Here is a 72,089-nt window from a genome sequence, read left to right as displayed (position 1 = left end):
TGCATAGTACACAAAGTACACACGAGTATGCACATTATACACTAAGTAGGCACATTATACACGAGTATGCACATTATACACAAAGTACACCTTGTAAACACATGAATATGGGCATTAAACATACATGAATATGGACATTAAACATACATGAATATGGATATTAAACACACATTAATATGGACATTAAACATACATTAATATGGACATTAAACACACATGAATATGGATATTAAACACACATGCACTTACCTTTTATGTCTTCACTGCAGCTCTTCTCCTGCTCACAGCACAGAGCCCGCCGACAGTCTCCCCTCCCCCATGTCCCGACAGCTAGCAGCAGAGATGTTTAGAGCAGGGAAGGGGGGCTGGAAGGGGAGCTTCTAAAGCAGCACAGACCACGGCTGCTAAGTAGAAGCAAAGCTCCCCTCGCCTGACAGGTGCGGTCCTGGCACCGGGGCTCCCTCCGGTGCTAGCGACGCCACTGGGCATGAGGGGGTTGGGCCCCCTGGCAGTCTTGGGCCCCGGGCGACCGCCCGAAACGCCCTAATGATAATCCGCCACTGTATATAGCTATGGTATTTATACTGAAGCCAATATGACCCTTGTATTATCTGCAGATAGAGAAATGCAGTAGGTTTGCAGGGAAGAGATTGGCATAGCTTTCCTATTGCTGTGTTAGACAATTCCAGCAAAGCCTAAGGCAAAATTCAATTTTGTGCACACCTTTGTGGTGTACAACGACGTATACGTGTTTAAAGTTACAAAAATGTTTGTATTCATTTGGGCCTGTTCACATCACCGTTGCCCTTCCGTTGAGGGGTTCCGTGGGAGGTTTCCGTCGGGTTTATCCCTCAACGGAAAGGCAAATGGAAACATAAGCTTCCGTTTCCCTCACCATTGATATTAATGGCGACAGAAACCTAGCTAATGGTTTCCGGCTGTCACCGTTGTGACAGGGTTCCGTCGTTCTTGACAGAACCTATAGCGCAGTCGATAACATTGAGTTTAATGGTGAGGGAAATGGAAGCTGAGGTTTCCATTTGCTTTCTGCTGAGGGGTTAACCGGAGGGAAACTTCCGACGGAACCCCTCAATGGAACACAGACGGTGATGTGAACATAGCCTTAGTAACATACGCTTAACTTTTTTTGTAGTATACGTCGTATACCTTTCTATACGTTTGTGTCCGTTCTAAAAACGTATAAGTTTTTTTGTTCTTGAGCTAAATCAAACTTTGTAAAGTCATTATTTCCCATGTATGGTGACAAAACTTATACGTTTTACATTTTAAAATGTATTTAAGTTTGAATACGTCGTCCATACGTCGCCATTGACTGCAATGCAAATAAAAACTTATACGTTTGGTTTTGGAAGAGTACTGAAAAGCGTAGTAGACTACGCTTTTCAGGACATGGGGAAAAAAAGAGGATAGAACGTAAGCACACCAAACGTATGCACAAACTACACCATTAGGGCATCCGTCCTGACCAAAGAAATCAATAAACACGCTGTGCTACACGTCTTGACACTGTTTTTTCTTGTCAAAACGTGAACGTCAGACGTGCAGTAAAAACGAGATGTGAACTTAGCCTAAGGCAGTGTTCACATCTGATGTAAACAAAGTGTTATTTACCTCAAAACCTAACAATTCCTGTATAACTCCAGTGAATCCCTAATATCCTTGAACCCTAATATTAATTAACGCCTCTCTGCGTCATGTCCACAGGGTCCCACAAGCAGGGGCTCATGTACTGTACATAGCTGTATTACGGCTCCGTAGTGACTCAGAGTTGCAAAAAGCCATAATATGATGAACATACAAGTGGGCCCTTACTGTACCTCCGTATGTCTCCAATTGCATATGGAGGTATGCAGAGGTTTTCTTCTGTCATATTCTGTAGGAATCCAACAGAAAAAAAAGATTGTGGCATGCTTCATCTGATTCTGTACCTAGGCCACCGGACGGAGTCTGGAGGACTGAAAACTCCATAATATGGCTCGGTGCACTGCCGTTCAGGCTCTGTGCACACGGCCCTGTGCATGGGCACTTATGAGGAGTGGTTTGACAGGTTCCTAACACAGGAGGGCTGGTGATCATTAGTGAATAAACGAATAAACGTGACCGCAGAAGTCAATCAATGCTCATTACACAGAAAAGTGAACATAGGGGTTGGCCGAAGGGAATAAAGCAGAATTGGAAAGGTACGTAGGTATATGAAAAAACGTATTATTTCTGTGTTTTTGGCTCTTTGAGAGGTATTTTCAAAACCTGTAAAAACCCTTTTAAGTGTTGACTCACCAAAGGTCAATCAGGCCATAATATATTAGGGAACAGCTTAAACAACCCATGGACCTCTTGATCTATTATGGTGGGGTGTAGAAGCAGGAAACAGCAACATCGTGTTCATCTTTGCTATAGTACAATATCTGCTTTGTGCATAGTCTATATCATTGTTCTGTAACTGGTGGCTCGCCAGCTGTTGTAAAACTACAATTCCCAGCATGACCTCACAGGGCGTTCTGGGAGTTGTAGTTCCACAACAGCTGAAGAGCCACAGGTTGGAGAGCACTGGTCTATGTTATGAAAGTAGACTTGTGATGGATGATGTTGCCACCATTTAAGAAATAGAGTAGCTGTTAGGGTATGTGCACACAGCTTATTTTCACCCGTTTTTCGGTCCGTAAATGGCCCTCCAAACATCTGCCCATTGATTTCAATGGGAAATACGACGTTCTGTTCTGACGGGGAGTTTTTTTACGCAGCAGTTTTGAAAAACGGCCGTGTAAAAAACGCCTGCAAAAAAGAAGAAGTGCATGTCACTACTTGAGCCAGTTTTGGAGCCGTTTTTCATTGACTCTGTAGAAAAACAGCTCTAAAAATGGCCGTAAAAAAAGCAGCGAAAAACGCAAGTTGCTTAAAAAACTTCTGAATATCTGGAACTGTTTTCCCTTGAAAATATCTCTGTATTTTCAGATGTTTATTGCTAAGCATGTGAACATACCCTAACTAAAAATTATAGCAGATGTGAAGGTAGACCGGTATAAAATAACAGATTAATAAGAGAGCTGTGCATATTGTGTGGCGTTACCTTGTAAGAACAGGTAGTATATGAAACATAAAACAATGGGAATACATGTGAAATGTTCCCTCGTAATTTAGTGTCTTTTCAGCATGTTCTTCTACATATATCTCTTCATTTATACTTTTATTCTGTCCACTTACACTTTAGTAACAGTTACACCCACGAGTTACACCCACTACATAGCTGAACATGCACAAATTCAGAAGCCTATCCCAAATTCTAAATCTGCACCAGCCCCCACCCCAACCTTTCCTTTCAATGACTTCACACAGCTATGGCTGAACGGTATATATAACTTCATTTATATATATATATATATATATATATATATATATATATATATATATATATATATATATATATATATAATAAATATAATAAATATATATATATATATATATATATATATATATATATATATATATATATATATATATATATATACATATCAGAGAAATAAATCCTGCAGCACTCCAGTAGTAAAAATGAAAAAACTATGGTTTATTGTGCCAACATGGCAAGTGCATCGTTTCCGTCCCATATTGGGACCTTTTTCAAGCATAGTGATACATGCATAATCAGTGGTTTATATAGTGTGTATCCAATATACATAATCAATCTCATTAAGATAATGAGACTGGCATATACATCTTATTATAGCGTGATAAAACATGAAAAAGGTATCAAAGCAATATAAATTGATACAAAAGCTGAACTAGTGAGCTTGTTTAAAAACAACACATAACATACAAAAATATTAAGCAAGAAAATAGCATAGTTATACAAATTACGGTAATCCACAGCTGTGTAGAAATTCGAGACTGCACGACCACTAACCAATCTCACACAGACACTACAGAAGTGTCAGGATTCTGAATAGACATCACGTCCTGGCTGGAGGTAATGTATATTCACTGTCAGGACACTTGAGTAACGTTATAGTGTGTGTATGTGGCTGCACATAGTGATCTAGTAAGATCACTATGTGCTGTGTAAATGAATGGGGAGAAGTGTATGACGCTGATTGGTCACTGATTGGTCAGCGTCATACACTTCTCTCCACAACGCCCACTTGGTCAAAAAGTAAAACACGCCCAGTTGTCCATTAAGAAACTCATTAGCATAAAGCTAAAATAGGTCATAACTCCATTAAAAATGATCGTTTTTCTAAATAAAAAACACTGCTGTAATCTACATTACAGCACCGATCACATTATGTAGGAGATAGGCCACTTATAATGTGGTGACAGAGCCTCTTTAAGTCCCTCTGCCTCTGGTGTGCACTTATGGGAATGCATACAGCATTAGGGGAATGCATCTTCCACAGGTGCCTCTGTTAGAGCCTTTAGCGCAGATGACGCTAATAGCCTCAGCTGCGCGCTTATCTTAGGCACCTGCTTAGGATGACATCTGTTTTAGGATGTTTGAAAGTCCCGATGTTCCCGCACTAAGTCCCTTAAAGGTGTTGTCTCATGAGAGATAACCCTTTTAATATGGGAGCCACCACTGCAATTATGAAAAAACAACTGATTTTACTGGGGGAAGCAGCGGTCAGATGAATGGCTGTCCATGTAACATATGGACTGCCAGAGCACAGGGATTTTTCAGTTTTTAGTTTCCTGACAGCTCAAAAATTCAGCTTATCATCTAAAATATTAGACAATGTAGAATTTTGGTAAATTTTACAGTAAGGATGTAAACTTGGCTAGACTGCTAGGTTTTTAATGGAGCATGTGTTTGATTGTGTAATGTTACACAAAGATTGGTATCACACATTATTACTTATGTTTGTTTTCCTGGGACACAGGAAGCCTGTACTGACACATAATATAAAGATAAAACAATATTTTATGTAATTTTCTGCTAAAGATAAGACAGAATTTCATGGTTAACCTTTGTTTTATAAAAAGTGTTTCCATTTCTCAATCCCTTTATCGTAAAAGGATACACTTTGAGATGAACTTTGCACAGATCGGGGCGGATTTGCAGGAGCAGTTTGCAACGATTTATTTCATCATCTTATATGGATAGATTCATGTATAGTTGTTAGTGTAATTAAATGGGCTTTTTCCCTCTTCTTCTTTCAGCTTAAGAATGCAGTCATATTAAATAGACACTAACTTTTCAAGCAACTGATGCTAATCTAATAGTCTACCTGAGGAGAGGAGGGAGCAGGAGGAGGGTCCAGTAAGAGAAACACAGATGCTGCTGGCCATAGAATTCTATGTAGAGGGAAGGGTATAGCCGGTGGAGGGAGCAGAGAGAGAGACACACAGACGCTGCTGCTGCCCATAGACGTCTATGTAGAGGGGAGGAACAGGAGGAGGGTGCATAGAGAGACACACACACAGAAACTGCTGCCCATAGAAGTCTATGAAGTGGGGAGGGGGAGCAGGAGTAGAGAGAGACACGCATGCACAGTTGCTGCCCATAGAAGCTCATGGGGGAGGAGGGGGGAGAGAAGAAGAGACATACACAGGCTGCTGGTAAGATTTATATGTCACCTTGGTAATGGATTCTGAGCTACACTGCTCATTACTGCTGTATAATTTCCACTCTGCTTCTAAGACTTAGTTCACACTGAGTTTTTTGCCGCTGTTTTTGACTCAGAAAACATGCAAAAAGACGTCCAAAATCGCCTCCCTTTGATTTCAATGGGAAAACGAAGCTTCATGCTCTTTCTTCAGGTGTTTCTGTCTCTGACCTCCCATTGACATCAATGGGAGGCAGAGAAAGCGGTTTTCGCTGCGTCTTTTTCCTGCGGCATTAATAGCCACAAATCGCAGCAAAAAACGCCGCAAAGAGAGTGCAGGCAGGTCAAATTATGCCTCAAAATTCCTGAAGGAATTCTGCCTGCAAAAAACTCTGTGTGAATATACCCTAATAAGGGTGTGCTACAAAGAGAAGGTGGGCCAGGATGTTCTCTTCCCTATGTGTCCTGTGTATGAAAAACATGATAGCATCTAGGCTCTGAATACAGCATATAATGGGCAGAAATAGTGTTAATCCTCATTTACACACATGACAGTTTATTCTCTGAAAAGTCAACCGATGCAATAGGTACGCTTTAAGAAATGTCAATTTAGGAACCTTTTTTCTTTTTTTTCATTTTAGGGGAAGTGTTCTAAGAGAACAATAAATAAATAAACTGTCCCAACAGAAAACCAGAGAATCCCACAGTGGGCCTAAGGTCTGACAAAATAATGGGCCCCAAAAGTTCAGCAAAAGACATTTGAAGCTGATTTTTATAAGCCCCAGAATCAATTCCTCTGTTGAGCTCAAGACATGCCAGTCTGACACAATCTCTCATATTTGCATTTTTCATTGATCTAGAGCAGTGTTTCCTAAACTTTCTGAGGTCGGGACCCACTTTTGGCTGATACTTTTGTTTGGAACTCCCCACTACAGTACTTAGCCCCCGTTCATCTGACTTATGTCAACATCATTGGCAGTTAGATGCCTCTTACTGCTGTTGTGCGAATCACGCGCGTCCCACGGAAGTGCTTCCGTGTGGTACGCGTGATTTTCACGCACCCATTGACTTCAATGGGTGCGTGATGCGCGAAAAACGCCGAAATATAGAACATGTCGTGAGTTTTACGCAGCGGACTCACGCTGCGCAAAACTCACGAACAGTCTGCACTGCCCCATAGACTTGCATAGGTCCGTGCGACCCGCGTGAAAACCACGCGGGCTGCATGGACGCAAATCACGTTCGTGTGAATCCAACCTAAGGGCTTGTCCACACCTATCGGAATTGCCACATATTTCCGGCCGGAATTTCAGATGGAAAAAACGCAGCTGAATACAGTAGCAGCATAGTGGATAAGATTTAACAAATCTCATCCACATGCTGCGTAAATTTCCGAGCCGAAATTGACCTGCGGTGCTTATTTTTCGGACCGCAGCGTGTCAATTCCTGCTACAGAAAGTGTGCAGAATTGCTGCGTTTTTCAGGAGATGTCACCATCTCCTAACATTGGGAAAAACACCAAAATTTCCGCACATTTTTTGCCATAAAAAACGCAGGAAATGGTGCGTTTTTGCCGCAGGGGAAAGCCTTTAACTTTCAACGGAATTGCTGCAGAAATTTTCTGCAGCAATTCTGTTGTGTGTGGACAAGCCCTAAGAATTACAGTAGATCAGGCACTTCTGTAATTGTCGGCATTATATTCATGAAACAGGAAGCTTTTATATGGACAAGGATTTTTTTTGTACATTTTCGGCGGGTCCATAGTATTTCACGTAAGTAGGTTATCAAACCCATTATTATGTAAGCTGACAGTCTTAGATTTCTCTATCTATAAATCTAGAGCATTCAGTATTTCTTTTCCTGTTTCTTGCACAGTGAAAATGTAGCCTGCACGGAGCCAAGCCATTTATTACACTTGACTGGAATATTGAAAGGATACAGAAAATTTTATACCTAAGGAAAACTCCAGTGACCTGTTATTGCTGCACACTTTGGCATGCTTTTTTACCACGAGTAGGTTAAAGTTAATGTTGGTGTATCTGCTGATCAGACTAAACAAGCAGACAAGTCAAGCGGGGTCAGTAAAGTTTTTTTGTATTTGGTTTAGGAGAAAGTTCCTCAAAATATTTCGGAATGAAGAACGCTGCTAACAGTACTTCTCCATAATGATATTTCTCTGTATTCCAAGGCCCGAGATAAACTCAAGATCTATTAGTGTTAATGTGGTCCATTTTCCTCTCCTGGGCTGACTCCAAAAAGGGGGCAATCTTTAATTTAGAATAGTGGACAGAGACACGTAATGTGTTCCTTCAGTCTTTGTGGCCAATTATGCATCCGGATAATTGTCCACAGACCTATTTATACCAAACATACTGCTGTTATGTACCTGTAGCAGCTGGTGTGGACCCACCGAGTTGCAACGGACTTGGCTTGGACGAAATCCAGTAGCAGAGTCTAAGAAAATTCCTGGTGTTCACTCTTTAACCCCTGTACAGGGATCAGGACTTTGCTGCAAGGATTTCCCAGGTGGCTACCCCAGGAGTAGTTGCCATTAGCAACAGATGACTAGGCAGGACTGGAGATGACGGGATCAAGACAGAAACGTAGTCAGACAAGCGAAGGCCAGTGTAGGTGGAGAACAGTCGTAAATGGATAGTCAAGCGGAGGTCTGGGCTGGCAGCGTACAATAGTAGTCAGTATATGGGCAGAGGTCAAGGCAGGCAGCAGACATAAAAAGGTGGTCTAGCTCGGTCAAGAACAGAATACTAGATAGAAATAAGCTAAGGGACACAATAGAAACGCTAAGGAACCTAATTGCTCAGGCCCATACTGAAGGGAGAGAGTATCTAATATACCCTGTAAAGCTGGGCGGTTTGGCGCACAATGGCCCTTTTAAGGGCGGAGGGGTCAGTACACGCGCACTAGAGAGGGGCACAGTACCTGGAGGAGAGCAGTGGCGGGAGAAACTGCTTGCATGATGGACCAGAGGGGTGGATGGGACTCCGGGGACAGGTAAGTATTCGGCAGGAACCAGGAGAAGCAGCCACGGGTGCAGCCATTACATTAACCTTCATTAGTAGGATATATGAAACCATGGCTTCTACAATATAGGGCTTGGAGGGTACTGTCACAGGTTAGGCCTCCTGAACATGAGGTGCTAGGGTACATAGAGACAGTCTGCGGTTCAGGTCTGCAATACAAGCATGTATTGCAGTCAGTGTGGTGCCTCCATATACCACGGTTTTTTTTTCCCTAGAAGCAATCATTTTAGGGGAGAATACTGTCTGTGAAATGACGCGTGATGGAGCAAGCCATGATCTTTTTTTTTCTCACGGACACCATGTTAAAATTAGGAGGCACAAAGAAATACGACAGGGCCCTTTAGAATATTATGGGCTGTGTATACAACATGGATCCCAAATACAGTTATGTGCATAAGCCAAACATTTGCAAAGATAATTGAGTAGGACTTAAAGGGGTTTTCCAGTCCCTAAAAATTGATGGCCTATCCTCAGGAGCGCAGCACCCACTTCAAAACACCTGATCGGTGGGTGTCCCGGGAGTCGGACCCCGAACCATCAGCTATTGATGGCCTATCCTGAGAATAGGCCATCAATTTTTAGGGACTGGAAAACCCCTTTAAAAGGGTTGTCCCAGGAAGGCAAACCCTGTCTATATGCCCTATTAAGGCATATTGGTGTCATAAAGGGGGCTCCTTTCCTTGAGCCAGACTGTGGAACCCACTTTGGCAGGTTGGAGATGTCCATGTATTACATAAACAGCCAATCATCTGAATATAGGGGAAATGACTGGCTGGCCACAGATTCCTCAAGCAAATCAGCTGATCGTCGCAACGACATTAATATGAAATGGGTTGTCTGTAATGAAACTACCCCTTTCAATAAATAAAAAAAAGCCTTTTAGCGCTATGAAACGCAAATGAAAAGCGCATTTAGTCGAGTTTCCAAATATTAAAGAAAAACCTTTGACCCCGTGGCAACATATGGTGTAACTGTACGTCATAGCCGCCAAGGAGGAGTATGGAGCGGGCTCAAATCTGAGCTCGCTGCATATTCAGCGGGTGTCAAATGTATATTACAGCTGTCAACTCACTTCAATGACCAGGATCGGAGATAACTCCGATCCCGGCTTTTTAACCACTTGGATGACGCAGTCAATAGTGACCACGCCATCTAAGCCACTAGAAAAAGGGGATCAGCCCTCTCCGTCAGCCCATTGGCACCTGCGCGTTGCTTTCGCAGCGTGACATTTGTTGTCATCGCAGTCTGGGGGCCTAATGAAGGTCTCCAGGTCTTCTCTTATTAAGCCCTGCCAGAAATCTAGTAAATAGCACAATACACATAATTGTTATTGTGGCGTAAAAGTCAGAACTATTAAAATATCACGTTATTTAATCAGCTGAATGAACACCATATCACAAAAAAATCACAATGCAAATTGTTTTTTTCTTTGTAAGAGTAGTACATCATAAAAAACTATAAAAATTTGGTATCACCGTAATTGTATTCACCCGCATAATAAAGTTAACATGTAGATTTTACTGCATGGCAGACACCCTAACAGCCAATCTCAAAAAACAATGCAGGAATTGCAGTTTTTTCCAATTCCATTCCAAAACAAGTGGCGTAACTACCACTGTATGTCAATGCCCCCCCATATGCCCAGTGGCGCCGCTAGCAGCCGTCATGGCTGCTACAGCGGTAGCGACGCTACTACGGGGCCCGCACCACCGAGCCTCTAACATTTTGGGCCGGGCGGCATTGGCCCTCATGCCCAGTGGCGTCGCTAGCACCGGAGGGGGCACCGGTGCTAGCGACAGCCATCTCCTCTTACAGTAATTGTAACTGCGTCAATAGCACGCAGGTACAAATACATGCCCAACCATTCAACGCCTTAGAATCACGCTGATTGGCGTGGGCAAAATGACTTGCCCCGCCAATCAGCGCTTTTCAACGACGCTTCCATGGTTGAAAGGCACTGATTGAAGGGGCAAGTCATTCTGCCCTGCCAATCAGCGCCTTTCAACGATGCGCCGCTTGCATCGTTCAGCTCCAGCAGACCTGCTCTCTTCTGACATTGACACCGGACGGCATGGGAACGGGATCAGGGTGAATATGTAAAGGTTTTTTTTTCTTTCTACTAAAACTGTGAGTGGCATTATCTACAGTGGGGGCACTATCAACAGAGGTGGGCTATATGTGTAGCACTATCTATAGGGGGAGCTATTTGTAGGGCACTATCTACAGGGGTGTGCTATATGTGGGACACTATATACAGGGGTGGGTTACCTGTGGGGCACTATCTACAGGGGGCTATATTTAGTGCACTGTCTACAGGGGTTGGCTATATGTGAGGCACTATCTAGAGAGGTGGGCTATATGTGGAGCACTATCTGTAGGAGAAGCTATATGTAGGGCAGCACGGTGGCTCAGTGGTTAGCACTATTGCCTTCCAGCTCTGGAGTCCATACGTGGGCATTATCTCCAGAGGGCTGTATGTGGGGCACTATCTACAGGGGCTTCTATGTAGGGCACTATCTACAGAGGCTCTATGGGGTCACTGTCTACAGGGGGCTATGGGGGCACTATCTACAGGGGGCACGGTGTGTGTGTGTGTGTGTGTGTGTGGGATACAGTGTATGGTACTATTATAATCAGGGACAAAGTGTATAGCGCTATTATAGTTAGAGGTGCAGTGTATGGCGCTATTATGTTTAGAGGTTTTGAGAATTTTATCTTCGTTTATAGGTGCAGAAATGTTTTAAAAGTGAGAAGCTGAAGACATCTGAGCGGAAAACTGCAGAAATGGGTCGTGGCCGGAAGAAATCCATCACAGAGGTCTGGACCAGAGGGAGAAGAAAAGAGAAAAAGAACTAGAATCTGAGACGTCACCGGTGAATCACTTAATGTAAATATTTATTCTGCCTCACTGTATAATCTGCAGCGAAATGATGGGTGGTATGATTTTTTTTTTGTGAAACAGCATCTCCCAGCATATCCTCACCATTGTTCGGGGCATGCTGGGAGCTGTAGTTTACAAACCTATACGACAGGGGTTGCACTAAATTGAGCTGTATTTGTTCTAGTGTTGTATATATGTATTGAGCTTGGTTCTGTGGCTGTATATATGTACTGAGCTTTGTTCTGGTGCTGTATTTATTTACTGAGCTTGGTTCTGGTGCTGTATATATGTACTGAGCTTGGTTCTGGGGATGTATATATGTAATGAGCTTGGTTCTGGTACTGTATTTATGTACTGAGCTTTGTTCTGGTGCTGTATTTATGTACTGAGCTTGGTTCTGGTGTGGTGTATATGTTATGAGCTTAATTCTGGTGATGTATATATGTACTGAGCTTGGTTCTGGGGCTGTATTTATGTATTGAGCTTGGTACTGGTGCTGTATTTACTGAGCTTGGTTCTGGTGCTGTATATATGTACTGAGCTTGGTTTTGGGGATGTATATATGTACTGTGCTTCGTTCTGGTACTGTATTTATGTACTGAGCTTTGTTCTGGTGCTGTATTTATGTACTATACTGAGCTTTGTTCTGGTGTTGTATTTATGTTCTGGTGCGGTGTATATGTTATGAGCTTGATTCCGGTGATGTATATATGTACTGAGATTTGTTCCAGTACTGTATTTATGTACTGAGCTTTGTTCTGGTGCTGTATTTATGTAATGAGCTTTGTTCTGATAATGTATATATGTACTGAGCTTGGTTCTGGGGCTGTTTTTATTCATTGAGCTTGGTGCTGGTGCTGTATTTATTTACTGAGCTTTGTTCTGGTGCTGTATATATGTACTGAGCTTGGTTCTGGGGATGTATATATGTACTGAGCTTTGTTTTGGTACTGTATTTATGTACTGAGCTTGGTTCTGGTGCGGTGTATATGTTATGAGCTTGATTCTGGTGATGTATATATGTACTGAGATTGGTTTCCGGTACTGTATTTATGTACTGAGCTTGGTTCTGATGCTGTATATATGTACTGAGCTTTGTTCTGGTGCTGTATATATGTATGAGCTTGGTTCTGGTGTTGTATATATGTACTGGGCTTTGTTCTGGTGTTGTATATATGTACTGAGCTTTGTTCTGGTACTGTATTTATGTACTGAGCTTTGTTCTGGTGCTGTATATATGTAATGAGCTTTGTTCTGGTGCTGTATATATGTACTGAGCTCAGTTCTGGTACTGTATTTATGTACTGAGCTTGATTCTGCTGCTGTATTTATGTACTGAGCTTGATTCTGGTGCTGTATATATGTACTGAGCTTGGTTCTGGTGTTGTATATATGTACTGAGCTTGGTTCTAGTGCTGTATTTACGTATATATACATGCACACACACACACACACACACACACACACACACACAGCACAAAACCAAGCTCAGTATATATATATATATATATATATATATATATATATATATATATATATATATATATATATATATATACGTATATATGTCAACAGTAACACAACTTTATGGATCAGATCAGAAGTGTTACAGATGCAGACATATTTACTTAGAGGAATATGAACTTTAAATAGCAGGAAGAAAAGGAAACTATAAGGAGCCCTTGGAGTGCACTACAACTCTGGCATTATAAGGGTTAAGGTCGGAGGCGTGGTCGGAGGCGTGGTTGAAGGGCGGTGGGCGACAATTGCCTCTGCCTGCTGCATCGTGATGTTTTGCGTCATCCTCAGTGGGCGTGATTAGGAGAATCTCATTGGTGGCTCCTCCGTCGACTTTGACTGTGTTGAGCAGGACTTTCCCGTCATATCACTTAGGACGGTCCTGAGAACGGAGTGAGAGTCGCCGCTCCCGGAAGAGCAACGGGAGGGGGGGCGCGCGGCACACCAGGACATACTGCGACAACTTCACGGAGGATATACCCGGCCGGGACCAGGGGCCATCATGATGGAAATAGAGTTACCCCCCGCTAAGCAGTCACAGCAGGTGAGGAGACACCAGGGGGCGGTGCCGGGATGTCACCTTGGTGTCACGGTCTGCAGGGGAGCTGGTTGGGGGCAGGAGCAGATGGAGCCCGGTTATGTAAAGCTGGCCGACTATTCATCGGCCGAAACAGCCAGCACCATACGAGTAATAATGATTCTATCTGGTGCAAAAACAACAGTCCTCTCAATAATTTGGATTTATGTATTGGACACCTGTAAAAAAAAAAAAAATGATCGATGACCGCTATAATTATCTGTCCGTGACATGGCGGTTTGCGAACAATAATTTACTGTGCTACATATTAGCCGTGGATTTGCTATAGACAAGTGTGGAAAAAGTTTTAATTGTCGCAATTAATCTGGACACTTTGTTAATTTTAAACATGCGAAAAAATATTGGATATTGTTAAATCTATTCAACGAGGCCCCAGTGACTAGTGATCCGCTGACCCATAGAGAGCTGCTGCTGGCAGACTGGTCATGTGATCCATGGATCTACTGATCGCTTTTACAAGGGGGGGGGGGTCACATACTTTTATCAGCCTGTTGTCAGGAGTTGATCTCAGGGAGTGACGTCGCAGCTTCCTGTTCTTCAGCTGGAAGAAGAGGAAGATCACAATGGAAATAATAAGGTGTCTGCCAGGGAAAGCGCATTGAAAGTCGTGGAACTGCAAGTTCCAGGTGTCAGGGCGCAACTGGTTGGATTTTCTTGTGATCCCAGATGCTGTAGAACCTCATAGTATAAAAAATACACATGTTCAGGTATAGGATAGGTAGAGGTGACCACAAGACATGAGACGATCCGCTCTAAAAGGGAAAGGTTTCCTTCCTGAACCCAAGCGGTGATCAGTCTGGATGAACTTTCCAGCAATTCTGTGCAGTTACTTAAGCGCTGATGCAACATTGTCCTAAGATAAGCGCAGGGTTGTGACATCACATGGAGTTCTGCGATGAGGGTCAAGGTTGGATTTGATGTTTGTACTTCTTACAAGGTCCTCGTAGATGCGAAGATTTGGCCATGATCATATCTGGACTGTTCACTTTGAGAAATTTGCAACTGTTCCTTGAGAAACGCCACCGTTCCGGGGACAATAATGAACGGCTGAGAATTTTTTTTGTCCGATACATTTTCTGACTATAGGAAGAGATAGTTGGGACCCCTCATCTTGTCACCATAGACTTAAATTTTTAGGCCAACTTTATTTTTCAGATAGGTCAAAATTTAAGAATATCCAGATATTTGTGGAAATCTAAAAGTTAAAAAGTTTCTAATATTTTGTTAGACCAGAGTCGCCCTATTCCCGGTTGTTGTAACACAGAGGGTTTAGTGTTTTGTAAGTTCTCTATGGGCCATCAAAGGGCAACCAAGCAGTTGTGTAATATTAAATGAGATAAACACCAATGTGGTTAATGTTTTCTTGGTTCTCCTCCTCTTAGAAGAGGAACGCTCAGCGATCCCTGGTCTCCACACTGGTGATCTATGGTTTGCATGTTCTCTCCTAGACAACTGAATGTGCACGGTCACCAGGGGGATCCTTAGGGGGGGTCAGGGGGACCAGTCAAAAGTAACTTACAATGAAGTGTCCTGCTGTGTAAACGTTCTTATGGGATCTAGAGACCTATATTCTATCATCCCAAAGATATAATATGCTTTGTGTTGCAGGTCGATTTCATAATATTTGTATGCCTTTATTTGGATTGATGAAAAAAGTTGCAAAAAATTATTTCCAGCTTATGTTTATTTCCAGGAAAGCTGTTTCTGCCGTTACGCTTTGCGCATTAGTTGTCATCCCGTTCTGCACAATAAATTTGCTTAGATATTTATTAATAGAGGAGCAGTAGCGGTGTCATTGTATAACTAAGCAGAGTTCCATTTTAGCAGTCTAGGAGAGCTGAGTGTGAAACCCTTCAGGCGTTGTAATGGTGGCCATATTGGTTGACATCCTACTTTCCCAGTATTAGATTTTTTTTTTAAAACAACTTGACATATGAGGGGCAACTCAGGGAATTAAAGGGGTTGTCCAGTCCTAAGAAATTGATGGCATATCTTAAGGATCGGCCATCAATATCTGATCGGTTGGGGACGACTCCCGTCTCCCTCCTCAATCAGGGCTGCAGCGCTCGTATAAGTGCAGCTTCCTCTTCATTCTTTATTTGCTCGTACTGTGAATCGCCAACACACTTGTAGCGGCAGTTCAGAGTATTATAGCCATCTTTCATTCACTTAATGGGAGAAGACTGTAAGGCTATGTTCACACGGCCTATTTTCAGCCATATTTCGGGCTGTAAACCCCTCCGAAAAATGGCTGAAAATACGGGGGCTGAACGCGTCCAAACATCTGCCCATTTTACGTCAATGGGAAAAACAGCGTTCCGTTCCCACGGGGCGTTTCTTTTGCGGCCATTTTTAAAAACTGCGTAAAAAACCGCCCCGTAAAAAAGTGCATCAAACGCTTGATGCATAAAAAAAACGTCTGAAAATCAGTCTGTTTTCCCTTGAAAACAGCTCCGTATTTTACAGCCGTTTTTCGTTAATCGTGTGAACATACCCTAATACTGCGAACCCCCGCTACAAGTGTGTTGGCGATTCTCAGTGTGAGCAGTAAAGGAAATGAAGGGGAAGCCGTGCTCGTACAAGCGCTGCGGCCCCTTCAAGACAGCTGATCGGTGGGGGTGCCGGGAGCCGGAACCCCCGACTGATCAGATATTGATTGCCTATCCTGAGGATAGGCCATCAATTTCTTAGTTCTGGACAACCCCTTTAAGGCAGCCATACACGTAAGATTAGGATTGGCCACAATGTGGCCTTTATATCGTACATCGGATCGTTCGTGTGAATGATCCAAACATTGACACGCTAGACTAAACTGGCAAATCAGAGACCTCATTTTAAAAAAGAAAAAAGCTTAAAAAGAACAAGATACGGTTGGACAAAATGGCGAACGATTGGCTGTAACTGATCGATTTATACCATACAAGAATTTTACCAGCCAAAAAGTGACCCAAAAAATTCAACATGACCGCTTTTTCTGCAGACATCCGTCGGCCATCGCGAATGATCATTCGCATAAAATGTTAAAGCGATCCGTCAAAATCGCCAATTCAGGCAACTTTGATCTGTATATGACCAGCTTTATATTCACACAGTGTTTTTTAGATTTTGTGGGAAATTGCTCTTTAATTTGTGTCACATTCGTTATAGGAGAATCTTGAGAGCCGCTCCTTATCTATTATGCTTCTCGTCTATTATCGTTCTTATCTTTTATCCTTATTGTGTTCTATGTGTTTAGCTTTGAGTCCTGAACTGTAACATAGGAGTGGTCCTCATTTTATCTAAAACATAACCTAGGACTTCATGCTACATGTTGATATTATTGCAGTCACCAGTCTGAAGGTTATTTGAAGGAGAATCGTGTTGTTGAGTCGCTTCTGGAAAGAACCGTTCTTATTGATAGATTTTTTTTATAAATTATAATAATCCAGACATGAATGTTTGCACCGGAGATTATCATGAAACACGCAGTGAAGACAGACATTTTGTGCTTTGGACAAGTTTTGGGGTTGTTCCACCTGGACTGCTCCTTTTCGCCCCAACAATGATTGAGGACTGGGGGGCTGTTGTAATCAGCAGAAGATGCTTAACCTGATTTATTAGATAGCGAGCGGTATCGCCCCCGACAATCCCGCTTGCGTGTTCTACTTGGCTAAACCACATTATTCCCGAAGAGCAGAAGAGATAAGTGGCTGCCAGATATCTCAGGTAAAAATCCAACCTCAGGAAACCTTGTCTGGCCCATTAGCAGATGTTAGGGGGCTGCCTGCCAGCCCCAATAGGTATTAGACTGTTGGTGGATCCAGTCAAGACTCGCTGACTAAAATCTAATGTCCATGACGAAATTGGGTGAATAAAGCCTCTTCCCATTTTGGGATCACAGTAGGTGTCTAACCTTCCCTAACAGAAACTAAACCTATAAAGGGATTTCCCATATCAAGTGCTTCAGTCAGCCGCAAAAAATGTGAGCCCTCCCTCCCCAGAGATTAGTAGAGCTACATGCATGTTATATGTATGTATTTGGCGCCAGGCCTCCACCCCCACCTCCTTCATAGCTGAGCCATGGTCGGACTCCACCGCTGATTACTCAAATCTATTTGTATGGTGCCCCAGTTTTTGCAAATTGGATTCTAAGGCTCTGTTCACATAACGATTTGGTTCTACGTTTTAGCATGTACATCTGGAAAACTCCTGGCGTACACGTTAAAGAGGCTCTGTCACCAGATTTTGCAACCCCTATCTGCTATTGCAGCAGATAGGCGCTGCAATGTAGATTACAGTAACGTTTTTATTTTAAAAAAACGAGCATTTTTGGCCAAGTTATGACCATTTTTGTAGTTATGCAAATGAGGCTTGCAAAAGTCCAAGTGGGCGTGTATTATGTGCGTACATCGGGGCGTTTTTAATACTTTTACTAGCTGGGCGCTGTGAAGAGAAGTAACATCCTCTTCTCTTCAGAACGCCCAGCTTGTGACAGTGCAGATCTGTGACGTCACTCACAGGTCCTGCATCGTGACGGCCACATCGGCACCAGAGGCTACAGTTGATTCTGCAGCAGCATCAGCGTTTGCAGGTAAGTCGATCTTACCTGCAAACGCTGATGCTCCTGCAGAATCAACTGTAGCCTCTGCTGCCGATGTGGCCGTCACGATGCAGGACCTGTGAGTGACGTCACAGATCTGCACTGTCAGAAGCTGGGCGTTCTGAAGAGAAGAGGATGTTACTTCTCTTCACAGCGCCCAGCTAGTAAAAGTATTAAAAACGCCCCGATGTATGCACATAATACACGCCCACTTGGACTTTTACTTTTAAACACACCCACTTGGACTTTTGCAAGCCTCATTTGCATAATTACAAAAATGGTCATAACTTGGCCAAAAATGCTCGTTTTTTAAAAATAAAAACGTTACTGTAATCTACATTGCAGCGCTGATCTGCTGCAATAGCAGATAGGGGTTGCAAAATCTGGTGACAGAGCCTCTTTAAACATGTCCATAGGGCTCCATTAGCACAACTGAGGCCAAAAGAGTGTCCTTTTAGCCTCCATCAGGCTAGTAGAAGTCTTTATTCCTTTTTAAAGTAGACTATGCTTTTTTATCCCCTGGGATCCTGCAAATAAACGTATACAGCGCGGTATTAATTTTGAATTTCTTTTTTTTAACATGGAAGCCTATGGGTGACGTATGCCACTGTATAGTATATATTGCTTGCAAAAGAACACCTAAGGATGTGCACGCACACCCATCCATCATGGTAATGTTTATGATGGGTGTGCACATCTTTATAATGTCTTCTTTTGAAACCAATGTTAGTGTTTTTCACATTAGCAGCACCTCCATGATCTATCGGTGCCAGTTTACTGTTCATAGGCATCCATTTAACGTATATATTGCGTGTTTAACGGCATAGCTTATCAACAGCTATTTATGACATATACAATAAAAGGATGCCTGTGACAGATGCCTACCAGTGGCATCCGCTTAATGGATATGTCGTGAAAAGGTGTCATGAGAGCTCATGACGTATACGTTATACAGATACCATTATTGTCTTTGTTGACGGATACGTCGGGAGGTTTTCCCGGTGGCTACATCAAGTGTAGGGCATAAACCATGGTGGGCACAGAGTCTTAGAAGTTACATGGAAAAATAGTCATGGCACAAGAAGCCATTTTGAGCTTTTAGTAGCCAACTTGTATGGTAGCTGATTATATACATACAAATTTTCATGGTGGAAATGAGGAAAAAGGAGAATGAAATGAATCCAGATCATTATCATTATACAATACCCCTAAACATAAACCGTGGATACTTTGGCTTTCGCATCTTTTTTTATTCCCGTCGTGGCAACATCTTGGCGCTGATTGAATGAAGGACACAGTCGCTGCCCTCACCAACAGGAAGTTTTTAATGGATATTCTAGAGCAGTGGTCTACAACCTGTGGATCTCAAGCCGTTTTGAGACTACAACTCTGGCTGTCTGGCATGCTGGGAGTTGTGGTTTCACATCAACTGGAGAGCCACAGGTTGTAGACCACTGCTTTAGATCCTTCACATCACAAAGTTAAGTGTTTTCAGTGTTGTATAATATAAATGTCACTGGTCATCACTGAATGGGTGACAACTGGTAGTGAGGTGCTGGTAACGACTGGTAGTGAGGTGCTAGCATTGCAGGTGACAACTGGTAGTGAGGCGCTAGTATTGCGGGTGACAACTGGTAGTGAGGCGCTAGTATTGCGGGTGGCAACTGGTAGTGAGGTGCTAGCATTGCGGGTGACGGCTGGTAGTGAGGTGCTAGCATTGCGGTGACGGCTGGTAGTAAGGTGCTAGCATTGCGGGTGACGGCTTTTAGTGAGGTGCTAGTATTGCGGTGACGGCTGGTAGTAAGGTGCTAGCATTGCGGGTGACGGCTTTTAGTGAGGCTAGTATTGCGGGTGACGGCTGGTAGTGAGGTGCTAGTATTGCGGTGACAGCTGGTAGTGAGGTGCTAGTATTGCGGTGACAGCTGGTAGTGAGGTGCTAGTATTGCGGGTGACGGCTGGTAGTGAGGCGCTAGTATTGCGGTGACAGCTGGTAGTGAGGTGCTAGTATTGCGGTGACAGCTGGTAGTGAGGTGCTAGTATTGCGGGTGACAGCTGGTAGTGAGGTGCTAGTATTGCGGTGACAGCTGGTAGTGAGGTGCTAGTATTGCGGGTGACAGCTGGTAGTGAGGTGCTAGTATTGCGGTGACAGCTGGTAGTGAGGCGCTAGTATTGCGGGTGACAGCTGGTAGTGAGGCGCTAGTATTGCGGTGACGGCTGGTAGTGAGGCGCTAGTATTGCGGGTGACGGCTGGTAGTGAGGCGCTAGTATTGCGGGTGACAGCTGGTAGTGAGGTGCTAGTATTGCGGGTGACAGCTGGTAGTGAGGTGCTAGTATTGCGGTGACAGCTGGTAGTGAGGCGCTAGTATTGCGGGTGACAGCTGGTAGTGAGGTGCTAGTATTGCGGTGACAGCTGGTAGTGAGGTGCTAGTATTGCGGGTGACAGCTGGTAGTGAGGTGCTAGCATTGCGGGTGACAGCTGGTAGTGAGGTGCTAGTATTGCGGTGACAGCTGGTAGTGAGGCGCTAGTATTGCGGGTGACAGCTGGTAGTGAGGTGCTAGTATTGCGGTGACAGCTGGTAGTGAGGCGCTAGTATTGCGGGTGACAGCTGGTAGTGAGGCGCTAGTATTGCGGTGACGGCTGGTAGTGAGGCGCTAGTATTGCGGGTGACGGCTGGTAGTGAGGCGCTAGCATCGTGTCTGATCATTTCTTCTTTCTACAAACTCTTGATCAGCTGGAATTTGGAATTTCCCGCTTCTGACTGTGACCACAAGCAATGATCGCTCAATTAGAAATGGTGTAGCTTGCTGAACAATTCCATGTATTATTCAGACTGACGAGAACTGTAATCACAACCATTATCTCTTGGTACATAATAATTAATAATATCTATGTCACAATTATATAAGGGGAATTTTCTTTGGGCATTTGCTTCCTTTATGAGAAGTATCTTGTGAAATTATAGGAAATTGTTCACAGCGGCTCCTGCATTTTCAAGGGGATCTGCTTAAAAAAAAAAAAGGGCTAAAAAAAACAAACAACTATCTAATGTGTATGGCTACCTGCTGTGCACTCCTCGTATTACAGAGAATTAGTCTAGTTGACACTTTTTTTTTTTTTTTTTTGCCCAGTACCCCAATACTCTGGCAGCCACTCACCCCGGCCCGGGCAGAGCTGAACTTTCACATGATGTAATATTTACTGTCTGCTTTAAACTGCCCATAGATGCACACAGGTAGTTGCCTACTTTATAATATACTTTGTGTATTGATACTTCACTATTCGCAAAATTTCTGCTTGCTGTCATTAAATGGAAACCTTTACATCCAGAGGCTGAAAACAAACTGACTGAAGGGAACCTGTGTCAGTTGAAAGTGATCAGGACGGATTTTCAGCCGCCGGATGTAAACAAGAAAGTTTACATTCACCGACAGCAAGCAGGTAGCTTTATAAAGGTTAGCAATACATACACAAAGTACATTAGAAAGTTGTAGCAATTTTGTATTAGATTATAATAAGTTCTTATTTACATAAAGCACTATACACCATTTAAAATAAAGCGATTGCCCACAAAACCACTTTCTGGCATGTCCCACGCATTCTCTTTTTCACGGTCTGCTGGTGGCGTGGATTGTGAAACAAATGTCTTTTAGATGCAAACATTTCTTGTTGTTGTTTGCGCTTTCATCAGGAGGTATGAGAAACCAATAATTTTATTTTAGTAGTGATTTCTTAAGATTATATTTTGGGGGGGATTTTTTTTTTAAACTATAAATATTAAATCTGTCCAGTTCAAATGTTTTTCAAGGAGTTTTCCCAAACAATGTTTTTTTTTTAATCTTCAAAGAAGACCTGTCACTTCACCTGACATGTCTGTTCTAGTAAATAATTGTATTCCCCATGAAATAACTATTCTGGAGCAAACTATATTGTGCATGAGGCTTAAAGGTTGATTATTTTTTTTCTATAATGAATATATAGATAGAGATATATATATCCTGTCACTAATATATAACCGCTCACTGCTATCCCAATACTGCCTGTGACATGACATGCCAGTGTTGAGGTGTCACGTCCACATGGCAACGCCATCACTGGCTCAGTTCATTTCAAGCCTCTAGTCCCCTGGGCAACCACATTATCTGTGTATGGTCTCTACATACATTTAGGGCATGAGCTTTGAGATATAGTTGTTTGTTTGTTTTTTTGGTAACTACATGTGGTGTTGTAAGTTTCTGGTATGAAAAGGCATAATTATTTATTTTTTACTTTGTACAGAAACGTAGTTATTATAGAGCTCTTTTCCCCGGGGGGGGGGGGGAAGTGATTTGCCTTGCACATATTGGGGAAGATTAATCACAAATCGTGCAGAGAAGAAGTGAAGCAGTTGCCCATAGCAACCAATTAGGTTACGGTTTTCATTTTACAAACTGCCTCTGATAAATCGGAGCTGGAATCTGATTGGTTGCTATTGAGAACTCCTACACTTTTACTTTATACTCCTTTTGATAATGCTCACCGATTGGTCCCAGGCAGACAGTGATTGCCCTTGGTGGTAAATGGCTGCTAAGATGCGCATATATATATATATATATATATATATATATATATATATATATATATATATATATATATATATATATCTATATCTTATACAAAATGCATGGAAAATATTTTTTGGGTGTAAAAAAAATAAATAAATAAAATGTAAACCTGTAAAGTTTCCTATTGATATAAAACACCTTGATCATCACCATAGACATAAATATTATCTATGGCAATATTTACAAATTGGTCAAACTCTATAATCTATATGCATCCAGAAACTATAGTGCAGCATGCTGCACTATTTCCGGTAAAATCACAGACACCCTGACAGAAACCCGTCGGAACCCATTAAAGTCAATGGGTTGCGTCAGGGGCCGATCATGTCCGATGTACCATGGAACCCGGAGCTTGTGGTATTTTCATTGTTCTGCTACTCTGACGGGGCAGAACAATGAAATCACCAACACAGGTGTGAAACGGGCCTAAGGGTGTGTTCACATCGCCGTTGCCCTTCCGTTGAGGGGTTTCGTCGGAGTCGACTGCGCTATTCCGTCAAAACAATGGAACCCTGTCACAACGTTGACAAACGGAAACCTTTAGCAACGTTTCTGTCACCATTAAAATCAATGGTGATGCAAACAGAAGCTTAGGTTTCCAGTTGCCTTTCCATTGAGGGGTTAACCCGACGGAACCCCTCAACGGAAGGGCATCGGTGATGTGAACACTTCCTAATCCGGTGCAAATGGTTTACGTTTGTCACTGTTGTCAGAATCCATACCGTAGTCGACTGCTCTATTCATTCCATCAAAACGACGAAACCCTTAAACAACGGTGACAAACGGAAACCGTTTGCACCGGATCCGTCACCATTGGAACCAATGGTGATGCAAACGGAAACCTATGGTTTCCGTTTGTTTCAGTTTGGATTCCTTTCATGGGTTCCCCTGATGAAAAGCTCCAACGGAACCCATGAACGAAACATCGTCGTAGATGTGAACGAAGCCTTAGTGGGGCCCTAGTCTTTTTACATTCCACAATGTATCATTGGAATTAACCCGGAATAGAATTGTTACTCTGTAATAACTTTTGGACCCTGTACTGTATAACAATACGTGCATGACAGTGGTGTACAATATCTGGAAATGTATATTTTATGTAGGTGTTTATAGAACTAGTTGCCAGTGGGGAATTAAGAATATAGTTTTCCTCTGAGCCGTGTCTATCTGGAAAAGATGAACATATGAGGATATTGTGTCGCTGCTTGTTGGATGTCCGTAGTCCCCTTGTAGGATCCCTGTTCCTGTGCGTGTGAGCTCTACTGTACTCTGCACAGCGGGGAGTTGTTGGGACTGCTGAGACTCTTGCGCAACCAGCACTTCCCCTCCACTCCTCCTGCCAAGGGCAGCTTTTTCTTTTCTTTTTCTGACTACATCTGGATTTATCAGCCTCATAATGTAACGTTAGTCAGATTGCACAATTCTGCGTATTTGATTAGAGTGGACCCGCTGCATGTACAGCTCTCCAGGAGAAAGTAGTTATATTATATATGGAATCTGTCCGTATTCACATACGTAGAATGGCTTCATAAGACTTTGTCCACAGGCTGCAAACACTTTTTCTAATCATTTCTATAGTTCTAATGTGTATTTGATGGACATTGCTCTGACCACAGAAAACAATGTAAATAACCTACACGGGGATGTGTATGTTGGCAATACAAATAGATCTATCGAACCTCATTAACTGACCTGTGTCATTTTGCCCCCCATATAATCATAATTCTTATTAGATTGGTGTGGGTCCGACTCTTGGCATCCCCGCCGATCAGCTGTTTAAAGGGGCTCTGGCGACTGCTGCATCCCCTTCATTGCTTACCAGGCGAAGCTTCGTACTGTTAGTAGCGGCAGTACCTGCGATACCAGGCACAGCCCCCCCCCCCATATCTAACATTGATGGCATATCCGAAGTATAGGTCATCAATTTTAAAGAACCGGACAACCCTATTAAACATGTTTCTATAAAATGTCTGAAGTTTGTTACTGTGTCTATTAGTAGTGGTCTGCAAGCTGGAACCATCACTGATTTGCAATACCAGACACAGCCCATTGACAAAAGTGGCGCTGTTTATCTAATGGAATAGGAGGAGTGGCACACTAGGCACATGGTGCTAATTTCCCCATGTGTTGGGTTATTATAAATAAAGCTATAATATGCAGATTGATGGGATACGGGTAGTTAGTTGAGCACAAAGAGTAGAGATATCTGGTACCAGATCAGGTTGTTTATGGACTATGGGTTTGTGGACATAGGCCTCCTTGAAGAAACAAGTTTCAAGCCATGCCAAAAAGTGGGACTGTTAGGAGCAACTTCCAATCTCATCCAATTCATTTAGTACGTGTGACAGAACACCCAAGTCTCCGAGAGGAAAACTACTGGGACATTACGGGCTAAATCGTTACTGTAATTCCAGCCTTAAGAATTAAGAAGCCATCGGAGGATGGAGTTAGATCTTTGTGTAAGTAATAAGCAGCTTTCCTGTTCTTGTAAAATAACATTTTGTCATAAAGATAATATACTGCCAAGCGTTAATGGTTTTATGACTAGAACCGTATAGCACAAGATACAGGTCTGAGTCGGGACTTTGACATAAACCTATTGATTGGTGTGGTTGTTTTTTTTCAGGCTCGGCAGACTGGGGAGCTCAGTTCATTTCTACTCATAGTATTAGGCACATGTGACAAATGGCAGACTTGCCATAGTGCCAATCTAGGCCTGCCAGTCTAGTGTAATTGTATAATAGCTTGGTGTAATGTATAGCGGGTACATGTGCAGTCTATGTTGACTTCCGCTTTATCCCATAATTTTAAAGAAACTGTAGCTTATATTTATTGAATTGTAGTTATTTTTGGGAAATTCTTAAAAAGGGGAATTGAATGGCTTGTGGCCCATGGCGTCATGAAAATCCCCCTTCTTTGAAACTGGACAACCTATGAAGTCATCTTCTCAGTTCCTTATATTAAACTCTCCCTATTTGACCTCCATAATGCGGAATCTACTGGATGATTCCTAATATACTTTGCCAATGATAACATAATCTATATCTGAGTTCATGCTGTCATACTGTCTTTTATACTGTAATTTATCAGTGACGCCTCCTGTGACATCACATACACAAGTTTTCAACAATGTCCGGGGCCCCCCAGAGCATTTGCTTGAGGGACACATGGTAGCACAGTTACATTATTTTTTTATTTAATTACCGGGTTTTGGTATTTGGGTTTGTTGTTCGGTGCCAGTTTTTCAAGATCTCCAGGACCAGCTACCCGTCCGCCCTCCCTTGTGTTTAATAATTCCCAATCTTGTCGCAATGTTTTTTTTAGATGGGGTATAGTCTCCCAGCTTATTTATTGAGTGGTGCTTTTAACAGTTATTTGTTATTAAATTATTTGATTTACATTTTAATGTTACCATTAATAAACATTGCGCCCAATTTTATTTAAAAAATAAATAATATTTAATATTTTAAAATAATATTTTTTTTTTTTATTTGTGTTTTTTTAATCTTGTTTTGTGCTACCATTAATTATTTGTAAACATGACCAGACTCTCTTGCCATGTTCCTCTTAGTTCTGTAAAGTCAGTGGAATATTCCCGCTTTTACTCCGCAGAGTACCGCAATGTTTGGGAAAGTTTTTCTTCCGCCATCTATTTCGGGTTGGGTTTGAGACGTAGTATGACTTTCTTGCAGTCTATGGAAGTGATTGGGAATAAACAATGTTGTGGTATTTTAGTAGACTTCCATGGGGATACTATTAACGTTGCATCATGCCCCTAGAGCTATCACAAGGCCAAGCTGGATGCTCTGTAAGTCAATAACCCTGTGGTACTGCCAGTAAGCTAAAGTGGGGGAACTTTTTAGAAGTATTACATTGTTTGAGCCATGTCAAAAAGTTTCTCAAGTTTAAAATAAGGAGCTTGGGTAAAATGTTAATGTTCTATGGAAACGTGTTGCCATACCACCCACTGGGTACTGTTATCTTGCATACAATACAAACCGCTTTGATTGATGACTTGCTGCCAGTATCGTAGGGATTTTGAGGGAATGCCGAGCAGGGACAGCTTTGGTGGGGATTTAGTATAAGGCCTCAGGAGCCGTGGGCACAGAGGCTGAACAGAGTCTCTCCGTACTACAGAGCTGTGCGTCGTAATATGGCGTCTAATAGAACATGCCACAAAATTGGAGGCATATGAGGAGGACTATTCTGACTCTGTACAATTCAGAAGTTGTATGGAGCCATAATACACCCTTGTTCATGAGGCCTGTGGAGTAACGCTCCTACATTTTTGGGTAACATATTGGTATATAAAACTGACCAGACTGCAGATCTTTCTCAGCCCACCAAGTTTGACTGGATCAGCCAGCAATGAGTAACCATGGAAATATTGTAGCTATTACATCAGGTGTGCACCACCAAAAATAGTATCAAATTATTAGGAAAGCGGAACAGTAGCTGGGGAGTAGCGATATCATTTTAAAATACCACTATTATTTAATACACTGAACATTCATATGTCGTCTTCTATTTATTCCAGTTATTTTTATATAATCTTTAATAAAATGTCACTAGTAGGATATGTGGGTTATTTTTACCCACCGGACAAAGGCTGGGCGTCCCCAATCAGTTTTTTTTTTATTCCTGTCAGTCTTCTTTATATATCCAGCCCTTCGAGATACACATGTATTAGTATTCTCCACTTTATTATTTACATGAAGGTATATACACTATATCCAAGATGGCTTCTTAATAAGTACAATGTTTGTAGCAGCGTGTTTTACATTATGTAGTCTTATTATTAGATCCACATTTCAGCAGGCGTGTTTTCTCTATATATTCACTATGTATAAATGTCAGGGTGTTCCACATATAACTGAGCGGTGTCAGCGGTCATCACACCGCCCAGCTGATTCTACAGAGTGCACCGTCTGATAGATCAACATGTGCGGCGTCTACTGTGAACATTGCACCTTCCGTCCACACAGCTGGAGGAGAGGGCGACCGGTCGTGGTCGCTTCTTCTGTGGGCTGTTGGAGTTGTGTGCACCAGTCACCACTGTGTGAATTGTATGGGTAATTCTCTTGGGGCTGGATAATTGACCCTAGTGAATACATTTCTGACCATATCCTACTGTATCTCTGTCCTGACACACATTTTGCCGAGTGAGATTTGGCTTATACTGGGGTCTATATGCACTGTCCAACAGTCCACACAGGTCTCCTGTTGTGGGAAACAAGGAATCTACAGGTTGGGTTCCCTTTGTTTCCCTGAGATAAGCGGTGTCAGAGGTGTCTGACAGCTGCATATCCTCAAATAGCATGCTCAGTCAGCTGATCATAATGTGCCCGTTTATGGGAAAATCGTCAGCGGATATCTGTCGGCAGAGAGATTTTCCAAGTTTAAGATATGGAATAAGGTTACTTATGAGGCTATGGTTAAGCTTCCTAGTCGCACGCTCGTATGAGATGTCCTTAGCCTGTTCTATCACTTTTGAAACTGGATGGGTTACTGGGTGGAGATGGCTTGGCCTCGGGTAGACTTTATAACACAACTATAGGTTAGCCCTAGTCAATTTTTATTTATTTTTTTACTAAAAAAAATGCAGGCATTGTAGTAATTAAAGTGTGTATGTGTAATATTTTTTTTTATATATATATATATATACATACATACTGCTGGGACCCCCGCCGATCAGCTGTTTTGAAGGGGTCGCAGCGCTCTTACGAGCGCTGCTTTCCCTTCATTCTGGTCACTGCTCGTTCTGTGAATCGCAGACACACCCGTAGCGGCGGTTCACCGTATTACAGCCTTCTCCCATTCACTTCACCTCAAGGCCTGTCATCCTGGGATGACTTTTCATCCCATGTGACCACTGCTACAGCCTGTGATTGGCTGCAGTGGTCACATAGGATGAAGCATCATCCTTGGATGCCGCCCTGGAGGAAGAAACACGGACTTCTGGGTAAGCATAAGAGTTGTTGTTTTTTTGTTTATATGAGTTGCATTTTTTGCGCAGCAAAAAACGCAACCACTGATATTTTTTGCGGGTTTTACTTCCCTATTGAATTCAATGGGGAAAACCCACAACTTATAAGCAGTGATTACGCAAATACAAGACGTGCTGCAGAATAAAATTCTGCACCGCATGTCATGGAGTTCGTACAAATCTCATCCACTTTGCTGCTACAGTATTATGAGTTCCGTTGCAGTAAATCCGCAGTATTTACGCAACGTGTGAACTGACCCTAAGGCTATGTTCACACGGAGTATTTTGCAGGCAAAATTTCTGCCTCAAAATTCCGTTTGGAAGTTTGAGCCAGATTTTCCTCTCCCTGCACACCGTTTTTCGCCCCTGGCCATTGAGCGCCGTGGGAATAAAACGCCGCGAAATACGTTTTCGCTGCCTCCCCATTGATGTCAATAGGAGGTCAGAGGCGTAAACGCCCGAAGATAGGGCATGTCGCTCCTTTCTCCCGCGAGGCGGTTCTACCGCTCGTGTGAGAAAACCGGCCCCGCCTCCCATTGATATCAATGGGAGGCATTTTAGGGCCGTTTTTGACGAGTTTTGCGGCGTGGTTTCCGCGTCAAAATGTGAACAAAGTGGGTTTTTTTTCTGCCTTGAAACTGTTTTCACCGCTGCTTGAATCCATTCATATGGTAAATATTTTGTGGAGCATATGGCTCCGAAGTGCTAATGCAAAGAGTATGTTTATCCATTACAAGCTGACACTGTATATTGAGGTTACTAGGCAGCCATGTCCACATAGTTGGATCCGCTTACAATGCATTACCTGCTGTTAGTACATGCAGATGTAAAACATATGTTGGGTCGTAGCTGATGTCTTTGAAGTCGGTTACCTTATTAATGGAGATCTTTAATGGCGTTTACTCCACATACCAAAGCAGTCATCAGCTGTTATCTGACATACCGTCTATAGTCCTCCAGAGGCGCGCTTGACCTTGTCATAGCTTTTCTATTGCTGCGCCCTTATGAAGCTTATGTCATTGTGCATTTTGCACCCCGTATGATCTATTCAATGACTTATTTCACTTTTTTTTTTTTTTTTTATTCAAAAGAAGTCCTTAATCTAATCTATATTATAATTCACATCTACTTTGAATATGACAGTAGCCGTTCCCATATTGTATTGTAGTAATTTAATAGGATTGTGAGTAGACATGTTGGAAAGTACTAACATATAAGTCCTAAAGCCGGCCATTAAAGAAATAAAAATGTTTGCCTGTTGACCTAAAAGTTGTATAAACCATTGCAGCCAAACGTTTTTCGAATAAACACTTATTAAAAATGTAGTTTTGTTTTTGTGCTGCAGTTTCTATGTTTTCCCTATGAGCTGGTGTAATGACAGGGATAGGGAAACAGACAAGTGAGCCCTAATCTACCCGCCACTCAGTCCCTGCCTACTTGCAACGACCCGCCCTAGGCGACGGGGTACAACTGGGCGACGGTCCCTACACTCAGTAAGTGCATGACAGACAAACAGACAAGGAAACACAGAACAAAGGTAAACGGGGCAGTTGCCCACGGCAACACCGTGAGCAACAAGAGTAGTAAACGAGCCGAGTCAAACCAGGAGAGTACGAGGTGCCAAACGCAGAGCAGGAGAGTAGTGAACAAGCCGAGTCAAACCAGGAGAGTACGAGGTGCCAAACGCAGAGCAGGAGAGTAGTGAACAAGCCGAGTCAAACCAGGAGTGTACGAGGTACCAAACGCAGAGCAGAAGAGTAGTCAGTAAGCCAGGGTCAATACGAAGCAGGGACAAGTAGTTCAAGAAGCTGCAGCAGGGCCAGGAAACCAACAGAGAAGAATCACAAGCAAGGAGGAACAGGAAAGGCAGGTATAAATAGACAGTGGGCGGGAGCTAGCTCCGTCTGGCCAGGCTGTGATAGGCTCTCCCACTCCTAAGCCTGCCATCCTGAGTGGTGGAAGATGGAGTCAGTCTCGCAGACCCAGAAGCAGGTGCAGACTGATTACCTATGGGCGTGGATACGGAAGCTGTGCCTGGCAGATCCTTAACAGTTGGGGTATGTTCACACGGCCTATTTACGGATGTAATTCGGGCGTTTTTGCCCCAAATTACGTACGAAAATAGCGCTGACAAACATCTGCTAATTGAAAGCAATGGGCAGACGTTTGTCTGTTCACACGAGGCGTAATTTACGCGCCGCTGTCAAATGACGGCGCGTAAATAGACGCCCGCGTCAAAGAAGTGACCTGTCACTTCTTTGGCCGTAATTGGAGCCGTTATTCATTGACTCCAATGAATAGCAGCGCCAATTACGTCCGTAATTTACGTGGCGTTCAAGCGCCTGCACATGCCGTTACGGCTGAAATTACGGGGATGTTTTCAGGCTGAAACATCCCCGTAATTTCAGCCGTTAAGGACGCCCTCGTGTGAACATACCCTTGGACTGATGGGTCGGCTGACAGCGGCTCCTGTGTGCAATATAACCTTAAAAAATATCAAATCTTAATTGATCAACTTAGATCTGATCGGTATATGAATTAGATGTGATGTCAGGGACAAACAGGAACTGTTGTCAGCTGAGCTGTCAGTCCAGCTGACTGACGGATTCTGCTTATAGTGGCGTTAAGCTGCTTCTTTGTGATGCTGCAGCACAAATCGAAACTAAATTTTTAATAAATGTATATTCACATTTTTTTTATAAATACATGGATTAAATAAATAGGCTACCAGCGTTTATATAGCCTTTAAGTGATCGGGTGTTTCTCGACAATATTTTTAGGGCGCTGAACTTGGGAATACCGGTTCAAGATAAATAACTGTTATGTAGTTTTATTAGGGCTGATTTTTGAGTAACTGTCTCTAGCAAACTCCTATCTTTAGAAATGTAAATCTGATGGTAGATGCAATCTGTTTAGCTCAAGGTGGCTAGAGGCCAAACCTTGTCTGACAGGTCCAATACCTTTTATGAGCAATTTGGATGTTTGATAATTGTGATAATTGTCTTTTCGCTATCTGGAAATGAGTGGCCGGTGTTACATTGTTAAAGATTTCATTATCAACTCAAATAAGCCTCTGTTGTTCTGACCTGCACAGACAGGGTGATCAGGTCTGTCGTGTTTGGCCCGTCTTGTGCATGGAAAAATTCAAAGGAGCGCTGAACCTAAAGTACAAAACAAGTGGCTAATAATCAATATCCAAATCAAGCTAACCAGTAAATGTTCAGCCTCTCCAAGCCCAATATGGCCTCTTATCACAAAGGTCAGAGGAGTGAAGAACCAGCAGATGAAACCCTCATTGAAACAATGAGCCTTTCTGTATGTATCATCTAGCTAATCTATCTATTTAAAAAAAAATGTTTGCTAATTTAAAACGTGACACTATAAAATAAAAACCTACACAATCAGAAAATGTAAACCGATCACAAATAAAAAAAAAAATTCCGTTTCTATATATGATTATGGGGCAGCCATCTTGCATTAGCTGCTGCTCTGTGAACAGCAGTTTAGAAATCTGCTTTACAGCAGCCACGTGGCCATCGGAAACTGGAGTCATTGACTTTAGTGGGAGGTTTTTGTAGGCATGTTCTGTTACCTGTGCAGGGAGGAGAGGAGCCGTGACCATCACATATTGTCACTGGTAGATCCTGTTATCAGTCTCCAGCTTTATAATAGAAGTATTTACCTTTTATTATAAGGGTATGTGCACACGTAGTGACCAAAAACGTCTGAAAATACGGAGCTGTTTTCAAGGGAAAACAGCCCCTGATTTTCAGACGTTTTTTGAGCAACTTGCGTTTTTCACATCCGTTTTTGGAGCTGTTTTCATTGGAGTCTATGAGAAAACCGCTCCAAAAACGTCCAAAGAAGTGTCCTGCACTTCTTTGACGAGGAAGTCAATTTACGCGTCGTCGTTTGACAGCAGTCAAACGACGAAGCGTAAATGACAGGTCGTCGGCACAGTACGTCGGCAAACCCGTTCAAATGAATGGGCAGATGTTTGCCGACGTATTGGAGCCGTATTTTCAGGCGTAAATCGAGGCATAATATGCCTCGTTTACGCCTGAAAATAGGTCGTGTGAACCCAGCCTAAGTGTGGATTCACACGTGGCAGATTTTGTTGCAGAAAGTTCTGCAACTGAAAATCCGTTCCACCCTTATCCTGCCTGTGATGATAATGAGATGTCTACAAAACAAGAAGGGTCACTTGTAAAAACGAAGATTTTTTTTTTTTAATTTATAAAGTGATGTGGAAAATGAAGGGAAAAAAACACCAATTTATTTTAATTTAAAAAAAAATGTTTAACATAAATTTTGATTTAAACAATAGGTCATTTTTAGACTATACAGCAGTAAAAAAAAAAAAAAATGTATCGCACACTGACTAACACAACGAAAACCATGGTCGTGTGCATGTAGCCTAATTTAGAGGGGATAGTGCTATGTAGGACGCCTCATATTTTTTTTTTTGCTTTTTACGGACCGTGCTCTCATACTTTATATGGGAGGTGGCTGTACGCTGCATCAGTGCCCGTATTCTGGGACCGTGATTACGGGCATGGCGGTGTGCATGAGGCCTTTACCAAGGTAATTTATTATTCTCCTAAAACCCCATTGAAAAGCCGAACTTGACACACTTGGTTAAAGGTTGGTCCGGTTTTTTTTATAGGCTATACTCTGGATTTCTCAACTTGTTTCTACAAAAGGGATTGTTTCAACAAGTAATCCTGGTTGTGGCGTGATGGTGTCTTTCTACGCTTTAATAATGAGCAAGTCTTATGAAAATAACGAGTTCACAGCGTGCAAAGAGCTGGTTATTCAATTACAGGGTTGTCATAACATTACATATGTCTCTGAAACTTTACTTATGTAAGCGGCCGCTTAAGCTTTTAGGTGGAAGTTCATTCAAATGTTGGTTACATTGCAAATCAGGTCTTTTTTATTGTATTGAGTTCTTGCAGTAGAAATGTGGCTAAGCATTAGCTTTAAAGGGATTTTCCAGCTACTGACAACTGATGACCTATCCACCAGACAGGTCATCCGTACATGATCTACGGGGGTGCGACACCCGGGCCCCGCACAGATCATCTGGTCTGGTGCCTCCGTGCACCGGACATACAAGCTGGAAGCGGTTGGCTCCGGCCGCGGAATAGCGGCCGAGCTGTAGTACTGTATTCAAGTGAATAGGAGCAGACCTGCAGCATGGCCGCTATGCTATGTATGGAGCCAACTGCTTCCGGGCTCCGTACATAGCATTATGTGCCACAACATCCGGTGCCCGCAGGCCACCGGAGCGGCTTATCGGTGCGGGTGTCGGACCCGCACCGATGACCTATCCGTTGGATAGGTCATCAGTTGTCAGAAGTTGGACAACCCCTTTAAGGCCCGTTTACACTGGGCGATTATCGGGCAGTCAAGCGTTTATATAACGCTTGTTGACAATAAGTCCTCTGTGTAAACAGGGCAGCGATCAGCAGGTAAACAAGCAAACGCTCGATCATCTGCTGATTGTATAGTTTTAAAAAAGTGAAATATTATCATTGTCGGCAGCACATCCCCCTGTGTAAACAGGGAAACGCGCTGCCGACATGATGATAATGTATGGGGTTCGAGTGATCAGAGTAACGAGCGCTCGTCTCCATACGTAGCTCCTTGTGACAGGAGCAAACTAGCACCGATCAACGAGCTGTCTCATTGATCGGCGCTTGTTGCACCAGCCGAAATTGGCCGGTGTAAGGGTATGTGCACACACAAATTATAAAACGTCTGAAAATACAGAGCTGTTTTCAAGGGAAAACGGCTCCTGATTTTCAGACGTTTTTTAAGCCATTCGCAATTTTCGCAGCGTTTTTGGAGGTGTTGTTTTTCTATGAAAAATGGCTCCAAAAATGGCTGAATAAGTGACATGCACTTCTTTTTCACGGCTGCCTTTTTACGCGGCCGTTTTGAAAAACGGCCCATCGGAACAGAATGCCGTTTTTCTCATTGAAATCAAAGGGCAGATGTTTGGAGGTGTTCTGCTTGCGATTCTTCAGCCGTTTTTTGGGACGTTTACAGCCTGAAAAACATCTGAAAACACTCCGTGTGAACATACCCTAATAGGGCCTTTACTCTAGAGCTTTTTCTTTTTTTCTGAAATGATTAGAAATAAAGTGAATCAGGATCAAGACCTCAGCTTGATATGGATGCTGATCGTTGATCGGCGCTCGTTGCATCGGCCGAAATTGGCTGGTGTATTAGGGCCTTTACTCCTCCATCTATGAACCGTATATTTAGTGCAGAGGACGAGATTAGATCCCAAAGACCTTCGTGGTCTCACTTGATGGGATCCATTTTTGTTCCTGACAATTTATGGCACATGCATCGGCCATGAGGCTTGGAGAATTTTTGCATTTACTCGACAGTTAGGGTATATTCACACGCTTTAGCAAAAAAACTTCTGAAAATACGGAGCTGTTTTTCAAGGGAAAACAGCTCCTGATTTTCAGACGTTTTTTCAGCCACTTGCGATTTTCGCTGCGTTTTTTATGGCCGTTTTTGGAGCTTTTTTCTATAGTCCATGAAAAACTGCTCCAAAAACGTCCCAAGAAGTGACCAGCACTTCTATTTTGCGGCCGTTTTTTTTTACACGTAAAAAAACACTGCGAAAAACGCTCAGTCAATGGGCAGATGTTTTGGAGGTGTTCTGCTTCCGATTTTTCGGGCGTTTACGGCCCAAAAAATTGGCCGTGTGAACATACCCTCAGGTTTGCGGTCTTTGCTCTGTCCTATTTTTCGGATGGAATAGGAGACCCATCGGAGCCATGGTGTTTTGTTTTTTTTCACTTCTTTTTTTTTTATGTGAAATCTGATGGAACTAAGAAACTACTGTCTGTATTGGGGGATATCAAAGAGGGCTTCCCCTGTCACTTCTATTCAGGTTCTTTAGTATATCACAAGACCTTGTTTTATTAGGTCTTGGGCTATTTGCACTTGGATTCCTTCAGAATAGGGTTTTTTTTAAAAGTTGTTTTTATAGAAAACAACTACTGTTGTCTAAAAATCTGCAGTATAAATCTTTTGTGTGTGTTTTTCTTAGAAATGCACTTTGTACACATTATTAGGCCCTATTCAGACGAACGAGTGTAAACTCTGATGTCAAAAACTGCAGTTTTTCATGGCCGAGATGCACCTGTGCGGGACCCGTTTTCACGGATCCCTTATAGACTTGAGTCTATTGAGAGATCCGTGAAAATGGACAAAAATAGGACGTCCTATTTTTTCACGGGCGCTTCACACGGTCCACTAAAACAACGGCCGTGTGAACAGCCCCATAGAAATACATGCAGCCGTGTGACGGCCATTAAAAAAACCGTCCGTCACACGTACTACATATACGTTCGTCTGAATAAGGCCTTCATCTTATTTTCTCATGTGGTCTCGAAGTCACCTTTGACTGTCATGAGATCTGTGCCTGGTGATGGGATCTGTGCCTGTGGAATCTAGACGGGAATGCACACCGTCTTGTTCTTATGAATGGAGCCCAGCCCATTAAGACTGTGTGTGTTTTGTTCATAATGACTTCATAGGCGGAAAGACGGCCGTTTTTATTTCCACGAATCTCTTTATTCTTTATTGGTCCAGGTTGTTCCTGACCAGGGATGTACTTTTGGTCTTATCCACATGAGCGTGTCCGATTTGCACCTGCAAAAACGGCCCGTTTATCATGCATATGTTTGGCGGTGTTGTGTCAGTGTGGTTTCTGTATATCATCGGTTTTTCTCGTCCGTGTTTTTTCTCTGCACTTCGTTTAGCAACTGATGCATGAAAACGGACAACACGAGGATTGCGTTTGTGTGCTGTGCGTGTTTTTCACGCACCCATAGACTTCAATGGGCGAGACTGATCGGCAAAAACAGACAAGAATAGGACATGCGGTGAGTTTAACGCAACTGAAACACGCTCCGTGAAAAATCACAAATGTGTGAATAGCCCCATTGAATTACATTGGTCAGTGTGCTGTCCTTTATTTAAACAGACCGCACACGGATGTGAAATAAATTTGTGTGAATAATGTCTGAAACGGATTTCAATAGATTAAAACATCTGCAATGGTCAGGTAAGGCTTCGTTCACATCTGCGCTAGGGCTCCGTTTCGTTTTGACGGAATCAATACCGTAGTCAACTACGCTATTGATTCCATCAAAACGACGGAAACCATTGGCACCGGATCCGTCGCCATTGAAATCAATGGTGATGGAAACGGAAACCTCTGGTTTCTGTTTGTGTCTGTCAGGGCTCCGTTCCGACGGAAAGCTTTGTCGGAACGGAGCCCTAGCGCAGTTATGAACGTAGCCTTAATTTTGTTTTTTATAAAATCATTGTTCATCTAGGTTCAATGAAAATAGATTGCAAGTAGACCGCAGATTTCTGATTTTCACTATGATCAGACAAAGTCTGGGGGCTTAGGCTGCATTGTCCTCTTGCGAGTCCGGATTTGCGTGTATACATCCTCTTTGATATGCATACAAGGAAATCACAGGTGTAACTATAGGTCTAAAAAGGCTGTGCAGGATTTTTCAAAAAAAAATACGTTGTTTTTTTTGTTTTTTTTTCCTTCCAGAATCGGCGCTACTTTTGTCCATAGGCTGTGATTAGTATTGTGCATGAACTTATTTTTCAGAATTTTAGATTTTTAGTGCAAAGTTTAAAACTACACAATTGTGCATGAACTTCAATCGAGCAGAGCTGCAATACCAAACACAACACATGAACAAAAGAGGCTCTGTTTAAAAAAAAAAAAAAAAGAAGCAAACCCTTCCATCTTATCCTGGATAATGTAAGATGATACTGTTTTCCTAGGCCAAGATGATAAAATCCTTATCCAATGTACAGTTAAAAATTTACAGGAGGTAATATATCAAGATCTTTTTCCCCTGCTCGTAGACCTGGAACTTGATATGGGAGCTATTTGTTAATAGATGACTTGTTTCTTTGCAGTGTCAGATTCAGCCCATTGTGTGCCAAAGAATATTATTTTGACAGGAAATGAAATGAGCAGTTCCTCTGATAGTTCCTTGTTGTTGGCTGTACTCATGTGACACGGCATGTGATTGCACAAGATAAGCAGAATAAGACCTTTTTTCGATCAACCATAAACGATGCTCTAGATTTATTATGCAGGTTGTTACGGTCGTGACAATACCAAATATGTGTGTAATATTTTATTTTTTGTGACTTCTATTTAAAGGAATCTTGAAGCAAGTTTTGTATTGACAGCGTTGTTTGACTTTTTATTTTTTTAAGCTGTTGAAGCTAATGAAAAAGACATAGGCAAAAAAGCACTCCAAACGAGCGCCGCAAGTTTTCTTTGTTTTTTTTTATGCCTCCTATTAATTTCAATTGGAGGTCCGAGGTGGAAACCACTTGAAGACCATCAGCCCGCCACTCACATATTCCCCCTATAGGTAGTGCCACATCCCCCTGGTAGGTAGTGACACTCAGCCCAGAGCCTCCTTGTAGGTAGTGCCACACAGCCCCCTTGTAGATAGCACCCCCCCTTCCTGTAGATAGCACCACTGTAGCTCCCTGAAGCAGCGGACTCCCCCTGTGGCCGGGGATTCTGCTCCTCGAGCACTCTGCTTGATGTCTCTGTCCATATATGGACAGTGACATCAGGGGCAACTCCTGAAGCAGAATCCCCGTCCGTAGCGTTGCCGACGCTGTGACCGGGGATTCCACTCCAGGCGAAGCCCCCTGTCGTCTGTCCATTTATGAAGTCACGTCAAGGGCTTCTCCTGGAGTAGAATCCCCAGTCAGTCGGCAACGATGTGCACGGGGATTCCGTTTCAAGAGTTGCCCCTGATGTCACTGTCCATATATGGACAGAGACATCAAGCGGAGCGGAATCCCTTGCCACACGGGGATTCCGCTCCTTCAGGGAGCTATAGTGGCGCTAGTAGATAGCAGAGCAGGGAGATACCTCCCTGCTCTAGTGGCATCGCTGCGGCTGCTACAGCGGTAGCGCCGCCACTGAGTGAAGAAGCGCCCGGGCGGAAAGGCGGCTGCTGAGTTGCCGGGCCCGGGCACATCTGAAACCAGCAGGGAAAGGGAGCCAGCGCAGCGCCCCCTTCCACCTGCTGGAGTAATGCGCCCTGTGCAATGGCACAGGTCGCAGACACCCCTAAGGCCGGCCCATGATCCTACTGCTCCATGTGTAGTAGAGATAGCAATGTCTTATTTGTGGTGGTATGTGTAGGGGTTCTACAACATTATGCTAGATCTTTGTGGAAAGGCCCCCAAAAATGTATTATGACCATATGATGGATCCTATTGTGTTTGGTTCTAGGACTATATATTTATTAGATTATGTATTATTTTTAGGAAATGGATCTCATTGACATCCTATGGAAACAAGACATTGATCTAGGTGTTGGCCGTGAAGTTTTCGACTACAGCCAAAGACAGAAGGAATATGAACTGGAAAAACAGAAGAAGCTTGAAAAAGAGCATCAAGAACAACTACTTAAGGAACAGGAAAAAGCATTATATGCCCATCTGCAATTAGATGAGGAGACTGGGGAATTAATTCCAGTTCAGCAGCCACCACCCATGGAGGCTGCGGTAGTCACACAATCAGTCACAAGTTCCTTGCAGGTAATTAGCCAGATTATTAAAGCAACAAGTCACAAGACTCCTTTCATAAGTGACACCATGATAATAGTGAAATGGTTTCTTTTTCTAGAGTAAATCTGATCTGGGGCAAGAACTCTCCTTTGATGAATGCATGAAGATTTTAGCTGATACATTCCAGTTTGAGGTAAATATTAAGGCTTTTACAAGCAGTCGTCTACATTCCAGAATAAATATATACTTTTCTCCTTAAAATTATGAATATTGTTTTATTACATTACCTTTTAATATATGTTAGTATTTAGATCCAAAAATGTGTCTATCTGGACAAGCTTTTTGAAGTTGTTAAACGCCATGGACACCCGTTATAGAAAAAAATATTTTCATATAAGTTAGTGGTTACCTGGAGTTAAAACGAATGCACCAAGTCTGTCTGCAATCTCCATTCCTTCATTCATTTTCAGACTCCATGATATGCAGTTTGCAACCTGCTCCTAGTTTTAGACTTTTTTTTTTGTGAATGTGTCCCTCCGAGTAAGGCCTCATGCACACGACTTGTGTCTCTGATGGCCGCGGAGTATCACCCGCGAGCCGCCCGCAAATGTCCGTGCACATTAATTTCTATTAGCCTAGACCGCAAAACACGACCGTAATAAAACATGTCCTATCTTTTTGCAGTCCAGGTTCCTGGGCAATGCACGGACCATGGAAACCACGGTCAAGTGCATGGGCCCATAGAATGAATGGGACCACAGATTTGCGGGTGAATTGCGGCCGCAAAAACACATTAGTCTGGGGCCTTATACATGCTTCATTTGAAGTCTGTGAGTCCGGGATGCTGCTGCCTTCACTAGCTCTCAATCTATCAGCACAGCTTCATTCCTGTACTGCTTTTTCCTTCTACAGCTAATGAGGAATCTCTACTCCTTTGTGCTGACAGGGAAGGGGGAGAGGAGAGTGCAGATGATGTCAGGCCCCGACAGGAGCAGGGTGCTGTCGGATTTAGGTCAGAATTTGCAGGACAACCAGCTAGGTGAATAAGTTACAGACGTTAGAGCAGCAAAATGGTAGGAAAAGTTTAATGAAGACTATTTAGAAAGTAGCTTCATTTTCCATTGAGGAAGTAAACTAAGAATAAAATAAAAATTATTGCAAAGGTATCCATAGCCTTCCAGTACTCAAATATCAAGTTTGTCGTCTTCCAATAATTTACTATTACTATATATACTATAAAAATTCTAAAAATAATTTGGAGAAATCTTCTGTAAGGAAAAACTTTACAAACTATACCTAATTGCCCCCTTGACTGTTTGTAGACACAGGAATGCGATCCGGAGCAGGGCAACGACTGTAGTACAGCACCTCAGCCCTGCTTTAATGGCACTGATGAGAGGAACCTCTGATCTCTGCCGTTTAACCAGGGGCGGATTAAGGGTACCATGGACCGAGGGCAATTCAGAAAGTGTGGGCAGGATAGTGTAAGGAGAGGACTGCTTTTGTTACACTAAACCGCGCAAAAAAATATTGTGCCATTTGGCTAATAGGAGCTATCAAAGAATACAGTGGACTCCTAGTTCGCTGTATTCATGAGGGAAGTGCTCCACCACCCCTCTCAGCAGCAATTACTTCCGTCAATGACCAGAACAAAGTGGCTGTTTTTGGAGAATGCATGGTCGGACAGTGACTATAATTTCACCTGTGTCTTAAGTGGCAAAACCATTTTAAGATGTTTGCCACTCTGTCCATTTTCGTAGGCTGAAAATGTTTCTAATTATCTTCCATCTTATAGTAAACATGGTTTTATTATTTTCCTAGGCACCTGAAATGACCTTTCAAACCGCAATGGTACCAAATTCTCAGATCGATACCAGCCAGAGCTTGATCTCCACAGATCAACACCCTGTTACAGACAGTTTGCAAAACAATACAGAAAACATGCAAGAAATGGAGCAAGCGTGGGAAGAATTGCTGTCTATCCCTGAACTGCAGGTTAGCTTTTCACCATTGTATCTATGATCTAATGAAAATGTTAATTTACAAATCTTTGCAGCCAAATTCCAAGACAATATTTTATTCAAATTTTCAGAACTTCCTTTTAAATTGCAATTGACAAAGTTGTTGTTTCGGAGTATTACATGTTTTAATAATGGACCACTATAATGTGTTTTATATGTAAATGTATTTCATGGATGAATATATCCATACGGATCTGTGTGCATAGCCCATGTCCATTGTAGGGTGAGACAACACCGTTACTAAACCATGTGATATCATGGGCTAGACAGGTGGTGGTTAACCACACACATTGTGGGGGACTCCAACAAACGTCTGAAAAATTACATTCTACCAGGGGCCTCATGCCTGATGATCATTATTCTGCACCATATGAATTTGCCTTCCTCTAGGGCCACCAGTTGGGAGTCACTGGGCTAGACGGCCTGCTTACACAGATATTTGTGCTCGATCTGCCAGTATAAGAAAAGACATTGAGCCACACAATGGATGTAAGTCAATGCGTCTATGATGCAGCACCCACAGAGGTTTACCACATTATACAACTTTTGCTGCATATGGACTGTAGCCGTGTCACACTTTTTAGAAGAGCATGGAATATTAAGTTGGGAGTGGAGTGAGGAGATGTAATACAGCTCTACCCTAATGCAATAAAAGTTACTCATTACATCTCCATTTTTGGCCTTGGCCATATAGTTGAAGTCTTAATGTTTAAAAATATCGGAATACAATACATTGCCGTGTTTAACATTATTTTCCTTTTATCTTTTTGTAGTGTCTCCACAGTCAAATTGACAGTTTTGTCGACCTGAGCTTGTATTCAAATTCAGACGCCATGACGGAAACCTCAAACAACTACATGTTCAACAATCCATTGCTAAATATTGAAAAGCCAGTAGAGGACACTGCTCCGATTTTCTCTAATGACTTTGTAGGTTCTTTTGCTACTAATGTACCCACAGTAAACACAAATTCAACATTTAATGTAGAATCATTTTGTGATGATATATTTACCCTTATTGATCCCAAAGTGACCAATGTGCCTTTGATAGACAATTCAGGCCAATCATTCACTGAACTTCTGAACGAACCTGTTGATATCACAGACTTATCTCTATGTAAAGCTTTTAATGGGAACAGTCCAACAGAATTTAATGATTCTGATTCGGGGATCTCCATTAACACAAGCCCTTGTTCTACATCACCTGGCCAGTCCATGGGTTCCTCCATTTATGGAGATGCTCATTATGGATATAGCGACTCTGAAATGGAAGACATGGAGAGCACAACTGAAACTATACAACAGAATCCAGCAGAGCAACTCCCTGTACCCTTTACAGAAGACACATTCTATGCACTATCACCCATGGTACCACTGGACACATGTTTTGATATAGAGGCTCAGAATCCACCAGAAAAAGAGCTACCCATTGAACCGGGCCAAAGTAATTCCCCATTTACAAAAGACAAGTCATTAAGTCGTCTAGAAGCTCGTTTCAGTAGAGACCAGCAAAGAGCTAAAGCTCTGAACGTACCGTTCCCTGTGGATAAAATTGTTAATCTTCCTGTGGATGACTTCAATGTCTTAATGTCCAAGCATCAATTCAACGAGGCTCAGCTTGCACTCATTCGAGATATACGCAGGCGAGGCAAAAATAAAGTAGCGGCCCAGAACTGCCGGAAGAGGAAAATGGACAACATTGTGGAGTTGGAAAGTGATCTAGACAAGCTGAAGTATGAAAAAGAGAAGTTGCTTGCTGAGAAAGGAGAATATAACAGCAACCTCCGCCTACTGAAAAAACAGCTCGGAACCTTATACATGGAAGTCTTCAGCAAACTACATGATGAGGATGGCAAACCGTACTCTCCTCATGAGTACTCCCTTCAACAGACAAAAGATGGAAATGTCTTCCTTGTCCCAAAAGCCAAGAAAATTGAGATTAAGAAAGAACAGATCTAGAATCTAGATTTATTTTTTTTTCCTTGAAAATCCAATGCTTATAGAGTGGGGAAATTAGTTGTATAATTAGGTAGCACTATTAGAACTAACATTTTTGGTCTGTAGCCCTTACATGTAATAACAATATTGAAATATTGTTGTAAGAAATAAAAAAAAAACTGCTATACAATCTATTGGCTGATTCAGGATTGAGAAAATGTACTAGCATATCTATTACAAGTGGTGCTATAGACAGAAGGATCAGGAGTGAAACTTTTTACCATGTAAGCAAATTGCTTGCTTCAGCGTAAAACAAAGATGGGCATTTTAAGTACCAGTAACATTGTTTTAAGTTTATCTATTCGATTGTGTGTGCTCTCCACTGTACCTGTGACTGTTCCTATAATCTGAAATATACCTGATTTTAGAAGATTTCTGCCGGCTTGCTTTACTAAAGTTTATAATGGGTAGCATTTATGAAACGCCAGTGAATCGGTGACCTTTCTGCGTATTCTACTTGTAAATTAAAAGGGAACATCAAAAGAAGGTAAACCGTTTGACTGCTCTTACTGTAGAAAGGCAGGCCTTTCACCAATTAAGGCAACTGAATGCAATTGTAATAAAGGCTCGGACAACATGGTCTCCTGTGAGTTGCTGTAAAATCATGGAATTACTATGACTGAAGTGTTTTCCTACATTAAAATTACATTTCAGTTTTTAACAGCGAACTTACTGCAAACCGTAGGTGCCCTTGTGTGGAGCACTAGTCTACAAGTCAGCAAAACTTTTTTGCTATAAGGTTTGGTTGATTTGTATCAATGTTTACCTGAGTGAATGTACCCGCTTCATTTCTTGTCTTTTGAATATCTGTAACTATTACAATACATCCTATTTATATAAATATATAAAATGTCCTATTTTATTTGTTAACAGATATACCAAAAATAAACTTTCTGCACACAGCATCATTTGTTTCAAGCCACATTTGTAACTGCAGGGTCTTATTTTATAGAAGGAATTTCATTTCTTTAACTCGGACAATTTTAATTTGAAAGTTTTTTTGTTTTTTTTTAATATTTTTTTCTATATACAAGTCCAATGACCATAAATAAAACTTATCAACTGAAGATTGTTGTCTGTGATTACTATGACATTGACCAGAAAAAAAAAGTAATTTAAAATTAGACTAACATGGTGCAAATATTTGAGGTACTGGTCAAACCATGCATCTGGTTAGTTTCTCTGGGTCACTAGTAATTTTTGCCATTATAGAATTATTAAAGTGGATTGGTCAGTTTTCCTGATAGTATTTACTAAAACAGACCTATTTGCCACAAAAATAACAATTCTGAAACATTATTTTATTTGGCTCTATCGGTGATGCCGTTTCTGTTATTCCACCTACAAATGTCAGAAGGAATGGTAACACCAGTTGTGAATTTATTCAGTCAACGAGGCTTGTCCCTACTTACTCTCTGACACTGTCCAATCAATGTTCAGACTGTGTAAGGACACATCAAATTGACAAAAGTATTGGTAACACCCCTATTTATTTTTTTATTCATACGTTCCCAGGAGTAAGAGCTCAGGCACACATTAATATTTTGGTCAGTATTTTGCTTCAGTATTTAAAAGCCAAAACCAGTAGTGGAACATAAACAGAAAAAAACTATAATTGAAAGATTTGCACCTCATGTTTTGGACCCATTCCTGGTTCTGGCTTCCGAATACTGAATTATTCACATAACATTACATTTTTAATAAAGTAAAGTGTATACAGCCAGTTTACCTCTGACTTCACCTGTCACTGTCAGACCTCTAAATTAGAGAATCAATGCAATTTCCCCGTTTAGATTGTGCAAGAACATTTTAAAAACGGCTTCAGACTCCTAGTGCCAGTATTATAAGGAAACATATTTATTGCCCTAGGTTTATAATGTGTAAGGCATTACCATACCTGTATAGTGTCTGGGCATCCACCTCCTGTCAACACAACAGATTTACTCTTTTTTTAGGCTAATTTAATAAGATAATTTTTAATAAGAGATTCACTAGAAGAATCTAAAATGTGCCGAAATAAAACTAAGCCAACCAAGAGTTGGGATAAAGAAAATGGTCTAGCAGGAGGTGCCAAATCTATCATACAGATGGACGTGCCCCACTGAAACTTAGACCAGTCTGAAGATTCGCTAAGTCTTTGTCTGGTCACACACACACATCGGCCGAACAACAAATGTGTATGGTGGTGTCCAGACCCTCCCTGAACGGCAGCTGTTGGGGGGAGAGAAGTGTCAGGCATGGTGAATTTCAACATGCCTAATCCTTTTGTTTGTAAATAGAGAAGTCCTTGCCCAGAGTCTGGCAGAGTCTCACTTCTCCTGGGTTTATACACATACACGCTTTGCCAAGCAGAAGTGTATGGGGGAGTCAGGAGGAATAGCTGTCAGCAGACATTGTATGACCAACAGCTATCAAGTTAACCTGCCCCATTGTTTTTAATGATCTAGACAGAATTATTGTGCAGTCTCTCAAAACACAGAATAGGCTTCATAAAGAGTGAAGTAAAGCTAGTGCCTTGCAAAATTATTCACCCCCTTGGTGGTTTTCCTGTTGCATTACAACCTTTAATTTAAATATACAGAGTACCTGGGCGAAAAGAATTCCATTCAATCAGATTCTGAAGGTTCTTGGTGGCAGCAGGTTGTAACTAGTCTGGTCAATACTTTGTCTTGATGTGCAGGGGTAAGTGTAGGATGTACACAATTAGCCAGATAGCCCATCTGTGAAAACAGCTTGTAAGCTAGGGGATCACCCAGGTTTTCAGTCTTAAAGAGGCTCTGTCACCAGATTTTGCAGCCCCTATCTGCTATTGCAGCAGATAGGCACTGCAATGTAGATTACAGTAACGTTTTTATTTAAAAAAAACGAGCATTTTTGGCCAAGTTATGACCATTTTTGTAGTTATGCAAATGAGGCTTGCAAAAATCCAAGTGGGTGTGTTTAAAAGTCCAAGTGGGCGTGTATTATGTGCATACATCGGGGCGTTTTTAATACTTTCACTAGCTGGGCGCTCTGAAGAGAAGTAACATCCTCTTCGCTTCACAACGCCCAGCTTCTGGCAGATCACGCTGACACGTCACTCACAGGTCCTGCATCGTGACGGCCACATCGGCACCAGAGGCTACAGTTGATTCTGCAGCAGCATCAGCGTTTGCAGGTAAGATCGACTTACCTGCAAACGCTGATGCTGCTGCAGAATCAGCTGTAGCCTCTGGTGCCGATGTGGCCGTCACGATGCAGGACCTGTGAGTGACGTCACAGATCTGCACTGTCAGAAGCTGGGCGTTCTGAAGAGAAGAGGATGTTACTTCTCTTCAGAGCGCCCAGCTAGTGAAAGTATTAAAAACGCCCCGATGTACGCACCTAATACACGCCCACTTGGACTTTTACTTTTAAACACACCCACTTGGACTTTTGCAAGCCTCATTTGCATAACTACAAAAATGGTCATAACTTGGCCAAAAATGCTCGTTTTTTAAAAATAAAAACGTTACTGTAATCTACATTGCAGCGCCTATCTGCTGCAATAGCAGATAGGGGTTGCAAAATCTGGTGACAGAGCCTCTTTAAGTGAAGACCTTTTGGCCATGTTCAGTTTTTTTTTATGCTGAAACCACACCAAAAAAAAAAAAAAAAGAAACATGCTCGCTTTTCCCACATTTCCATCTCTAATGGGAGGCAGAGAAAGCGGTTCTCATGGTTTTTTTGCCCACGGTGCTCAACGACCACAGGCAAAAAAACAGCAAACAAAACAACTAGGCCTTGCCGTGGGTATCAGATAAAAAGCCCAACTCCTGTCAGGCTATGTTCACATCTGCATCAGAGCTGACTGACAAACAGAAACCATAGGTCCGTTTCAACTACGGTATTCATTCAATGAAACAGACAACTATCACAAACAAACCATTGGCACTGGATCAGTCACCATTGAAATCAATGGTAATGGAAACTGGAACCTATGGCTTGTTTGTCAGTCAGGGCTCAGTTCTGACAAAATATAGCCCTGATGCAGATGTGAACGAACAAAGCCTTAGCTTTAAGTTTTTTTTTTTCTTTGAAAAATATTTAGTTAAGCAATGAACTAATTTATTTCTTCGGGATTGAGCTGAAATGTTGGCCTTAAGTGGCACAGAAAGAAAAATTAGGATAATCATTTTTGCATAAAACACAACATAACCATCTAAACGAGTGGTGTAACTTACTCTAAATCCCCCAGAGTAAAAAAATTATGTAAACCATTGATAACTGTTTGGCAGACATGGCTCAATCTCAGTTCTAGTTCATGCCATAGGTGTTGGATGGGGTTGATGTCAGGGCTCTGTGCAGGGCAGTCAAGTTCTTCCACATCAAACTACCAACCATATCTTTATAGACCCTGCTTTGTGCACTGGGCAACAGTCATGCTGGAACAGTAAAGGCACCCCCACCCCTCCCCAAAAAAACTTCCCACAGGGTTAAAAAGCATATTATATATTTAATAATTCTTCACTGGAGCCAAGAAGCTTAAGCCAAACATCCCTATAGCATTATCCCTCCTCCAAACAGTTGGCACAATGCAGTCAGGCAACGTTCTCCTTGCAAACCCAGACTCATTCATCAGGCTGCCAGATAGAGAAGCGAGATTAGTCACTCCACAGAACGAGTCCAGTGGTTTCGTGCTTTACACCACTCCATCCGACGCTTGCAGCTGCTCTGCCATGGAAACTAATGCCATGAAGGTCCCTGTGCTTAAAGAGGCTCTGTCACCAGATTTTGCAACCCCTATCTGCTATTGCAGCAGATAGGCGCTGCAATGTAGATTACAGTAACGTTTTTATTTTTAAAAAACGAGCATTTTTGGCCAAGTTGACCATTTTTGTAGTTATGCAAATGAGGCTTGCAAAAATCCAAGTGGGTGTGTTTAAAAGTAAAAGTCCAAGTGGGCGTGTATTGTGCGTACATCGGGGCGTTTTTAATACTTTCACTAGCTGGGCGCTCTGAAGAGAAGTAACATCCTCTTCGCTTCACAACGCCCAGCTTCTGGCAGATCACGCTGACACGTCACTCACAGGTCCTGCATCGTGACGGCCACATCGGCACCAGAGGCTACAGTTGATTCTGCAGCAGCATCAGCGTTTGCAGGTAAGATCGACTTAAGACTGGGCGTTCTGAAGAGAAGAGGATGTTACTTCTCTTCAGAGCGCCCAGCTAGTGAAAGTATTAAAAACGCCCCGATGTGCGCACATAATACACACCCACTTGGACTTTTACTTTTAAACACACCCACTTGGACTTTTGCAAGCCTCATTTGCATAACTACAAAAATGGTCATAACTTGGCCAAAAATGCTTGTTTTTTTAAAAAATAAAAACGTTACTGTAATCTACATTGCAGCGCCGATCTGCTGCAATAGCAGATAGGGGTTGCAAAATCTGGTGACAGAGCCTCTAATTTTTGTGCAGATAATGCCAGAGGCTCCAAACGCCACAGCCCTGGGGTTCTTTCTAGGTCCCCACAGCTGACTGCAGAGTGTTCCCAGTATACGATCACATCAGGTTTCCAGTGACAATCGAATGAGGGTAGTCCCCTTTGATCATGCTGTGGTCAGACTGCAGCAAGCAAAGGGTTATTAAACAGCCAGGATCAAGTTTCTCCGATCACCACTGTATTCACAAAACTGCTCCAAGTATAGGAGCTGTTCGTAACAGATCCTGCTTCGAGCATGAGCGCTCATATGCCTTTTCTACAGCGACGTCAAAAGAAATCGCTGTAGCCTGGGACCTGCCCTGCCCGCCATCAAATGTCAGTGGGTGATCGGCAACTGGTTAAGCAATGACTTGTTTCTGGCTACTCTTCCATAAAGCCTCTCGAATGTGCAGCTTAGTGTTCCTATGGACAGATATTTACATTGTGGATCTTTGGAGCGCCTTCAGTGTTATCATTGGCCACTGTTTAATCTCAAATGCCTTCCCTGCCTGGTCTGAGTTTCATTGGGCAGCCTGCTCTATTCTTTCCATTTTATTATAATGGTGCGTCATTGGATGTTCAAAGAGAGATCTATCTAAATCTTTACCTATCCCTGATCTATAATTCTCCACAACTTAGGCCACAGACAGCGTTCAATCCGATATATGGACCGTATGTCTGTAGTATTTCCCGGACCGAACATAGTAGAGGCGGGCTACTAGCATCGTCGTTATCTATAATGCTAGGAGTCTGCCTAGCCACGTGAATACAGTCCGGTAATCATTGTTTCAGTACAGGACAGTATTCCCGCTGGGAGGCAGAGACTCCTAGCATCTTATGTAACTAGGATGCTAAGAGCCCACCTTCAACTATGCTCTGTCCGGGAAATACTAGACACACTGTGCATATATCACGGCCGTCTGAATGTGGACTTAGTCTCTGACCGGTTTGGAGAGCGCCTTGATCTCATGTTGCTTGCTTAGTGGTGGTGCAGAGTATGGTGCCTTTCAGAACAAGTGGTTTATACGGACGTGTCCGTTTGATTTAAACACAAGGGGACCTCAAGTCACATAATTAGTTTAATGAGTTATTTAATTTGACCAGACCTTATTTAGGGGCTGCATAGTAAAAGGGGGTGAAGACGAACGCAAGTCAATTTTCGATTTGGAGTAGATGTACCCTATCAGCAGAAGTTTCCCTCCTTTTTCTAAGCATCCTTCCAATACAATATAAATAAATGGCTGCAAGAACCCACAGCCAAGATTAACAGGCCGTGTGCACCATCGCAAGGATTTTATTTTGCTTTCTAAATGCAAAATTAAGCAACGTCCAAAATTAATTCATTACCTACTATTTTGCTGCTGTCGAGTCAGGGGTATGTTCACATTTTACAGCAGTTTTTCGAGCTGTAAATGCCCCCAAAAAACAGAAGCTGAATGCCTCCAAACATCTGCCCATTGATTTCAAAGGCATAAATGGCATTTCGTTACAATGGTGTTTACGCAGTTTGAAAAAGCAGCAGTGTAAAAAAACGCCCCATAAAAAGTAGTGAATGTCACTTCTTGAGCGGTTTTTGGGTCAGTTTTTCATAGTGTCCATAGAAAGCCAGCTCCAAAAACATTTGATGCTTAAATAAATGGCTGAAAATGAGGCAGTTTTCCCTTGAAAACAGCTCTGGGTATGTTCACATGAAAAACTGTAAAATACAAACTTTTATATAGCTGGTTGTCCTGCTGCTGCTGACATAACTGTTCCTGTCAGGGCTGTGCAAACAGTACAGGGACAAAGCTGTGCTGATACATGAGCTAGCAAATGCAGCAGCATCCTTGGAAACAGACCAATACAACATGTATTACTGGGAAACATCTACTATCTGCATATCAGGGGGCATGACTATAGCTTGAAACTAAGGCCCCATGCACACGGCCGAGCCAGTGATCATGGGCACGGCCGGTTGCTGACTGCCACCTGCTTTTTCGGGCCATGCTCCCATACAAAAGTATGGGAGCACGGCCCGCAAAATAACAGTCCTGTTCCATAATTTTCTGAACATTTCTACGGAATGGACAGCCATCCGTAGCGATATGGAAAGGTGTCCGTGTTCAGTGTTAGTGCAGTCTGTAAAAATTGAGGTTTATTACGGTCGTGTGCATGGGGCCTTAGTGCAACTTTTTTGACACTGTATTTTAGTCAAAATGAATGCATCTTGCAATGTACCAGATTCTGCTTCCTTGATGTTTTGATTATCTATTCCTTTGCTATTTTTAACAGTGTACAAATTCATGTTTTACCAGATACAGTAATTAATACAAATACCTTTTAACACAAACAAAAAAAAAAAAAGCCAAACACATTCGAGAATTATAGTCAAGTATATCAAAACTTTATTTCAGATTTTTCAGTTTGAGAATAGGGACACATTATGATCCATTACAATGACAGATTAGGTTTCTCCTCTTCTATTTGTGCATAAAACAGTTTCTTGGACCTATGGGTAAAAACAGTAAGTGTGTCAATGAAATTGCTCTTCAGTCTCTATATTGCCATACTGTATAATATGCACAGTCTTAGGCCTCATGCACACGACCGTAAAAACTCCCGTTATTACGGGTCGTAATCACGACCCGTAATAACGGGCTCATAGACTTCTATTGGCGACGGGTGCCTTCCCGTTTTCTCACGGGAAGGTGCCCGTGCCGTTGAAAAAGATAGAACATGTCCTATTTCAGGCCGTAATAACGGCACGGACAGTCCATAGAAGTCTATGGAGCGCTCGTAATGACGGGTGGCTACATGTGTGCACCCGTCATTACGGCAGCGTTGCTAAGCGACGTCAGTAAATAGTCACTGTCCAGGGAGCTGAAAGAGTTAACTGATCGGCAGTAACTCTTTCAGCACCCTGGACAGTGACTACCGATCAGTATAAACCTGTAAAAAATAAAAATAAAAGACGTTCATACTTACCGACAACTTCCTGCTTCCTCCAGTCCGGTCTCCCGCCCGTTGCCTTGGTAACGCGTCCCTCTCGACATCCGGCCCGACGTCCTGGATGACGTTTCAGGCCATGTGACCGCTGCAGCCAATCACAGGTCAATAACAGGCTGCAGCGGTCACATGGACTGCCGCGTCATCCAGGGATGTCGGGCTGGATGTGAAGAGAGGGACGCGTCACCAAGACAACGGACGGGTAAGTATGAAATTCTTTAACTTTTATTACAGAAAAGGCTGTCCCTTCTCTCTATCCTGCACTGAGAAAAGGGGCTGCCGATTAGTGCAGTGCAATTTTGCAGCCAAAAACGTGCCTGTAAATACGGGTGGAATACGGGTGACACCGGACCCGTATTTAGGGGCACGGGTCCGTAAATACTGGTGCAATACGGGTCGAAAACGTGTGACCAAGGACCCGTATTTACGCCAGTATTTACGGGTGGACAAAAATACGGTCGTGTGCATGGGGCCTTAGGGTATGTTCACACGCTTAACAAAAACATCTGAAAATACAGAGCCGTTTTCAGGGAAACCAGCCTCTGATTTTCAGGCGTTTGAAGCGGAAAATGAAGCTTCTTTTAAATTGGAGCTTAATTTGAGGAGTTTTTTCAGGTGTCTTCTGATTTGTTTTTCATAGTGTTAAATGGAAAATCAGCTCCAAAAAACACCTCAAGTGACATTCACTTTATGGAGCGTCTTTTTACGCTCCGTTTTTTAAACCAGTGGCGTAAAAAGACGCCCCATATGAACTAAATGCTGTTTTTCCCATTGATTTCAATAGGCAGATGTTTGTAGGCGGTCAGCTTCCATTTTTCAAGGCATAAACGCACCGAAAACACTGCGTGTGAACATACCCTTATCTTAATAAACTGGTACATCTGATCTAAGATCTGTACAAAAATAGCTTCAAATATGGAGCTTCTAGTTACAAATAAGTTTTCTGAAACTATTGTGTTGTATCGTTTGCACAGGGACATTTGAGAGAGGCAAACCCATTTACAATCATTCACTTCAATTCAATTCAGTGTTGTCTGGCCATTCTGCCCCATCACGAAATTCAGAGAATCTTTACTAGGTAACAGCACGATGTGGGATTTATGTAATTGAGCACGGAAATGGACTGTAGCAGGTGGCCAGCTGTAAAGCATCTTATTAGCAGCTCATTTTCAGCTGGTGTAATTGACCTACTAGACTCACCACAGTATTCCGCTGAAGAGATTCAGAAGCTCCTCTAGAGTCTCCCAAGAGACATTTCCAGGTAGAAGGCATCCTTTCAACTTCTAGAACAGGAAAGATAATCACAGGTTCTGCGCATTGGTAGAAATAAAAATACGCTGTATTTAATTACGTGAAAGGCATTTTGTCACTAAGATGGTCTAAAAACAAGGCAATTCCTGTCCTACACCACTTTCTTCCTCTTCACCTATAAAAGTAGTAACATTGCTGTAAGAATGATTTCGTAGCCAGGCAATAAGAACGCCCACAGATATTCATAGAAAACCCAAAAAGTGAAGTGCCAGGAGCAAATTTCTAGCCACATTGGCTGCCCGGCTGTTTGGATTTGACCAACCCTGCGTGTGTAGGCTCTAGCCAATTACAGCAACAGAATGTAAAGTTAAAGCAACACCCTAGATAAAACTTATGCAATGTACAGGGCCTGAGGGGTGATGAATCAACAGAAGATAACTCGTCTCATGGCCGACACATCACTGCTGTCTGGTTCCTTTAGGTAAGATGCACTGAAGTGATTTGTATATATTTTTTTTACTGCACCATCAGCATGTTTAAGGGAACCTGTCTCCAGCATTTCACCTATTTAAACTCTACTTACCCCTCGCTGGCCGTCGCTGTCATATGTTCATTGTCGTTATCCCCTCTCCTAAACTCCTCCAACCGTAAATAACGGTCTGCAAATATTTTGAGACTTTAATGGTAATAATCCGGCAGTCCTGTTTGTCCTTATGCCCACCAAAAACTGGCCCACACTGAAAGACGAAAAGCACGCAGGTGCCTGTCATGTATGGTCTGACACCCTTCTCTACTTAGTCAGGGCTGCAAATCTAGTTACTGCGTACGTGCAGCTATGGTGTCCTGTTGTGTGCACGCACCAGGACATCGATGCGCAAGATTGTGTGCGTGCTGGGGGAGGCGAGGAGCTATTAAAAGTAAAGAAGCGGGATTAACTTGGAAAGGCTTGAGGAATGAAGAGGAGTCTTTTCAAACGAAGATATATGACTTATGGTCATTAGCATACCAACTAAAAAACACAAAACTGAACACTACTAGGTACAGAGCCTACTTCGAAGTTAATTATAGGTTACATAAAAATGTTTTTTTTACCCACTTCCACCAGGTATTGGAAGTATTTTTTTTTTCTTTTTTTATCATATTGCTTTTAGTATGGTATGAACATAAATGTTATTTGTTAGTGTTCTCCATTTTTTTTTTTTCATCTCTGCATGTGTCGATTAATGGAATACGGCACATACAATCCCATAGAGAATGCAAACGGGAGCTGTTCCATTCTCTGCAGCGTACGCCGTCTGTGTGGGAACGGCGCATGCACCGCTCCCACACAGACCAAGACAAAGCTAGTTAGCAGAACGAAATCCAGCGCCATTTTCATGTGGACCAAAGCCGCTGCCGGACAGTAAGACGACGACTTCCGGCCATATGTTCAAGGAAGTGAAGACACAAGGAATAGGAGCGGAGGCGGCAGGAGCAGGTAATTTATGTTGGTGTATGTGATGTGTGTATTATGTTAGTATAACACGAATATACACTGTCTGCCGAGTCCTGTATCTAATCCTCCTACACTGTGCAGTCGCTCAAAAAATGGCCGCACACCATGTAGGTTTGAAGATTCAAACCCCTCCTTCTCCTGGCACTAGTCAGAATGAGGGGGGGGGGGGGGGAATTGTGTGAGGACACTAGAGCGAGTGTCTACCCCAAATTTGCAGCATAAAGCAATGAGGTTGCTTTACCACATTGACCATGCTGCCATTTTGGGAACTGCTCCCTCTAATGACCAGCACATAGAAAGGTTATAAATTAGAACCTAATTTGTAATATTTCTGGACTTGTAAAAAAATTAAAACAATGTGTAGTCACTTAAATAATTGATTAACTATAAAAAAAAAAAAAAAAAACACTAAAAAAACAACTTACTCATTCATATTGTAGTACAGCCTGGAGAATCCATGTTTTTCCTTCATCAAGCTATTCCACACATCCTGCGAAACAAAAGAGATGTTATCAACTTCATAATATGATCAGCGGTCTATAGGGTAGAGAATGAAAGCTCACCTTACCTATTCTTATGGCCCTTGCTTTCAGGTCTCACTGCTAGACCTATTGGCTTTTTGTCACACCTGTAGTACAGTAGCTATCATTCTAGTAGGCTCCAAATGATGTTGAGCTCTTGCTAGTCTGTCTTCGTTATTTCAGCTGTAACTAGTCTTGGGGAAGCTCCTCACTATCAGCATAGTAAATCCTGCATTCACTTCTTGGAAACTTGCAGCTTTTGTTCCTGCCGTAACGCCTTTAATAATGCTGACTGAGTCCATACCGTAAGTTCGATAGATGTGCTGTGCTAGAAAGGTCTCAATCCACTGGTCTATAAAGCAGGACAGCTCACAATTTTCTAGTACAGAAGATAATTCTTAACTCCAAACAGTGAAAAAGCTAATTAAAATATGAGGCCTCATTGTGGCTTGAGCCAGTAAACAAGGAACACAATTTTATCCGAAGATACTTTAAAGAGGCTCTGTCACCAGAATATAAGCGCCCTATCTCCTACATAATGTGATCGGCGCTGTAATGCAGATAAGTGGTTTTTATTTTGAAAAACTATCATTTTTGTGCTAGTTATGAGCAGTTTTAGATTTATGCTAATTAGTTTCTTAAAAAGTAAAAACACGCCCAGTTGTCTATTCCCAACTGGGTGTTGTACGCTGACCTATCAGCTTCATACACTTCATTGTTCCAAGCCCAGCATGATCCACAGCACAGTGCGATTGTGCAGTGAAGAAGCTGGGCTGGAACAAGAAGTGTATGAGGCTGATTGGTCAGTGGCATACACTCCTCTGTACAACGCCCAGTTGTCTATTAAGAAAGTCATTAGCATAAATCTAAAATTGCTCATAACTTGCTCAAAAAAAGATCGTTTTTCAAAATAAAAACCAGTAATCTACACTACAGCGCCGATCACATTATGTAGGATAGGACACTTGTAATGCGCCGACCGACTCTTTAAAGCCATGTTTACAGAGTTTTGACACGGATGCGGAAAACGTGGCAAAAAAAGTCAGAAAATGCCTCCCATTGATTTCAATGGGAGGCGGATGAGTTTTTTTCCCCCGCAAGCGGAAAAACAGTCTCGTGGGAAAAAGCGCCATGCCCTATCTTCAGGAGGTTACGTCTGACATCCCATTGACATCATTGGGAGGAAGAGAAAGCGTATGGCCGCGGGCGAAAAATGTTGCGGAAATTGCCGCAAACGGCATGCAAATCAAAATCTGCCTCAAAATTCAAGATAGAATTTTGAGGCAGAATTTTCTGCCTGCAAAAAACTGAACAGGGCCTAAAAGGGTTTCCAGGACTTGTACATTGATGGTCCATCCTAAGGATAGGTCATCAATGTAGAACTGATGTGGGTCAGGCCTGCAGCTGTGCCTGGTACTAGACCTCAGTTGAAGTACCAGACACAGCCAGCAGTACAGACGGGCCGCTGTGCAAACAATGTAGAAGTCACAGCTCTAGCATGAGCACCAAGGCCCATTTATTGCGCTGAACAGGGGTCAGGCCCCACTGATCAAAAAAAGGGGTACAGGCAGCACTATTATAGGGGAGGGCAGCGTAGTGATACCTTTGACTTGGTCATGCAAGTTGCATGACCGAGAAACTGACGATTAAATCCCCATGCACCCTGGTCGCAAGTGCCAGTCTGCTGTAGTGGTCTCCTAACTGGATGCTAGAGACATCACTCAAAGCAGAGGACCTGGCAGCGTGCATTGAGTGCCAAAGAGCACTTGCACCTTAGTGGCAACTGACTGGTGCCAGGAGAAGGAATTAGAGATTTCTGGTCATGCAATTTACATGACCGAATCGAGATATTGTTACAATGACCTCCCCCTATAAAGAAAAATCGCACTGTCAACAGTTTTGAGGTCTCAAAAGGCACTGACAGATTCCCTTTAAGTCCTGGAAAACACCTTTAAAGAGGCTCTGTCACCAGATTTTGCAGCCCCTATCTGCTATTGCAGCAGATAGGCGCTGCAATGTAGATTACAGTAACGTTTTTATTTTTAAAAAACGAGCATTTTTGGCCAAGTTATGACCATTTTCGTATTTATGCAAATGAGGCTTGCAAAAGTACAACTGGGCGTGTTGAAAAGTAAAAGTACAACTGGGCGTGTATTCTGTTTGTACATCGGGGCGTGTTTACTACTTTTACTAGCTGGGCTTTCTGATGAGAAGTATCATCCACTTCTCTTCACAACGCCCAGCTTCTGGCAGTGCAGATCTGTGACGTCACTCACAGGTCCTGCATCGTGTCGGCACCAGAGGCTACAGTTGATTCTGCAGCAGCATCAGCAGGTAAGTAGCTACATCGACTTACCTGCAAACGCCGATGCTGCTGCAGAATCATCTGTAGCCTCTGGTGCCGACACGATGCAGGACCTGTGAGTGACGTCACAGATCTGCACTGCCAGAAGCTGGGCGTTGTGAAGAGAAGTGGATGACACTTCTATACACAACGCCCAGCTAGTAAAAGTAGTAAACACGCCCAGTTGTACTTTTACTTTTCAACACGCCCAGTTGTACTTTTACTTTTCAACACGCCCAGTTGTACTTTTGCAAGCCTCATTTGCATAAATACGAAAATGGTCATAACTTGGCCAAAAATGCTCGTTTTTTAAAAATAAAAACGTTACTGTAATCTACATTGCAGCGCCTATCTGCTGCAATAGCAGATAGGGGCTGCAAAATCTGGTGACAGAGCCTCTTTAAGTGCTAATTTTTGCCATGGATTCTGGATCATTACACCTAGATTTACTAACGGAGTTACAGGAAGTTTTTTTTCAAGTTTAATTTTTAATTTTCCTTGATTACCTTTAGCAATGTAGCAAGCCACATTAATTTTCTATTGATTGTTGACATAAAACCCTGCACTTTTGTAAATTGAGGCTCTATACATATCACACTGGAATTACAGGGTAAGCTACATTACACTTTGTCAAAACTGGGCAGGACTTTTAAGGATCAAACATTTTTTTTTTAACTCAAGATCTTAGGCCTCATGCACACGACCGTAGCCATGTGCACGGCCGCAGCCATTATTTGCTATGAGCCTGGACCGCAGAACAGACCCATAAAATAAGACTTGCCCGTTCTTTCCACGGTCCAGGCCCCTGGGCCATGCACAAACTGGAAATCACGGTCGTGTGCATGGCCCCATAGTAACGAATGGGGCCGCAATTCTCCTGTGGAGTTTCAGGGGAATTGCGGCCGCAAAAGCACGTTCGTGTGCATGGGGCCTTACTTTTTTTTTCCCTCCCACAGAATCCAAATACAACTGAATGAATATTTGTAAAAAAAAAACAAACAAAATTCTGACTGGAGGAATGCAGGAAAACACATTTGGGAGTTTTTCCTGAATTCCTCCTTCAGGATCCTATTTTTTTTTTCCCTTTTGAAATAGGTTATAATATACCCACAATTCCACTTCAGGTGGGGCAAGAGACTCCATTAGAGGGAACGTCTCCATGTGTTTAACAGTAGATTTAGGGTCAGTTGACACGTTTCGTAGTTGCGTTTTTTCCGCAACGTAATTCGTTGTGGAAAATCCGCCGCAAATAGTTTTAACAAAGTGGATGAAACAAAACAAAATCACATCCACACGCTGCGCAAATACTGAGCGGAAAAAACCCCGCTAAAAAACAAACAAACGACCTGCTGTGTGGAGCTTTATTCCGCAGCATGTCAATTGTATTTACATAAACACCACTTATTTATTGTGGGTTTTCCCCATTGAATTCAATTAGGTAAATCCCAGACAGCAGTTGCTTTTTTTTTTTTACGGCGGGTTCGCTGCTCTTCCGCCCGCAAAAAAACAATACCTCATACTTACCGAAGTCTCTGCTCCTCCCCCTCCAGCATGGCCTCCTGGGATGACGTTTCATCCCATGTGACCACTGCAGCCAATCACAGGCTGTAGCGGCAATCACATGGGATGAAATATCCGAGGCCAGCCTGGATGACTCCAGAGGGCTAGCCTCCTGGGATGACGCTTCATCCCATGTGACACTGCTGCAGCGGTCTCCTGGGATGAATCATCCCAGTAGGCCAGCCTGCCAAGTGCCAGTGTTTTCTGCAGTGGACATTTGGGGCGAACTGCGGCACACAGGGTGGATATGCTGCGTCATTTTACGCAGCGTATCTGAACTCTGCCTTAAAGAGGTTTGCCCATCAGGGATATTTATAGCATATCTTGTGCAGGCTAGATAGATGTGGGTCACAGCTATCTCTAGAACAGGGTCCCCTAAACCCCATTCTACTTTTCTCTGTTCGCACTGCCTCCTGGGCCACTTCCTGATTACATGTCTGGTATTATGAAAACAGTGTAGCTTGGCTGAGCAACACAGTTTCCATAACTCAAATAGTAGTGAATGACAGTTAAGTCATTTTCCTAACTTCTGACCATGTAATCAGGAAGTGGCCTAGGAGGCAGTAGGAACAGAAAGGCAGAACAGTGTTTAGGGGGACCCGTTCTAGAGATCGGTGCGGGTCACAGTGGTGAGACCCACATCTGAAAATTAGGTTATATCCTGTGGATATGCCATAAATGACTGATCACGTGGCAGACACTAAGAAATTTGCAACACATGGCCATACGCCACCTGTTTGTTGGCTTTCATAGACCGATTTTGGTGCATTTGAGGCTATGCTCTCTTTTAACTAAGCCACACTTCTCAAAACAAACATGCCTACATCTGGTGCAAGGTAGGTACACAGGTTACTTAGTGAAAAATACCAGAATTCTGGTGCATTAATAAAATTACCTGCATTTATTTTTTTTTTTTAAATGTAGCAATTTTATAGGTAAAACCATACCTGGGGCAGCCATATTGAAGACACTTCCTGTGATTGTACAGCACGGGGTGTGCCGTTTATGGGGCTGAAATGGGAGTCAATCGACAAATCTCTGGGAGTGATGGAATACAGTTCCTCCGGCAGAAACCAGGGGAGATGCATACAGAGCCTTATCTGTTTGATAATGTTGGTGGCCATACACATTAGATGACTACCAAACCTGCTAAATTCGGCAAAACTGGCCAACCAACTAAAGCGTATGGTAGCACCCCAACTCTCAACAGCAAACGTCAGGGGAGGAAAGAGTCAGGCATGTTAAATTACAACAGGCCCGATACTTGTTTGGAGACTGGCAGCGGCTTTCTCCTTACTGAAAATACATGCCTAGTATACAGGTCTAAGGATTTGGGAGAAAGCAGTCTGCCAAACACTAACTAAAGTGTATGGCCAACCTCAAGGCCCTTTTACACTGGCCAGTGCAGCGAGCGCCGATCAACGAGACAACGTTGAGTTGCTCGCTTGCTCCCGTCACACGGAGCTATGGATGGGGACGAGCAGTCGTTACTCCGATCGCTCATCCTCATCCATTATGTCTGCAGCGCGTCTCCGTTTACACAGGCAGATGTGCTGCCCACATTTTACTTTTTTTTTAAAAAATGATACGACCAGGTGATCGTTCATCTGCTGATTGTTCCCGCTTACACAGGGCAATCATCGGCAACAAGCGTTATATTAAAGAGAACCTTTCACCTCCCCATACATGTGCAGCATGTAATGGGGAGGGCTGCACAAACTGGGGCACTTTACGTTTTTTTTTCTACTTCCCTCCGTTTAGATAATCAGTGCCATTATATTTGGCGCCCGATATTTAAATAACCCCCTGAACAGGTCGAGGGGACGTGTACTGTCAAGGGGGCGTTACTATGGAGTGTCACAGCCAATCAGATACGGACAGTGTTAGAGCGTGTGCGCGCGCACACACACTCTCTTCAGCTTTGAAGATCAGTCTTCTGCCGAACTGGCAAGGGGGCTGGTCACTGCTACAGAACAGTGTAAAAAGCTGTTGAGAGCTCTCATCTCTTCAGCTCGTGAGAGATCAGTCTTGTACTTTGTCTGCCAAACTGGCAGGGGGGGGGGGGGGGGGGGGGGGGAGAGTCACTTCTACGGACAGTGTTAAGAGCTGGGGAGCGCTTACACTGTCCGTAGCAGACACTCCTCCTTGCCATTCCGGTAGAAACCTGATCTTCAAAGCTGAAAAGCGAGAGCGTGTGGGCGCGTACTCCTCGCTTTTGTCCATATCTGACTGGACAGTGTCACAGCCATAGTAACACGCCCCGTTGACTGGTCAGGGGGTTATTTACATATCGGGCGCCAAATATAACTGCACCGATATCTAAATAACGGAGGGAGGTAGAAAATAAATAAATGTAAATGCTGCACATGTATGGGGAGGTGAAAGGTTCTCTTTAAACACTCGTCTGCCCGATAAAATCCTGTGTAAAACCCCCTTTACTATCCTACCTTATCTAGAGCTCCAGCACTACAATGGAGAGGTTATTAACTTGCCCACCCTCTAAGAAGATTCTCCTCATCCTACACCGGTGTATACAGCAAAGCGGAGAAGTGAGCTACAGAAAACAAACAAGAATTAGCTTATGCCAACTGCTGTAGTATCCAGGGTGAAACCCAATTTAAATAGTTAGGTGTATAGTCTCTGAAAATAAATATGACCAAATTTAAAAAAGTGTATAAGCTTGATTTAAAAAAGGTCACTGAAAATACATTCCCTTTTAAAGAACTAAAACTATTTTGCCACCGTCTAAAAATTCTTCACGAATTAGTTCTTTACGGTTGTCAAAGTAAGCTGTGGTTTCTGCGCGGGGCACTAGGAGTCCAGATCTACTTTATTAGTTAGAGTTAGGCAACGATAGTATATGCAAGTGTGCATAGGACGCTCTGTCCGGTTAGGTCCCATTTTTACTATACGAGAAACTCCAAGCAATAGGAAATAAGCGTGTGGCTATAATAGCAACATATATAAATAGAATTTCATAACTGCTCTTAATTTGTGAAACGTTTCTATATAATATTCCATTTGAAACCTGTTCACCTGGCCGTGAAAAATATATTTAAGCAGGAATGATTTTTCCAGCTGTTTTTTGTTCAGGTGGCCATACACCGTAATATCTGCTGGAGCTGCTATTTTATCAGGACAGGCCAATCGAAGGCCTGACTCACATGACATTAGTGACATGTTTATAGTGTACTTTGGGGAAGCTCCTGACAGATGACCATAAGGCTCTATTAGCCAGACAAAAAGCGTAATTTTGGCCGCCAACGGGCTGGCATACTACTAAAAAAAACATTTAAAAAAGTATAAGGTGCTGTACTATTAGCATGTGACCCTGTGTGACAAACCCCACTGTATGGCATCTGCTAGAGGTATATGTTAAACACATGCCCTGGGCATACTCCATGAGGTAAGAGTCCCCAAGAAAAGAATTGAGTAGCGCTCAAGGGAAGGCCATAATATCACTATTCACAGAGTACCCGGCCAAAGCATTGGTAACGCTCTGGCCGGGCACTTTGGGACTGGAGGCGCCCGTGTCGATATATTGTCAATGACACCAGGGGCTCCTCAAGGTGCAGAATCCTTGGCTAGAGCGTTGGCAACACTCAGACCAGGAACCCAACATACACTCCCTACGCAAGGGTTAAAACGCAGCGTGAATCAGGCCTAATGCGTATGGCTATGACAGCAGAGTTTGATCTGATAGTTGGATCTCAAGAGGCCCAATGCTTTGGGTTGGGTGCGGTTTTTACTGATGACCTATCCACAAGGTAGGTCATCAATATATGATCAGTGGGACACCCCTTGACAAGCCCATTAACTCAGAATGCACGGACAAGTATTTGAAAACCACTTTTCCCAGGCAACCCTTTAAAAATAATGAAGTTAGATTAAAAAAAAACAAAAAACTTGACATTTTCCCCTCTAAAGTAATGTCAAAAATGAAGATAAACAAGATTGGTATCACTGCTTTTGTAAAAGTCTGAAATAGCACAACATTTAACTTGCACGGTGAATGTCGTAATTTAAAAAAACTTTTTGCTAGCCAACCAAGGTGGATTTTTGCTGCAATCTACACAAAGTATTGTACAGTTTATGGTGTTGTAAAACTATAAAAAGCCTTTAGTCATCGTTTGGGCCCCATGAGCGGTGACCCTCCACCATGAAGCATCAGAAATGCAGAGTTGTATATGGATTTAAGTTTATCAGAGCGGCCTTCAATGGAACGCTTGTATCTCAGAGTTCGCAGCCCCTCTTATACATTTTGCAGAGGCCCTCAGGTGCAGAATTGCAAAATACAATAGCTGTGTTGCCACTTTGTAACATGCATTTCACATTAGTACTTTAAAGGGGTTGTCTGTTTGGACAATCACTACTTGATTAGCCGATCATGGTGTTGCCCGTGCTGAGGTCCCAGAGCTCAGCTGTAATCTAAGGAAACCTGGCAGTAAGTGTTCCGTTTCCCTGCAGCACAACCACTGGGCAAATTAAGCATTACACAGTGCTCTTTTAAAGGAGTTTTCCAGGGACACACTTTTTGGATTAATACTCTATGTAAATATTGAATAAAGTTCCTAATATGCATTCTGTATTAAATCTGAATGCATTTCTTCCTATTCACCCTACCTCTGCCGAGCTGGATGTTCTGCTTTTCATGTCTTTTGACAGGCTCGTGCACAAGCGTTAGCATGCTCACTGACATGTAGATACCACTCGACACAGGGCTGTTCTTTAGTAATTATTCCTCCCCATTGGTCTATTTTCCCTCCCCGAACATTCTCCCTTCCCCTTTAGTGACCTCAGCTAGCTAATGTAATCCCCATTGGGGCAGGCACTGAGTAATAACGTGAAGAAAACAGTACCGGCATTGAAGCATAAGCAAAGAACGAATGGGGCGGACATTGAGGCTGTGGACCAATAGGGTGCCTCAAACCAAGGTGTACTTCAGAAGTCCCAGGTTTGAGGCATCCTACACAGGCCTAAACCGATCATTGAGAATTCAACTAGATATTGAGGATTACCCTGTATCTGGAGTGTCACCTTGTCAAAGCACAAAAAAAACTTAGGCAATTTGACACATTTTACTATGGCCCGTTGAGGCAGAGATTTGACTGGGGTACAATTCCATTAGAACTCATTCATAACAAGTTCATTCAAATTCTGATTAAAAATTTTTTACACAAAAAGTAATTCAAGTCACAGGAAAGTCTGTAAGGCAGAGAATCAGGTTCTCAAGTGGATGTTCTGAAGTTAAACAGGTTACCTATCCAAAACACTCATCTATAAGCTTCCCACAACATACTCATTAAATTCTTCTATGTTGGCGTCCAGAAAGCAGCACCACCAAAAATAAGAGCAATTGAGCCAGCTGTAAGTAGGCAATAAGCACCCAAAAAAAAAAAAAAAAGCCAAAAAGGTTTGTGCTGACAAAAATTAAGATACAGCAACAACGCTCACCTTACTATATACCAGTCTTTCACATGGAGCCGTTCAAATGCTATATCATAACATGAAGCTCTGTGGGAACTTAGATTACCGCATAAAACGAGAAGCCATTTAAGTGTTACAACTGAAATGTCTACCGCAAGAGTCAGTGAAGACAAAGCATTAGGCGGGTACACAACAGGCTTCAACTCGTATCCTCATTGAATTTCAACATAACAATATTGCATTGTTAATAGGACATATGGGCTGAAAAAATATTGGGAAAATCATAGTTACCAATAACTACATACAGTACGGTAACATTCTTCAATAGCTGTTATTTGTGGTGGCACGTAAGCTTTGAACAACCATTTTATTAGCTTGACCAAATGGGATTAAATGTGCCAAAAAGCACAACAGCTTTTCAGTTGTCCAGAGAAAACCGCTGGAACTCCATGAAAGCATGAAGTGCTAAATAATTGAGGCAAGCTTACAGATACAAGCCAGTTTTATTAGAAACATACATGGGAGAAGTCTCAAGCTGGTATAGAATGTTAACATACAAATGAGCTCACTTACACAAATAAAGTACTGTCCACTACTAAAAAGCAGATAAAGCCTTGGCAAGTAATGTTATAAATTAAAAAAAAAAAAAAGTTCACAAAAGCAAAAACTGAGCCCATTTGATATTAAATACTTTTGTCAGCAAGTCTACTGTAGTGCCACTTGAGGTAAAGCATCTAGATCACGACAACTGGTAACATTGAGTATAGTTACCCTACAACAGGCTGGTTTTAAAGAGTATTTAGACTGATAGAAAAAGGTATGAGGCTATAGGTCATTGTGCTGAAAGGGGGAACCTAGGAGCCTGAAAAGTGACTAGTCTAACTGAACAGTGGTATTTGTGATGTTAAAAATAAAATTAGTTGCTTTTAATTATCCGATCCTAAAGAAAACAATCCACTTCTGAAAATACAAAAAAAACGGACAAAATTAATAGTTTTAACACTTCAAATACCACTGCCATTAGTTCATTGATTCTAGTGTTAAGCTTGCACCATTAAATGCTTTTAGGTACACAGCTGATTTTTTTTTAATAATCTGACATTAACTCATGAATAAAAAAAAAAGCATGTTTATTTAGGTAGAGCAATACTTTTTGCCCTGTTAAGTGAGGAAACACTGAACTACATGATTTTTTTTTAAAGTTAAAATCTTCTTGAATTTTTATTCCTGCTATCACTAGCACAATTTACAGGGCAATATACCTGATGTAATAGGGTAACGGGAGACAAACTACAACAGATAAAAAGACCTCAGGAATGTACATCTAATCAACACTACATTGCATTAATCATCAGCTGCACTGCTTACAAACTGAGGCTATTACAGTCCTGAACAAGAAATGCCTCCTGTATAAGCTGCAGTAACTTTTCTGACTATGGATCATCGCTGCTCCTGTAGTAGATTTTATAGTTCCTCTAATGCACATGGACGACTGTCTCAAAGTAACCTGCAGCTTTCCTGACAACTCCTCGCTCTCTTGCTAAGAACTGTAGCCTGTTGAATGATATAGGACAAGAAGATTATTATTCAAATGCTTCTTCGGCCAATGTGATTCATTATCACAAGACAAGACAACCAGTTTAAGTTACCTTTTTCTGTTGTAGACTCAAAACCTTCTGCTTCCATAGCTTCCGCTACCACCACTTCCACCACCACCACCACCACTACCAGATCCATAGCCACCTATAGGAATAAAAAGTTCACTCATGTACACATACACCCCTCCCCCCCCAAACACAGCATAAAAGGTACAACAGGTTGACTACACACCACCATAGGGGCCACTGCCACTTCCAGAGCTTCTTCCACTGAAGCTGCTGCTGCTGCCGCCACCACCACCTCCTCCCTTCATGGGACCATAACTAGACTGTTGTTGGCCACCATAGTTGCCGAAGTCATTATAGTTACCTATAATAGAAGGAAAAATGGTGTTCACAATGAATTCAAATGCAATCTAAGTTTTTTCAATACTAGAATGTCTATATGCTAGGGATTAGCAATTACTGTAGGGAATGTTTCACATTTTATTTTCATGCATTTATATATGCTTATTTTTTAGATAAGAAATTTAGGGAGACTACTTACCCCCAAAGTTTCCGCCTTCATTGTAGCCATCATATCCACCACCACCACCACTGCTACCGCCATATCCTCCACCACCACCACCTTGGCTTCCATAACCTGGGCTGCCACCGTAACCTCTGCCGCCATAACCAGGGCCACCGCCATAACTGCCTCCACCTAGTTTAAGGAAGAAAATAGCCAACATGAAGGAATTATCTAGAAGGAAAGACGACGTGTACCCACTTACTAAGGGTAATTTCCATGAAAAAAGAAATTTCATACAAATTAATGCAAAATAGTCTAAAAATTAAATGGTTGTTGCCTTCCACTGTCCTAACCAGTGTCTCAAAGGTTAAAACGTCAGACTTTTCACCCTAAGTAGAAGTGTAAACTCAAATATTTATTCATGTTATAACATAACTAAAAACATAATTTGAGTTAGATTTGTGAGCTGAATAGGAAATTCATTTTGTGGAAAGATTAAAAGGTAATACACTTACCATCTCCACCAAATCCATTGTATCCATCTCCACCACTGCCATAACCACCCCTGCCGCTGCTGCTACCACCACCACCATAGCCACCTGCAAAAAGTAAGTCAAATATCAATTATTAAAAATAAAATACAAAATTTGCACTGTTACATTATGTTGTGTAACAACCATCATGAATAATAGACAGTGAGGAGGGGCATCTTACCTCTGTTTCCAAAGCCGCCACCACCACCACCACCACCACCCCCGCCTCCTCTTCCAAAGTTTCCTCCCCCACTTCCATAATTTCCACCTCTACCCATGAAATTGCTTCCTCCTCCTCCTCCACGGCCTAATATGAAAACAGAACAGTCTCAAACAACTTTGCAAATTTTCACAAAGCAAGTTAATCTAAATGAACCAAGAACAAACCTCTCTGGGAACTGGCCGTTTGCATTTCTTGCTTGGAAAGGGCTTTTTTAACTTCACAGTTGTGGCCATTGATGGTGTGGTATTTTTGGACTGAAATACACAAATTTAATGATCATAAATACCATATTATATTACCCATTATGTAAAAAACAGGTATGTTTTAAATTCAAGAGTTAAAGAGCATTCTACCAGTTCAACATAGGAGAAAGTAATTTTCTTTGTTTGACACTAAAAGCGAAATCTACAGACAACTATCAGGGGTAGTTCACATAACATTTTCTGGCGCGGATTTTGACATGGAAACCGCTTAAGCTTCAGAGCCAAGAAGCGACCCAAATTCCGACCCCCCCATTGATTTGAGGATTTTATCTCCATCCCTGTCAGCTTTTCAGGAGTAAAAAATCCCAGCAATGTGCTGACCAAATATGCAAGTGTAATTGAAGAATTAGGCTTCCTAACAAACAAGTCTCAACAACTTACCAACAATCTTATCAACTGTGTCGTGGTCATCAAAAGTAACAAAAGCAAAACCACGTTTTTTTCCACTCTGACGATCTTCCATAACTTCAATTGTTTCTATCTTGCCATATGTCTCAAAATAGTCTCGTAAATGGTATTCTTCAGTGTCTTCTTTTATCCCACCCACAAATATCTTCTTTACAGTTAGGTGTGCCCCAGGTCTAACAGAATCCTAGAAAACAAAATAAAGTTGTGGCAAAAAGGAAACGGCAAGAGGCTGGCCAGAATAAACCAATCAAAAACCACATACCTCTCTAGAGACTGCTCTTTTGGGTTCAACAACACGGCCGTCAACTTTGTGTGGCCGAGCAGACATGGCAGCATCAACTTCTTCCACACACGAGTAGGTGACAAAACCAAAGCCTCTAGAACGCTTTGTCTGTGGGTCTCTCATAACCTAAATAAAACAAACAGCTCATTATTAGTTCATTGAAAACATTGATATTGCACCAAACTTTATAAAAAAATAATAAAAAAAATGCCCAAGTCACACAGAAGGTCTCACTGACAACAGAACTTTAGATCACAAGACAATAAATAAGCCATTGTAGACTTCTATAAGGAAGGTGCCATCTAACATCTGCTGAAAGAGAATAGCTTGCTTGAAAACCATGCTAAAGTATCTGGCTTTGCAGTGTTGAAAACAGCAACTTTCGGATACATTAGCCAAATCTGGAACACCAAAAAAGTGCCTCAATAGAATAATTTGGTCAAACACCAAAGTCATAGTTTAAACATATGCAGAAAATTAGTCTTAAATGACCCAAACATTTTCAAAATAAAATAGTTTTTATTGAGACATGATAAAAATACAAATAGCATCAAAAATGGATATAAATCCTCACATTAAAGTACTGAGTGAACTACTGGCCATAACATCTATACCATACAAAAGTACGTTGTAAATAAACAGCCATGGTAAGCCACATAAAAATAAACAACTGTGAAATAGACCATCAGAATCGATACAGAATTGGAAAGGAAGCCAAAAAAATGAATAAGAGAAGTTGACAGACCATGCAGCTACACAACGGGGTAAAGAGAAGCGATGTGCCAGGAGCCCACTTACACCTAACGCGTTTCGCCACCAGGCTTCGTCAGGCCAGAACACTTCTAAAATAGATATATGAATGCACACATTGATATAGTAAAACTTACAACACAGTCTGTGAGCTTTCCCCATTGTTCAAAGTGCTCCCTCAGGCTGTCATCTGTAGTCTCAAAACTCAGGCCTCCAATAAATAGCTTCCTTAACTGTTCAGGTTCTTTGGGTTCATGTCCCTGTTGAGAGAAGTTAAAGTTTTAATCTTTCACTAACAGGACTAACGCTATAGATAGCAGTAACATACATATGTTACATGTACTCTCACATGTGGAAACATATAGACAGCTAGACCCATAACACCAATGATAGAGGTTTGGCAAATCAGGCATGACTTCAATAGACAGAAAGAAGAAAGTTGGGATATTTGCAGACCACATGGGAGTCAGGAGGAATAGCATGACCAGCTTAACTTTTGGAAACAAGCTAAGTCAGTGTAAGATCTTAAACCAATTTAAAGTGGCTTTCCCATCTAGTAATATTATGGCATATCATTAGGATATGCCATAATATTATGATAAGTCTGGTTCAGACCTCTGATCGGCACCAAAGCCCCATTTAAAGGGGCTCTGTCACCAGATTATAAGTGCCCTATCTCCTACATAATGTGATCTTTTGAAAAACTATAATTTTTAAGTTATGAGCAATTTTAGATTTATTCTAATTCGTTACTTAGACAACTGGGCGTGTTTTTACTTTTTAACAACTGGGCGTTGTGAAGAGAAGTGTATGACGCTGACCAATCAGCATCATACACTTCTCATTGTTCCAGCCCATTATTACAGCGTAATGGTGCAGTGAAATTAGCTCCGCTGGAACAATGACAAGTGTATGACGCTGATTGGTCAGTGTCATACACTTCTCTTCACAACGCCCAGTTGGAAAAAAGTAAAAACACGCCCAGTCGTCTATTAAGTAACTAATTAGCATAAATCTAAAACTGCTCATAACGTGCTCAAAAATTATAGTTTTTTAAATAAAAACCACTGGTATCTACATTACAGCGCCGATCACATTATGTAGGAGATGGGGCACTTATAATCTGGTGACCGAGCCTCTTTAAAGAGGCTGTCACTAGTTTAGTAATGCTCTCTCTTAGCTAATCTGATAGGCGCTGTCACACTGATAATATTCACTAACACTCAGTCCCAAAATGTTTATTTTAAAAGTTGAGCTTTTTTTCTGAATATGCAAATGAGCCTTTATTAGACAACTGGGAGACAACAGCAGCGATTCTCCTGAGGTGGAGCTACCACACAGCCTCTGATGCTGTCCAATCAGCATGAAGCTGCTTCACACAGTGTGAGACATTCTAGAGGGAAGGGGGATCAATTCATAAAGCCATACCTCGCAGTTCTAGCGGTGACACAACCAGACATTGCCAGTTGAATACACAGTCGGGAATGGAAGCTGTACACAAAGCTGAGGCTGTGTTGTAGGGCAGGGAAGGGGAGAAGTCATATGCTGACTGGACAGCGTCACAGAAAATATTACACCGCCCAGAGTGAAAAGAAAGTCCCCTCCTATTTGGCAATTAGAGCCACATAGGTGCTTTGCTTGCTGATCACTGCTATTAGATTATTAATTCCCCATCTACTAACTAAAGTAGTGACAGTCTCTAAGGTCTCAAACACATGGCCCCCTGAGGTGGTCATCTGCAGGGCACCGTAGTTCCCTTGGGAGAGAGATGGCCGAAGGAGTACGCCAGTGCTCCTTCATGACGTCCCAGAGCAGAGCTTATACTAACGCTCTGCTCCGAGGCCTCCTGCTCTGGGGAGCCCGACATCACTGTATATATGGACAGCGATGTCAGGACCAGAGATGGATTCACAGGCAACGCACTAGTAGTGCTCTGCCTGGGACAACTGTTTTGGGCTTGCCCCTGACATCAGGGGCTTTCCCCAGAGTTCGAGCAGAACTAGTGCTCTATGGTTGCCTCTGACATGACTCAGTCCAGGGGGATCCCCCGACGTCTGTCTATGGACAGTGAGGTCGGGGGCTCCTCCAGCAGAGGAGTCCCTGGCAATGCTCAGGCTGGGGATTCCACTCCTAGAGGGAGGCATCTAGAGGGGTAGGGGGGGGGGGGGGTGGTGTGTGTGTCACTATCTAGAGGGGCTTCCCAGTCTTCATATTCTTGTGTCTGCCAAGCACTGCCAACTGAGCAGCCACACTGCATTTAGCAACACTTAAACGAGAAAACTGGGTTGTTAAAATAAGTGCATGGAGTAAACTCAAACTTCTGTTACTTATAAACTTAGCGGTATTCTAGTAATGTAGTATTGTTATAGTAGTTCAAATAACTAATTGATTAACAATACTTCTGTATTGTATCAAATTTGAAAGTAATGCAGCCCATCAACTTCATTGTTTTTCTATGCACAGCCCATTTACCCAGCAGATTTTGACACCCCTGCTTTAAGTGAACAGGTATGTGTTTTAGTTCCCTACATAATAGGGTTGACAGGAGCATCGACATGCATGGAAAATATGAACAACCAGCAGATTTTAACTAGCACTGTCTCCTTCATTCTGAGGATCAGTTAAAGCCCTGGCAGTCAGACAAACCACAGATCAGTAATTGATCGTAACGGTTGGCAAAACCCTTACATATGAAATTATTGGAAAGCCCCTTTAAAAATATAAAGTAGTAATACGGTCAGCCAATCATGTATTCATAGCTCATTGGCCATTTTTAAAAACTTTGATAAATAAGCCTAATATATATTAAATACATAAGTTCACATCTCATTTTGTGCACACGTTTGTGGTATACGACAATGTATACGTTTTTAAAGTTACAAAAACGTATGAATTTGTAACATATGCATAAGTTTTATTTGTAGTATACATCGTATAAGCGTGTGTCCGTTCTTACTTATAAAAATGTATACATTGTTCTTTAGCTAAACCATACTTTGTAAACTCAAGGTTTCCCATATACGGTTACAAAAACGTATACGTTTTACGTATGGTTTAACATTGCATACGTCGTACATACATCACCTTTAACTTCAATACAAATAAAAACATA

The 72,089-nt window shown here is 42.3% G+C and overlaps 2 protein-coding genes and 1 long non-coding RNA gene across 4 annotated transcripts in view; 1 reads left to right on the top strand and 2 right to left on the bottom strand.

Moving 5' to 3' along the window:
- The first annotated feature begins 13,313 nt into the window (after positions 1–13,313).
- On the top strand, positions 13,314–44,285 carry NFE2L2 (NFE2 like bZIP transcription factor 2). The gene is made up of 5 exons (XM_075829508.1): positions 13,314–13,539; positions 39,120–39,392; positions 39,481–39,555; positions 41,184–41,357; positions 42,157–44,285. The coding sequence occupies exons 1-5, from the start codon at positions 13,498–13,500 to the stop codon at positions 43,339–43,341; spliced, it is 1,749 nt and encodes a 582-aa protein (XP_075685623.1). The 5' UTR covers positions 13,314–13,497; the 3' UTR covers positions 43,342–44,285.
- A 6,901-nt stretch (positions 44,286–51,186) lies between these two features.
- Positions 51,187–53,637, bottom strand: LOC142655402 (uncharacterized). Its single transcript, XR_012849487.1, has 2 exons — positions 53,011–53,637; positions 51,187–51,313 (listed from the first exon to the last, which is right to left on the bottom strand). It is a non-coding gene; the product is annotated as an uncharacterized LOC142655402 (long non-coding RNA).
- Positions 53,638–65,521: 11,884 nt separating this feature from the next.
- Positions 65,522–72,089, bottom strand: part of HNRNPA3 (heterogeneous nuclear ribonucleoprotein A3) — a 10,796-nt gene continuing 4,228 nt past the window's right edge. The window contains exons 3-12 of one of the 2 annotated variants that reach the window (XM_075829506.1): positions 69,115–69,237; positions 68,207–68,353; positions 67,918–68,128; positions 67,438–67,527; positions 67,232–67,357; positions 67,033–67,116; positions 66,554–66,709; positions 66,239–66,376; positions 66,058–66,151; positions 65,522–65,962 (exon numbers count right to left, since the gene is read on the bottom strand). In XM_075829506.1, the coding sequence (XP_075685621.1) occupies positions 66,075–66,151; positions 66,239–66,376; positions 66,554–66,709; positions 67,033–67,116; positions 67,232–67,357; positions 67,438–67,527; positions 67,918–68,128; positions 68,207–68,353; positions 69,115–69,237 (1,152 nt within the window). In that variant the 3' untranslated portion in view covers positions 65,522–65,962; positions 66,058–66,074. The remainder of the gene's footprint in view (positions 65,963–66,057; positions 66,152–66,238; positions 66,377–66,553; positions 66,710–67,032; positions 67,117–67,231; positions 67,358–67,437; positions 67,528–67,917; positions 68,129–68,206; positions 68,354–69,114; positions 69,238–72,089) is intronic. The other variant, XM_075829507.1, reaches the window with a different exon arrangement.

Source organism: Rhinoderma darwinii, chromosome 6, assembly GCF_050947455.1.
Source record: "Rhinoderma darwinii isolate aRhiDar2 chromosome 6, aRhiDar2.hap1, whole genome shotgun sequence".
Classification (NCBI taxonomy): domain Eukaryota; kingdom Metazoa; phylum Chordata; class Amphibia; order Anura; family Rhinodermatidae; genus Rhinoderma; species Rhinoderma darwinii.
Note: the sequence above shows the minus strand (reverse complement) of the source record. Positions and strands in the feature narration are given on the sequence as shown.

What these genes read in the sequence shown, in the direction of transcription:
- NFE2L2 (XM_075829508.1), top strand. Translation starts at nt 13,498, where the DNA reads ATGATGGAAATAGAGTTACCCCCCGCTAAGCAGTCACAGCAG. An exon ending in CAGTCACAAGTTCCTTGCAG is followed by an intron (nt 39,393 to 39,480) that starts GTAATTAGCCAG and finishes TTCTTTTTCTAG; the next exon opens with AGTAAATCTGATCTGGGGCA. An exon ending in CTGATACATTCCAGTTTGAG is followed by an intron (nt 39,556 to 41,183) that starts GTAAATATTAAG and finishes TTATTTTCCTAG; the next exon opens with GCACCTGAAATGACCTTTCA.